General features: G+C 34.7%; 1 pseudogene; it reads right to left on the minus strand.

The window, feature by feature from the left end:
- Window positions 1-24,955: 24,955 nt before the first annotated feature.
- On the minus strand, window positions 24,956-33,482 carry LOC103564004 (ATP-dependent RNA helicase DDX3X pseudogene; annotated as a pseudogene).
- Between the last annotated feature and the right edge of the window lie 38,607 nt (window positions 33,483-72,089).

Raw genomic sequence — 72,089 nt, forward strand, 5'->3', positions numbered from 1 at the left:
TTAAAAATCAGGCATTATCTATGCTTCCCAATTCCAGTAATCTAAAGGGGTTTCTCTTTAGAAACAATATTTTCATAAGGGGAAAACATAATTAAATGAATGGTACAATTAACAAGCCTTGCTTTATGTCAGCATTATAATTAATTAATATTTACTAAATGGGAACAAAATCTTCTGTACAGAGTATATAATTGATAAATCTTAATAACTTACCTACTCTTTCTGCAACATTGGGCAGGATTCTATGGAGAAGCACATAGAATACATCCTCAATCCCTTTTTTTAATACTTTATTTTTGTAGAGCAGCTTTAGTTCACAGCAAAATAGATAGAAGGTATAAAGATTTCCCATATACCCCTCCTCCCACACATGCATAGCCTCCCCCATTATCAATATCTCCCACCAGAATGGTACATTTGTTACAATTGATGAACCTACATTGACACATCAGAATCACTCAAAGTCCCTAGCTTAAATTTTGGTTCACTCTTGGTGTTTTACATTCTACAGGTTTGGACAAAACAATAATGACAAGAATCCACCATTATAGAATCACACAGAGTGTTTTCACTGCCCTAAAAATCCTCTGTGCTCCATCTATTTATCCCTCCCTTTTAGAACCTCAACCACTGTGAAGCACTGATTTTTTTTTTCTGTCTCCATAGTTTTGATTTTACAGAATAGAGTTGGAACAATACAGTATATAGCCTTTTCAGATTGGCTTATTTCAGCTAGAAATAGGTGTTTAAGGTTGCTCCATATCTTTTCATGGCTTGATAATTCATTGATTTTTAGTGCTGAATCCACTGTCTGTGTGTACCACAGTTTATCCACTCACCTCCTAGACATTCACCTGCAGGGACATCTTGATTGCTTCCAAGATTTGGCAATTATGAATAAAGCTTCTAAACATCCATGTGCAGGTTTTTGTGTGGATACAATTTTTCACATCCTTTGGGTAAATACCAAGGAGCATGATTGCTGAATCGTATCTTAAGAGTATGTCTAGTTTGGTAAGAAACTGTCAAACCGTCTTCCAAAGTGACTGTACTATTTTGCATTCCCACCAGCAGTGAATGAGAATTCTTGTTGCTTCATATCCTTGCCAGCATTTGTTATTGTCACTGTTCTGAATTTGGGGTATTCTAATAGATGTGTAGTGCTGTCTTGTTGTTGTCATTTACATTTCCCTGATGACATGTGACGCAGAACTTTTCACATGCTTATTTGTCATCTGTATGTCTTTATGGGTGATGCATCTGTTAAAGTCTTTGGCACATTTTAAGTCACATTTTCTTTTCTTTTTGTTAAGTTTTTCCTTATTGTTAAGAATTCTTTTTATATTTTGTATAACAGTCCTTTAGCAGATGTGTCTTTTAGAAATGTTTTCTCCAGGTCTTGGCTTTTCTTCTGATTTTCTTGAACTTTTCTCTCACAGGGCAGAAACTTTTAATTTTAATGAATGTCAGCTTATCAGTTATTTCTTTCCTGGATCATGCCTTTGGTGCTGTATCTAAAAAGTTATCACCATAACCAAGGTCATCCAGGTTTTCTCCTACATATCTTCTAGGAGATTTATAGTTTGGTCTTTTATATCTAGGTGTGTGATCCACTTTGAGTTAATTTTTGTGAAGAGTGAAAGGTCTGTGTCTACACTTGTTTTTTTGCATGTGGGTGTCCTATTTTTCCAGCACCAATTGCTCAAAAGAATATCTTTACCCTATTGTATTGCCTTGGCTCCTTTGTCAAATATCAGTTGACTTTGTTTATGTGGATCTATATCTGCGTTCTCTGTTCTGTTCCATTGATCTAGTTGTCTATTCTTTTACCAATATCACACTATACTGATTATTATAGCTTTATGGTAAGTTTTGAAGTTGGGTTGCATTAGTCTTCCAACTTTGCTCTTCTCCTTCAATGTTGTGTTGGCTATTCTGAGTCTTTTGCTTCTTTCTACAAACATTAGAGTAAGTTTGTTTATATCTACAAAATGACTTGCTGGATTTCTGATGGAGACTGTGTTGAATTTATAGATTAGCTTGGAAAGAACAGACATCTTGACAATATTGAGTTTTCCATGAATGTGAAATATCTATTTATTTAGTTCTTTGATTTTGTTCATCTGCGTATAGTAGTTTTTCTCATATAGATCTTATAAGTATTTATATCTAAGCATTTCTCTTTTGAGGGTGCTAATGTAAATAGTATTAGTATTGTATATTTAATTTCAAATTCCATTTGTTCATTGCTGGTATATAGGAGGGAAATTGACTTTTGTATTTTAAATTTGTATCCTGTACTTTACCATAATTGCATACTAGTTCCATGATTTTTTTTCTTTGCCCGTTTTTTCAGTTTTCTACATGGATGATCATGTCCTCCGTTAACGAAGACAGTTTTATGTCTTTTTCCCAATCTGTATATCTTCTTTTCCTTTTCTTATCTTATTGCATTAGCTAGAACTTCAAGTATAACATTGAAAAGAAGTGGTAAAAGAGGACATCCTTTCCTTGTACCTGAACTTAGTTAGAAAGAGACATATTTATCCCCGTTAGTTATGATGTTAACTGTAGATATCTTTTATCAGTTTGAGGAACTTTCACTCTATTCCTAGTTTACCAAGAATTTTTATCATGAATGGGTGTCAGATTTTTTCTAATGCCTTTTCTGCATCTATTGATATGATCATGTGTTTTTCTTTTTTAGTTTGTTGATGTGATGTATTACATTAATTGATTTTCAAATGTTGAATCAGTCTTGCATACCTGTGAGAAATCCCACTTAACTGTGGTGTATAATTCTCTTTTGTACATTGTTGGATTCAATTTGCTAATATTTGGTTCAGGATTGTATCCTCAATTCTTGATTCAATCTCTAAGAAATCATACAGAACATTACTTATGAAGTTCTATTGGAAGCAACTGATGGACTTATATTCATTTTACCTGGAACTCTTATACCATTCACTGAGCTTCGCTAATCAAGGTAATTTTAAAACCGTAAATTGTCTTCTTAAAAGACCTATTGATATCAAAGTATTTAAAGCTATCATTTGAAGATAGTTTTAGGATACATGTGAAAATGTTGCCTTTATTTTACATGGAAACACATTTATTTAACAGTAGCAATGGTGTTTTTCTGGTTTTTTGATGAGGAAAATTGGGCCTGAGCTAACACCTGTTGTCAATCTTCCTATTTTTTCTTTGCTTGAGGAAGAGTGACCCTGAGCTAATGTCTGTATCCATCTTTCTCCATTTTTGTATGTATGTTGTTGCCACAGCATGGCTTGATAAGTGGTGTAGTTCTGCACCCGGGATCTGAACCTGTGAACCCTGGGCTGCCAAAGCATTATTATTGTAAAAACAATAATAGATAAATAAGAGAAAACTAATGCCTAAACTTAAAAATAAAGGGTCTTGCTGTGTGAAGCAAAATTCTCTGTATCATTAACCCTAAATTTGGGATCTATCCCAAATGGGTCTTAAAAAAATGTAAAATTATTTATTTCCATCAAAATATTTTATGAAAAATAAATGCAGTTTATAAAATATTTTATTGGTAAGGGTTATTTAAAAAGAAATGCTGGCTGAAGCGCTAATGAAGCTTGTAAACAGGTCACTCTGTCTCAGTTTCTCAACATGTCGTTCACAGTTCCCCAGATGCTCATTGTGAATTACATTTGCGAATATACAGACTAAAATTAAGAATACCTGGTCTCTTTAGAAGACTGCAGAATCCCTGCCACATAATAACTACTCAGTATGTATTATTTTTCTTCTCTTCTGTCCATCTAGAAAACAAAACAAAATAATCACCTACACAAAATGACACATTTTCCCTCATAGAATAAGTCCCAATACTTGTCAAAGTGGTTATCATGAAAATAATATACTAGTTCAAAGTGTTTTCTTTATTTAAATGGAACAGGTAGAGTCTGCCAAGTTCAGTAACACTTGTCTACATGTCCTTAATTTTGTTTTACTTAATAACCCATAATCTTGGAGAATAGTAAAAATATGTTTTATCTTCTCTTAGTTTAATTTTTGATAAAAAGAAGACAGAAATGTGCAACAATCTTATGAAGAGATTTATATAAATGCTTCCTCCCATTATCAAGAGAAATCTCAGTTAATGTAAAGATATTTAATTCAGATACAATTTCTCAAACGATCATAATTATGTGCATCTCTAGCACTGAAACCAGTAATCCCAAGAATAGAGCATGTTGTCAGGGACTATTGTTTCTGCTCCCTCAGATAGTGATAAAAATTACAAGTCATATACAACGTTGATGTGTTATGCTATGAGGAAAGTAACTAGAGTTCATGATTCATGCTTCTGATGAATTTTAGATCAATGATGTTGTCCAATAGCTACATTATATGTTGAAATGAACATATGTAATCACATTTCTGACAGAATTACATTTAACATAAAAACAATACAAAGAACTTTCTCACATGTAATTAGAGTCTACGTTCTCACATATTAATTCCTCAGTTCTTATCTTCTTCAGTCACTTCCTCATCCAAAGCATATCATGGAATTGTGCATTAAACTTTCAAATCAGTAATTTTATTGCCATGGATGAAAAATACATATTAATCTCTTTGGAATCATTACGTCCGTTTTTCAGGACTGCGCATATATATGTAAACATATTTGAAATTCTATGTACAATTGATGTCTTAAAATGTCACAATATACCTTCTGTTATTTAATGTTTGAAGAACTTAGGGATTTAAGGATAAGATATCTGCTTTACGTTCTATAGCTATGAAATAAAATTTTTGATGTATGGTTAATGCTAATGTGTATGAAGTATATTTGTAAAACTATATTTTCAAAATTTCTGAAAGCACATGTAAATTTTTTAAATGTCCAATCACATCAACAAATGCAAAACAATGCAATTTTAAAATATTTAGTAAGCTAACGTGTCGTGGAATTGTCTAAACTTGATTGATCTGACATACTTTTCCTTTCTTTTTAAGTAAGCGACTTATATTTTGTTCTTAAATCAAAACAACTTGTATTCGTCTGCTACTTATGTGAGACTTTTACTTTAATTTCAGAAAATTGATATAATTAGGCAACTGTAATTCATTTCTACATGTCTTAGCAATCATATTTCCAGGAAAGACTTCTTTCTATGAACATGGGCAGCCGAATGAATTTATTTTCAACAGCTGGCAATGTTGATTGCACCTAAAGTTTTCCACTACATGATAGGAAAATGCCTTAATATTTTGTTCAAAATGGATCTCCTAACACATGTTTTGCTAAAGGCAAAAAGTTAATTTTACTGTTCTCTCATATTCCAGAACCATGAGAAAGAAATAGATGTACATTATTATTCTAAGGCAATGAGCCCAACTCCAGCATCACCTCTATCACCTGCATCAATTAGGGGATTCTTAGAAATGCAAATTCTCAGGCTTCGTCTCAAATTTACTGAAGTGGAAACTCTGGAGTGAAGACTCAGCAATTATTTTTTTAAGTCCTCTATGTTTTTGTAACACATGCTAAAGTTTGAGAATCACTGTTTTAAGAAGATGGCATTCATGATGCATGAAGTAAAATTAAGTTTGAGTACTTATATCTAGCAACGCTTTTTAGAATATCCTATTCTATATGACCACAAAACATTCAGCTATATTTAAGAATATTACATTCAGAAAAGAAAAATGGAACTTACTCCCTATTTGAGAGGAAAAATTCCCCAGTAATTATAATTACATACGAGTTTCTGGAGAAAGATAATGCCAAGGATGTATATAGGTAGACTATTTTGCTCCTAATAAGCATGCTATAGCTCTTTGAGTTCAGTAAATAAAAAAGAGTATAACACAAGCATATGATATGAAAATACCAAGGCAGACAGTTAATAAGTAGAAATTTAATGGACAAAATATCACATGACTGAACTATTTGTCTATATTTATGCATACGCAACTACAATTTTAAATCATTATTGTTTAGTTATTTTCACTGAAGATACTGTATAATACAATAATACAATAATATATCTTTTTAGTGTGATTTCTTGGGTTGAAAAGAAAATCACCAATAGCTGAATAAATTCTAAGTAATAGAACATCCTGGTTTTCTGTGATTCCTGGCCAGATTTGAACTTGTGGATTCCTCTGTCATTCATGAAAATACCTTCCTTTAACTTCTGTGTAATTTCAAACTCCTGATCATTTTTTAGCTCTTTAACTTCTACAATGAATTGTTTCTCAGTTTTTTTTCCCTCACCTCATTGAAGGCTTCTCAAGGCTTAAATCTTTCTTTTTTGTTGTTCTTTTTGTTTGTATACACAGTTTATGACTTAAAACGCTATAAAACATCTTTGCATAGAGACGTGATTTCTATATTCCCAATCCAAGAATATATTCTCAAATTTGAATTTTTATCTCCTATATTACAATAATAGTTATCATTTATTATAAATGTATTATGTGAGAAGCAATACTTGTTTTAAATATCTACATTATTTCATATGACCTTTAAATTCTCTATAATAATGGTAAAAAAACAATGATTAGGAGTGTAACCCATTCTGCTTTCTTATCAAGAATTCCTGGACTAATCCTTGTTTCTCTATGTAATTAGTACCAGTCCTTTGTATGTTCATTGATATTATTATCCCATCATGACAGTAATTCAGGTTTAGGATTTCAGTAAACATACAGAAGTTTTCAAGCTTGTCCTTTCACTTTACAAATATTGTTTTGTATTGAAAATAGTTGTAGAGATACAGCATTTTGCTATTTTATTTACCAACTATTTTCTTATGATACCTCTGTGAAATATTGAAGCATGCTATCTTAGGTCAGTTATAGCACAATTTCACAAACAAGTGAAGATTGGGAAAAAAGAAGAGTAAATGTTCTCTATTCTCTTGGACATTTATAATCTAGAAAATGTATAATATTTGATTTAATTATAAGGGATGCTGAAGTTATGGCTTATTTACAATAACAGAGATAAAACTCCCAGACAAGATGACATCAAAACACTCTACCTGAGAACCTTGGGTGGATATGGCCTTCATCCCTCACCTTGAGAGATGTCAGGTTGCCAAGTGTTCTCAGGATTTGTCTATCTGTAACTACAGGATTAATCTCAGCTGGTATGTTGAAATCTTGTCTTTATCTTCAGGGATGCTTGGAGCCATGGCGCTGACTGATCCTTGGCCAAAGCTGAATCACTAGCTAGTGGTCAATATATTCCAGGGTCCAAAACAGACAAGGAGACAACCTATACCAATTTATCAGCACTGTTTATGGAAAATGTACAAATTGACAGTTTGCACCAGGTTTCTGTTATATTCTCTTGGTTTCTGCTATTGATCCTGGTCTAGCAGCCTCGTGTGGACTATGTCATCAGAGATGTACAAAAGACCCTCCTCTGATGAGCCAGTGGGTTCCCAGAGTCCAAGATATTTTATATGTCTTGGTGGTTCATGATCCAAAGATGAAACATGTCCTGTGTAACAGAAGAATTCTTGGCAGCTGCAGCTGAATTCTTGGACCTCTTTGATGTTGGCTTATGTTTTATTTATCCTGCTCTTCTTGTATCTTTTGCTTTAGTAAAGCCTTATAAGAGTCTACAGCATGGAGTCTCATGAGTTATTTCAATTATACAACCCTGTGTAATGGCTGCAGCCCACCAATCTTCGTTTTAGTTAAGTTCCTCTAAGATCCTGAAATAAAGACACATATACAGGTACTGAGGAGGTGATCAGGGTCAGATATTCTGAGAATTCTCATAGCAATACTTGAATTACTATCAATCTAATTATTTTCTAATATACTATCCCATTTTTTAATGTTTAGCTTTCTAAACCAGACCTTGATATAATTTTAGTCCCTTATACTAAAGAACAAAACAAAAAGTAGGCCCTTCATTGGTTAACATTCATTAATGATCCAATAGATCAAGAACAAAACACCCATTTAGAAAGTCCAAACTCAAAGTTACAATGTCCACACATCTTAGATTATATTCTGCTGTCTGGAGTAAATACTGCCACCTCCATCACTGGAAGGGACATTGTAATACTTTAGATATCCTATTTTACGAATGCAAAAGATGAAGCCTAAAAAAGAAAATTTAAGTATTTTTTTCTTCATGTTCACACAATTAGCCATGATATATTCACTTAGGTACTCTGAAATGCATTTTTTTTCTCATTTCGTTCTTAAAAGCTGTCCTTTATATACTGTCAGTCACTCTTACCAATGGATCTGGCTCTTGCTCCCTTAGTGTTACTGTTTCTAGTGTGCTTTGTTTCCCAAAAGTTAGCACTGGCAGTTTCTACACATGAATATTAAAAGACATAATGTCTGGGGCTGGCCCGGTGGAACAGTGGTTAAGTTTGCACGCCCTTGGCAGCCCAGGGTTCCCCAGTTCCAATCCTGGATGCAGACATGGCACTGCTTGGCACACCATTCTGTGGAAGGCCTCCCACATAGAAAGTAGAGGAAAATGGGCATGGAAGTTAGCTCAGCGCCAGTCTTCCTCAGCAAAAAGAGGAGGATTGGCAGGAGATGTTAGCTCAGGGCTAATCTTCCTCAAAAAAAAAAGAAGACATAATGTCTGTTATTATTCACTCGTGATCTGGTATGGAAAAAGTCAGTTGATGAAAATTATTCAGAGAACTTCTAATTGATAATCTCTATGTCATTCTAATCTTCTGAATATTTGCAAGCAAGTGATGATCAAAGAAAATGAACGAATATTTTGCTTATCTATACCTTTTGCCCTATAGTTGTTAAAAACAACAACGATAATTTTAAAAACACTCAATTTTCCCTTAAACTCAAAGTAAATTGAAGGTCTTTTATTCTTTGGAATTAAACAGTATTTGGGTTAAACGTGGCAAATTGAGCTTTTAATTCTTGAGGAGCCAACATTTGCAGGCACCCTTTAGATGAGAGAAGGTAGGAAGAAGTATGTCAGAAGTGGTTATCAGATGGTAGAGTTTGGCTTCTAACCTTCAAACAGGCAGGCAGATGGGGTAAATTATGTTCCAGTGTTCTAATCAACTCTTTTATTAAATGAGCAACAGTATTAAGGCTATGCAATTTTTTAATTTTTGATTTCGATTTGCAGAAAGTAATTTTAGTACTATAAGCCACCAAAATATTGAAGGAGGTAGCTTTACACATGTGCATGCACACACACACATGCATATAAACACACACATATAAACACAGAAACCTTCTAAAAATTGAACTCATAAACTCAAATGCTATATCATATTATAATTATAATTTTATTCAAGGAATATATAAATGTCTTTGCTTTCATGTATTCTCAGCTATTAGATTGGTTGTTTTTTTGAGAAAGTCATGAGGAACGATATTGTTATGGACTCTGAACATCTAGGAATAATTGAATATAGCATTTAAAGAAAATCACATCACGTTTTATTGATATAGCTTAGGCAAATATCCAGCAATATTATATATTTTTATTTCAAGCACACAACTTAAAATGACTCTCTAAGTCTTTAAAAATAAATTTAAGTCTTTCAAATAAAAACAGATCCTTTTGATGTGGGAACACGTACCAAATTATGCAGTAACACATAGTTTGAGAAAGTCTTCTCAAACGTTATTTATTAAACATCACCCATAATCATTTTCATCTTTCTATTTTGTTTCACAGAACCTGCAATACTAATTTTTAGTTATTTTCAGAGAATTATTTTCATTTGCTTCTCCTATTCCCTGAGTGATGTTTGCACCCAAGTGCTGGTTACATGTTTTCTAGAGTAACTAGAAAGTGGGGAGAGAACATTGTTCTTTGTAGTTACATAATTCCCCTCTTTCCAAATTAAAAAATGAACATAAAATATTTAGTCTCCCTTAGTTTATCTAGATTAAATAAAAACTTATTTCCTTCTCATTCTCAAATTCATCTTCTAATTACTGCCACCTCTGCCTGAAAAAAATCTAGTTTGTGAGAAAGTCAACATGGAAACTGTTCTTATTACTTTTACACTGATATATCTCAAGTAAAATACATTACAATATCTAAAGAGAGATGTCTGCTGACTATAATATTTCTGTTGAATATGTTTAAAATAATTTTATTCAATTGTCAACGGGATACTTTAATTAGAGGTGTGAGCTACTAACATGAGAAGCGTTGCATGAAATTACATAAAGAGCTATAAACTTATTAAAGCCCTAATAGTAATTTTTCATATTTGCAATTTGTGTAGAGCTAAACAGATAAATATATAACTATATATAACAGTAAACTCATGTAAAAAGATGTTAATAAATTGAATTTTCTTTGGGATTAAACTTTGGGGTATAAGCAAATTTCATATTTGTTTATATTCCTATCTTCTGTGAAATTTTTATGAGAATATACTGTATTATTGTCAGGAAAATGAAGCTACAGTGACTTCATAAATAAGAATATTGCTCTTTGATTTGTTCCTTTATAATTTTCTTTCTTAAATTCTTTCTTAAATCTTTGTTTCAACTTAAAAATACTATGACTTGTATATCTTTAATGAGCATGTTTAATTTACAGTGAAATTTGTATAGCATGAGGAATCGTACATTTCAGAGAAATAAAACTTATGATTTATATATTAAGGACAGCATTCCATTCCAATTTTAGTTGAACATGCGTCTTATTTCTTTAAGAGTACATTTGTTACAATTATCATTACCTACCAAAGATTGGAAAAACATACACACACAAAGACATTACACACCCACATATGCACACTTAAAATAACTAAATTATAGCTCATATTTTTAATTAGTGTGACTTTCTTTTGTGAATTGATTTCCTTGACTGAAATGTTCTGAGGAACTTCACTGAAGTCTTCTGTTAATCATGCAATCGCATACCACTTTCATGGAATAAAAGATGAGTAAAATGTTCACCTATTTTACAACTTAGTGCTGATTTTCAGTGTTCCCTGAATTGGTACTCTTTTTCCAAATAAAATCATAAAAATTATTTACTACAAAAAAGAAAGTAAAACAGTAACTAAGTAACCAATTATCATTTTACCACATTCCAGAATGCCTTACATCAGAGTAATGTGTACAAAAATTATTGATTTTCAAATAAAATAAAAGTTTAAGGGTTGTCAGTCAGATGTATAGGAAACAGAGAAATCTCTATATCTTACGGCAGGATAAAGATAGTCTAAAAGGCGAAAATTCGGTGGACATAAGATTTGTTCTATCTGGACGAGTTAGTCTTCTGGATGCACAACTCGTCAATTTGAATGTTTCCCTCACTAATAGCAAGAAGCAAAGCATAAAGGCCATGAAACCCGATGGGATAAATCAAGCAGGTAAGACCAGAGGAACAGGAAACTTTGATTATTTTAGAATTGTAGTTCCGATCTGACTCTGATCTATATTTTTGCCTTCCTAAAATTAACCGTGGAAACCCCATGACAAGCTAAATATAAAAGATTGGTACAAGAAGCGCTGAACTATATGACCCCTGCTTTTGCTACACAGAGAATCTCAACTTGGAGCTCCGTTTATAAAAGGTCTCCCTTCCCATGACAAGAAATGGGGAAGGACACACAAAGAACACAAACTGATTCCCATTCTTGTCCCTGCACTATTATAACCTTGGAAATATCTTCTTTTGTTAACCCTGGTTTTCATGAATATTTATTTTGGATGATTCTACAAAGGTTAACTAGAACTCCTAGTACAGGTTGAGGGCTCAAGTTTCCATGAGTGACATGGACCCAGCTGGGGAATTTCTAAAATAACTATTCATGTCATTCCAAAGGAGACTGTTTAATAACCTGTCTCATATCATAAATATATCCTCTACTGCAGATCTGTCCTGTGTTATTACCATCCTCCAAAATGTTAAAGATACACTTTCCTACTCACTTGCTATTGGCAATCTCTCAGCATCCCTCATCACAATTGTCAATTGTGAGAAGAATATTCCTGGAAATTTCTGTCAAAACGTACTATGTGGATTTCATTTTTATAAATCTCTTCCACATCCAGATAAAACCGTATTCAGTTATCTAATTGCTGCTGATAGCCAAGTTTAAATGATTTTATCCTTAAATGTAATTTATATTAAATAATATATTGTATTTTATATTAAATTAAGTACATCTTAAAATATCCAAAAATCTAACATTTTGTAAACAAATATAAAGTAGTTTCTCTGCTTCATAAATACATGCTCTAGAAGTATAAAAAGCATTAAATAGTGCAAATGCTTTCGTGGGAGCTGATAAACTGAAAATTTAGCAAAGATGAAATAAATTGTTGATTACTATAACATAAAATCAACCTGTTTTCAAAATTACTTTGAAAAATGGCAATAGTCAAGTAAAATCTAATTCTCTAATATAGGAAGAACTCAGAGTTCTGATTCTTTTGGGTGATCTGACCTGACAACCCTCCAGATCTGAATCGTATTAAAAAGACTACAATATTAGCAGGCAGCATGTACCTGATCGCTAATTGGCACAGTTATTGAGCCCAAGTTCTAGATATCTATTCATTTCTGCCCATTCTCCCTTCTTAGGCAAATGCACCTATTTTTGTCATTTTAAATGCTGCTTCTATACCAGCGTTTGGCAAACTTGTTTCTCTCAAGACTTTTCTAAGCTTTAAAAGTATATATGTCAACTATTTTTCCCGTGTACTTGAGTATCTAACTCAATCCTAGCACACACAGCATGCTTTCCCTACCCTGTCCACCGAGTTTCTTAAGCCAGAACTAAATTTTCATTTTTGTTTGTAGCCCATACTTAATCTATTACTCAAAGTATTCATTCTACCAATAATATAAAACCATTTTCTTTCTTCAAACTATACTACCATTTCCTTAAACCAAGACACTGTTACGAACCTGAAGTGAGTTCGCTCACCCGTTGCGCAGCAAGCCAATCTCTGACACCTTGTGTGGTGGAAGAAAGTAGGAACTTTAGTTTTGCACAGCGCTGAGCAAGGAGAGAGGGCAGGTAACGCTCAAATCCCAAACTCCCCGAAAAGCTAAAAGGAAGGGTTTTTATTTGGGGTTTTAGGTAGCGGAGGGGGAGCATATGGCCTTGCTCGTCAGAGCTTTCCCGCCAGCCTGTCTTTGGCCTTGAGACACTTGGAGAGAGGAGGGAGCCTGTGACCTTGCTGGTCAGCAGCTTTCCCACCAGCCCGTATCTCTTTGAGGGAGGAGATAGTCCAGGTGCTTGTCCTTGACGGTGTCGTGTCTGTCTCCATGGAGGATAGTGGATTCTGGAGCCAGGAAGCCAGAGAGTAAGCAGGGAATGAATGTTTTAGTTTTAACTCCATATATGCTGGGTTTAATGTGGGGAAACTGATATCAGAGCTGATATCAACACTACCATAATTTTCTTTCAGTAGCCTACATTTCATAATTATAAGCTAATATTAATACATAATTTTAAGATATCACATTTTAATTGAAGTATTTTGCCAATCATATGCTGTATTGAGGGCAGATATCTTATTTATTTACATCCAAGCAAATAGTTTAATTCCATCAGATGTTGCTAAAGTGTAAAAATCATCATGGAAATGAGATGAGAGAGAAGGCAAAATACAAATTGGCCCCAAATTCATTTTAAGCATTCCTGTGTCTTTAAGGTAGTAGAGGGGACCAATTAGGATGATGGACATACCAAAAAAGGGTACTAAGAAAGACTATAGCATCATAAAAACACCACAAAAATATATTGATGAAATAGGCTAGCTATCATTGGAAGAATGTTGAATAATACTTAACCTACAATGAAAAGGATATTATATTGGTTTTTCTCCATCCCATTATGATTCTCTCACTTTAAAAAACCGAGTATGTGGCCTTTAGTGAGTGAAGTAAAGGAATCACATGAGAGAAAGATGTGCCAGTTTTTTTTTTTTCTTTGCTCTGTCTATCTTATTTTGGCCTGGAGCTTTATTTTCTCTGCTTAAGAAGAACTATTGATTCAAGAAGACTAAACGGGTCACCATGGGACCCAGGTGAGTCAGCAAGGACCAAACTGCTTAGAACTCAAGGCTAGAATTTCAAGTGAAATGAGGTCCAGCTGGGATCACCAAGTAGGAATTGAGTCAGAATTTCAGAGGATAATTTCTCTTAAAATATAAAATATGGACCTTTGCCTAATCCATCTCTGGTTGAAATTTGTAAAACTCTTGAGTACAGCAATCCTACTGCAGGACAGTAAGGAACTACCAACTTTACCTGGGCGTGAATAGCTGTAATACATAAATGAATCTCCTCAGGAATTTCCTTCATCATCAACAACCAAAATGTTTATATCTTCAATATCTGTTGTAGTGATAATCTCTAAATGACAAATCAGGAACTCACTTCTCAAAGTGGTGGTCAGTTACCTCTGAGGGACCTCCATGTAGTATGTTTATTGCAGAAAGAAGTCTGCAGTCATCTTTTGACATTTCCATCCTTCTTTCTCTCTCACTTCAGCAAGCTAATTAGAGAAGCCTCAGTGTTGCCACTCCCACACAAACTTGCCAAGTGTATGTGGTTATGGTTACTGTATCCTGATAGTCCCAGAGCATTCAAACTTAGGCTGCCGGAAGTGTGCAAAATGGTTTCCTCCCTTTGGGTCTGAAACAGTTCAGCCTCTATTCAGAGTATCAGAATCTCTCCCCCTCATTTTCATTTGCTTCTATCATAATAGCAGGTGATATCCAATAGGAATGAAAGAATTTCACAATTATGTACTTTCCCTCTTTGCCTAGAACCTCCCTGATGAAAGTTTTTCTTCCTTAATGAACACACACAAGAGGAGTTCTGGTACACATATGTGGAAGCAATCAGATCATGAGAGGGTGCTGTTAGATGTGTGTGTGTGCTTCTAAGGTGATGGAGAAGTGGTAATTGGCTTTATTACAGTAACAAGACCAGCATAAAAATAACTAAAATGAATTTTCCATTAGGATTTAATTGATTTGTTTCATTTATGTTGCTTTTTATGCTCTTGCTTTTTGAATAAGTTATACATCAATATGTATATTTACGCTTTTGGGTGTCATGCTGTCACCATCAGTCTTTGGTAATTAAGAAATAGTTTTTATTGTGCCTGTATTTATCAGCCTGCCCACTTGTGAATTATAACCTTTAACTTTTGTAATACTGGAAACCAGCTAACCAAGGAAGTGAAAATTGACTAGGAGTGAACAGCCTATAAGTAAAGGCTTTATTTAAGAACTGGTAAGATTACTTTATGGTCTTTTCTAGTTATTTACAATTCTCTTGATAGCTGAAATTACCAAATGTGGAACTGTGTGTAGAGTGAGAAGTTGCGATATAGTTTAAAATACTGGTTAGGTGGTATATATTTTGAATGATGCGATAGGTACAGACTGCAAAAATTGAATGCTACTTGTCAAGATACATTAATAATTGGTGTTGATCTAAGCAAATATCATTTGCTGCCAGTTAAAATTTATACATAATATTTACACGTTAATCTGACTGTTTACTTTTCTAGAATTAAATGATTAGTTAATCTTGCATTTATTAGGATCAATGAACTTGAGAAGCATCTCTTCATATGGAAAGAGCCCAATAAATATTCTGTCAAACTCAATGAATAAGACCCACATGTATTCATACTCAGATACACATTCTACCATCACATCCCACACAATACTTGAAGTTTTGCCATCATCCTTAGAATCTTCTACGGACATAGGTTTCAGATGTTTTCTTTCTCTCTCCAGGATTTTCTGTTATCTCCCTTCACCCACATGTCTCTCAACTCTTCATAATATCTTTAGAAATCCATTTTTGTAGGCTATGCAAAGGGACTAGGATTTTATAAACAAAACCCAGACCACCTCCTATAACATCTTCCCTCGGAGAAGGAGCACTAGGCTAACAATTTGCTTGAACTGATGCCATGAAATAAGGGATAAATAAATTTTTAAAAAACATAATTTAAAAATATTATTCTCTCCCATTTAGAATTTGAACAATGTTTTAATCACATCCAGCTAGCTTTCCCCTATTATAAATTCTCAAACATTATTTCTAATAAATAGTTTTAAACCAACTGTGTAAAATTGGATGTTATTCATGAAGCATTACTGTAGAACGAAATTTATTTTAGGGCTGGTATTTAGAAACTCTGATGCTTAAAATTTAACTGAACAAAATACTTTTTATGTCAAATGCAATATGTGTCGCTAAAAACTATCTGTGTATCTTCCTACCTATCCATCTATCTATCTAAATTGTCAAGATTAACCTTGGCTTTTGCTGAATAGTATGCTTCACATAAGTCAGAGAATAAAATCTTACCTTTGAGTAATTAGCTTTGAATTCAATGGATTTTCTGGAAAAGAATTAATTTATCAAAGTAAATGATGTTTTCAAATACAGTACTATTACTTATGTTCTAGATGACTCATTTAAGAAAGCAAGATCGATGATTTAGAGATATAAATTTTTATAGTTGCAAGGGGTGCTTGTTTGAAGAGAAAAAAACATTCATTGATAATATATATTTTACTTAAAAGGGTCACTCCTAAAAAAATTGTGAAATATTTTCCTTTGCCAATCAATATTTCTTGAATAGGTAGGAGGAAGGAATAGTTCTGTGGACTCTATTTGGTGCTACCCCTCCCGTGGTTCCTGTTCAACATAAAGACAATTAAATTTTATTTACTGTCTTCTATCCATTTTTCTTTTTGACTTTCAATTGGTTTTTGTTTAATTAATTTTTTTTATTGAGGTAACATTGCTTTCTAGCTTTATATAAATTTCCGGTGTATATTTTTGGTTCAAAGTCTAATTTCCATCCATTACCATACACATGTGCCCTTTTACTCCTTTTGCCCTCCTTCCTTATGCTCTGGTAACCACCAATCTATTCTCTGTATCTATATTTCTATAGGTATGTGTTTCTATCTGTATCTATAGATATATCTATCTATATCCAAATATACAAACACACATACATATATAGACACGTATATGTATATATACAGACACATCTATATACACACACACACACACACACACACACATATACACCACATCTTCTTTATCCATTCATTCATTGTTGGGCATTTAGGTTGTTCTTAAGTCTTGGCTATTGTGAATAATGCTGCAATGAACACAGGGTGCATATCTTTCCAAATCAGTGTTTTTTATTTTTTGGATAAATATCCTGAAGTGGATAGCTGGATCATATGGTAGTTCTATTCTTAATTTTTTGAGGAATTTCCACAATGCTCTCCACAGTATCTGTGCCAGTTTACATTCCCACCAGCAGTGTATGAGGGTTCTCTTTTCTCCACAGCCTCTTCAACACTTAGTATTTCTTGTCTTGTTAATTATAGCCATTCTGAGGGGCATGAGGCGATATCTCATTGTAGTTTTGATTCCCATTTCCCCAATAATTAGTGACATTGAACATCTTTTGACATGCTTATTGACCATCTATATATCTTCTTTAGAAAAATATTTGTTCAGATCCTCTGCCCATTTTTTAATTGGGTTGTTTGTCTTTTTAGTTGTTGAGTTATAGGAGTTCTTTATATAATTTAGATATTAACCCCTTATCAGTTCTATGATTTGTAAATATCTTCTCCCAATTGTTAGGTTGTCTTTTCATTTTGTTGATGGTTTCCTTTACTGTGTAGGAGCTTTTAGTTTGATGCAGTCCCATTTGTTTATTTTTTCTTTTGTTTCCCTTGCCTAAGGAAACAGAGTATTCAAAACGATACTGCTAAGACCCATGTCGAAGAGTGTACTGCCTATGTTTTCTTTTAGGAGTTTTATGGTTTCAGATCTTGCACTCAAGTCTTTAAGCCATTTTGAGTTAATCTTTGGGTATGGAGTAAAATAGTAGTCTTTATCTAAAATAGTGTAAGGAACTGATATTAGGCATGACATTGTCACCTCTGAAATATCTATGGCACCAGGAAGAAGCACAACCATTAATTGAATCTCTTTCCATATTTGCCTCTATTGTACTACTACCTCTAAATGAATATAGGCTTTCTTTTAGTGTACATAAATTATACATATTATATAATATATATATTTCACTATATGTATAAAATATATATTAAAGCCAGGTAGATATTTAAAGAGTCTTTGCAATATAGTAAAAGTAATACAGCTCTATTGAAAGGAAGACAGCTCTTTAAGAATGTCCTAAATACGTTAGCTAGTATATTGAGGAATTTCAAATCAGAAGAGAATGAATGAAACAATTTTTTTCCATTTACTAAATTTAATCATGTTCTTTCAAATCGCCATGTTTTATCTCTTAACTAAATCCTGAGCAGATTCCACAATTCTTTAGTGACTTGAAGCTTTTAAAGATCAAACCTATTGAGAATAAATTGATTTAATTTTTCCCCTTCCTCAGGTTCAGGCCCTAGTTCATGTTTTATCTGGGACTCTAAATGGTAGGAATTAAAAGTGACGTTTATGATTGGCTTTGAGTTACTGTTTCCATTTTCCCTCTTTAAGTCTAGGTTTTTCTAAATTATTGAGAAGAAAGGAAAAGGTGGGAAGGAAGTATCTGTTTATCCAGCTGACACTTGCCTTATTCTACTTTGCTGTCTTTCATTCTCTGGCTGACACTGATTGCCCTTTAATGCCCTCTGTGCAGCACAAGTTCAAGTGCTTGCTCTTCAAAGGGTTCATGTGTGAGTTTTTTGGAGGGCCCTGAGGTTCCCTGCTATGAAGACCCAACTCTACCTAGACCTCCTCTACCAATCCCCTTACCTCCTGTCACCTCATGCATCCAGAGGCTTGTGCTGTTGGTTTTCGTCTTCTAGAAGACAACCCTCTTGGAAGAAATAGCGGAAGCTCAAGCTCTTTTAATTTTGGGTGTGTCCACTTGCCCTCTGAAAAACTCCCTCCTTCTGACCTAGAAACACAATGCGGAATATTGGCTACTACTTTACAGTTTTCCTCCCTGCTCTGTGATCTCTCTCCAATCTCTTCTTCATTGCTGAGAAATGCACAGGAGGAGGTCAGCAAACCTTTTGCTTAAGTGGAAGTCCAGCTGACAGAAGAACTTTCAGTCTCTCCTTTTAGAGAACCCACATCCTCACACACATACATAAACTTGGCTAATGGGAGAGAAAACCATGCTCTTCTCTGAAGCTTGGACACTACACCCTTCACAATTTAACTGCACTGATGGTGCATTTGTGTCTCCCTCTCTTCCACACTCCCCTCGGTCCTTTTCTCTTTCCTGGTATTTTGATAGAGCCTGGGAATTTAAGGAGTGTATCGTGATCACCTCTTAGTCCTAATAAAATTCCCTGACTCCAACTGACTCTTTATAAATGTGGTTATTTTTGACACTTTATTGGCCTCAGTTGTGTTTCAATGAGAAAAGAACTATTAAACACCCTGCTTTCTTGTGGAGATCCATATGTATTCTGGCTTTTACTTTGAACTATTCTAATTTGAATTTATATTTCAACTTTCTAAGTTTCTTATATCCCAATTAATTACAATGTACTGAAGATTTATTTTGTTTTTTAGAAAGTTTGTTTCATATAACCATGAATAAATAATGTATAATATGTGAATATATTATTGGAATTATCACTGAATTCTAGATTAGCAGGTTGAATTTATATTGCATAATTTAATATACTGGCACATTTCTTGTTTCTGTGAGAATTATTATGGTGCATAAACTGTTTAGTTTTCCCCTCTTTTAAGCTATATTTGACATCAACATAGATTTTTTTAAGAAACTTTGAAGTAATTTCTCTGTGTTGTGTAAGGAGATATCTGTTATTTTGATAAGTAAAACTTATATGATATTTAGTTTACAAAAATCATATAAATATGTATATATATGTGCTTTCTCTGTATATGTAATTTTCTCATTGCAATTAATTTTAACTGTTAGTTTATTTTTCAAGTAACATCATTAAGAATCATATTTTCAGTTTGTTGTTGTTTTATTGACCCCTCCTTTGGAGGATTTTGTTTTCATTGAGGAAAATCTAATTGCATTTGATAACGTGGAAGAAGAAACATACATTTTAATTTGAAAAAATCGATTTATTTCTGATAAATAATAGAATTTTAAGGCCTTAATGTTTGTATGAAAATGAATAGAGTTGATAGGTTATAAAAATATCCTAGTCTGCATATTTCTGATTAGTTGATATTTTAGAATTATAACTATAACACCTTATCACTTCAAATTAATAATGCCTAAATCAAATTTTACTTGAAGCTTCCTTAGCTTGAGATATGAATTGAAACCAACACTCAGTGATACTTGAGCCAAAAATCTTGTAAATCTTTAGAATTTAGCAATTTAATTCTATGTTCTATATTCCTTCAGTATACCAGGATACTTATGGGAATGAAATGATGACTATTTCTATGAGTGAAGATGCTAATTCTGACAACATTTAAAAATCTCTTTGGATCTTTGTTTCTTTGAAATTGAAATTTTAGCATAAAATGAAACATTTCAATGATATTATATTAATGAATCTTTTGTATTACTCATGACAAGGTGTTATATTTTCCCAGTATAAGAGCCTGATGTAGGCTGGTCATGCGTTTTAGTGAACTTATCTAGTGCAATGGTAGACTCAAATATCTGAGTTGATTTTGTACACCTTTAGAGAGTTGACATGTTCATATGTTCATGTGTTGTTTTGTGTTTTTAGGATGTAGTTCCTAAATTTCAATCTGTTCAGTTTCTGATATTTGAAAAACCTTCAAAATCATTCATCTATTTATTTACCTGTCTATAACCTAACTTCTTTTGTAATCAGAAGTACTGGTTTTATAGTGTAGTATAATTCTGCTTAACAGTTTTAATATTGCTACTTTCTTAATCTTAATCAATTTTATCATTATATTGTAAAGTCCATAGAAGCAGGTTAAATATATATCTTTCCAATTATTTTTCTTTTGGACTAATAATTTTCGATATACTTTATCCATTCACTTACTGTGCATTGTAAAACAGTTACATTTTCTTAAGGAAATCTTTCATTTAAAATCTATTTGAAAATAATACTTTAATCATCACATTACTTTGCAGAATTTTCTATGTATGACACACTTAAATAATACTAAGTCTACAACTGAAAAACAAATCTTCACTCTAGAAAGGGAAAAAAACTAAAATTAAAACCAGGATCAAAACAGACAACCTAAAAAGTGGGAGAAAATATTTGCAAATCATATACCCAACAAGGGGTTAATCTCCGTAACATATAAAGACCTCACACAACTGAACAACAGAAAAACAAACAACCGATCAAAAAGTGGGCAGAGGGTATGAACAGACATTTCTCCAAAGAAGACAGACAGATAGCCAACAGGTGTATGCAAAGATGTTCAACATCACTAATCATCAGGGAAATGCAAATCAAAATTACACTAAGATATCACCTTACACCTGTTAAAATGACTATAATTACTAAGACAAAAAATAACAAATGTTGTAGAGGTTGTGGAGAAAATGGAACCCTCATACACTGCTGGTGGGAATGCAACCTGGTGCAAACACTATGGAAAACAGTATGAAGATTTCTCAAGAAACTAAAAATAGAAATACCATATGACCCAGCTACCCCACTACTGGGTAGATATCCAAAGAACTTGAAATCAACAACTCAAAGTGACTTATGCACCCCTAATGCACCTGTTCATTATAGCATTATTCACAGTAGCCAAGATGTGGAAGCAACCCAAGTGCCCATTGACTGATGATTGGACAAAGAAGATGTGGTGTGTATATATATATATATATATATATATAAACACAATGGAATGCTACTCAGCCATAAAAAAGACAAAATCGTTTCATTAGCCACAACAGGATGGACCTGTAAAGTATTATGTTAAGTGAAATAAGCCAGATGGAGAAAGACAAACACCAGATGATTTCACTCATATGTGGAAGAGAAACAAACACACAGACAAAGAGAACGGTTCAGTGGTTACCCAGAGAAGGGAGCCTGGGGGGAGGGCACAGGGGGTCAAGGGGAGACTTAGATGGTGACAGACAAGTAATAACGTACAACTGAAATCTCACAAAGTTGCAACCCATTATGAACCCCCAAAAATGTCATAGCTAATGTGCATAAGAGCAGGCCTAGAAATACTCTGGTGTCAATGAATATGGAAACAATATGCTTTGAAGCAAAGATAGACAAATAAAAAATTAGTGAGTCATGTAAAAAACAAGACAAAAAAATTCCTCACTATAGAAAGGGAAACAAACTTAAATTATAGGTAAATAAGACATGCGCTAAAACAGTAACTTAGAAACAAAGGATATAATCAACCATTTAACGACCAATACTTAGGGAAATTTTATATTTATATTTGTTACAATAAGGGAAATCTGTTATATCTTAATACTAAACTTTTTTAATAAGACTGTGTTCTCAGCTCTTCACATGAATTCATTCATTTAATCTTCTCCATAATCCAGTGAAATAGATATTAAATCTCCCGTTTACAAATGAGAAAGCTGAAACACAGGAATATTATGTAATTTGTCTGAGTTCACATAGAGGGCAAAAAGAGCTGAGATTCACTCCCACATGGTCTGTGTCCCTAACCATTGCTCTATACCATCCCTCCATGAGGTCCTCAAGTGCATTTTATTCTTTATGTTTCTGTTAATTTTCAAATTGTTTCTTATAAGTGAAAACTACAGTCTCAAGCTTAAGGTTGTGTAATTAGTTCAGCCACAATTCAGCAAGTAAAGTCTGTTGATCTTTCAGACTCATAGAAAAAGTTTTATGACTTTGCAGAATATACATGAAAATAAACTTGTGCAATTGAGAAAAATTGCTTTTATGTCTATTACTACTTTTTGAGTTTACCTAACACTTTACTATAATTACTAGGGAAACAATATGTCCCTATTTAATGTAACAAAGTTTATCAAATTGATCATAAATGCCAGTGAGTCATTTATCATTTGTAATTCAATCTGTGGTTGGTTTGGGAGCTCATTGCACCCTGCAGTTTTTATTTTTATTATTTTATTTCATTAAATTGTTTTTTCTGTAGTGAGAATGGAGGATCAAATAACAATGACAACTATGTTACAAGTAGTTTACAATCTTTATTTGCTTATTTATTGTCTTGGAAAAAGAATGCTGTCCTTACTAAAGTGTTTGTAGCTTGTAAAGCACTGGCTCATTTTAGCTGGAACCTGTGCAAGATGCCAGCGCTGGATGGCTTTCTGCTCTCAATCAGGCAGCGAAATTTACCCAGGACCTTCTCCTAGGCGCTTCAGCAGTATCTCCAGCTTCTTCCAGGATTCAAATTAAGTCAAGTTTCTTTAGACACATTTCCCATTCCAACTAAAAAGGAAATAAGTATAAAAAGTTTTTAATTTTAGGTTTCCCATTCCTCGGTTTTAATTATAAAGGAAATTACATTTTAGTTCTCTAATATGAACAAAGAAAAGAAAAATTTCAGCTGAAGAATGATTTGGTATATATTCCAGACATGCCTGACCAAAAAATAAAAATAAAAGCTGGATAAAAAATTATACCTCTCATCTTATTCATGATGCAGAAGCAAGATAAGCCAGTGAAGCATTTGATCATTATGCATGAGGCTTTCTTTTTTCTTTCACTCTCTCTTTTTTCAGCTTCCGCTTTGTGGAATATTTTCTAAAATACTTAAAATGGAAACTAAAGCTGAAATATTTTTGAAGTGCCATTTAAGAAAGGATATTTGAAAATCATTAATAGCTCTAAATGCGGTTAACAGGGTGTATGTGATCAGAATAAGCAGACATTGGTGAACTTTTAGCTCATGATTAAGAGTTTTTAACTTCTGTCCTTGAATCTCACAATAACATCTCATTTCTTTTCATCCTCCTAGATTTAGCTCCTTGAGCTCTTTTCTGTAAACACCAATCACTTGAAATTGAATATCCAGAAGATTAGCCATTTCAAGAGTCATATGTCCTGCCTTACTAAAATATGCTAATATAGGAAATTCTAAGGGATGTAGTTTTTTTTTAATCTTTTGCTCTTTTCCATTCAAGGCAAATGTCACCACTAAATACTGACGCATTATTGCAGGTGTATTTTACACATATAGCAAACATTAAAAACTGTGATTTAGTTGAATTTTTCTTAGACTCCAAGATTGCTTCTGAAAATCATATAAAGCTAACTCACATTCATGACAGATTTATTAAGGACAAGTGATATATTAAATCCTTGGAAGTTATATTTTACATTAAAGGTAAATTAAAACCATAAATTAAATGTGTGCACAGATGAGCCCAGCCTTAGCAAACAGTAATCAGGTACTGTCTAATTTGCCTGTACTGAATAGATTCATCAGGACCCACGAAATCTCTCTAGTAATTTTCTGTCTCCCCCATATGTCTGACATTTGCTTCGTTAGAATCAAGTCTCCCTATAATCACAAGGCAAAGCACATTCTTATATTAAGGAGAAAGGATGGCATTGCCATCCTAGTATTTTAATCTGGAAAACATATATCTGCTGTTCTCTACAATGACATACCTGAGAAGTCAAATAACCTCAAGAGAGAGGCTGACTTGAATAGAATTAAGTCAGTCTACTCCTTCAATGCTTAAATGGTGAATAGAGTTTTGTGTGTAAATGTGTACTTAAGTTTAAAATGTATAGAATTTAAAAAAAAATTTTAGCCTAAGTTCAATAAATTTTTTTTTGTCAAAACAATTGATGTCTTGAGCATTACTGAGCCAGCAGGATATCAAAATAAAAAGTGGCCTAAAATTAAAGGCACAGTACATTAACAAACACATGCTCTCCTCAGTCACAAAATTATAAACACAGTTTGGGATGGGGGTAGGCAGGAGGGGAGTTTATCCAAACTACAAATCTTCAAACTACCCTCAGAACAGGGCTGCTGATTGTTCCTTCCATCTCTTCTTGTGACCATGACATCCCTTTAAAACAATCACTGGCGTATCATAATTGGCAATTTGCTGCAAGTTCTAAAATCCCCATAGCCATCTCCACCAAACTCCCTGTGGCTGCCGTGGCCTCCTCTACCACCCTAGCAATTGCCAACACAGCTGCTACTGAAGCTGACATTGCTAGCACCACAACTATGTAGATAGGCACCAAATCTTCCACTGAATCTGCTACTCTTAGAATGTCCAAGACTGCTACCTTTGCAGTGGTGTTCATGTGCCATATTATCTAAGGAAGATGGTACTTCTTGTTAACCTCCACAAGAAGATCCGACAAATCTTTATTAATATTTATGTTCCTCTTATTAAAGAACAAGGTGGCAAGGCCAAGTTTTCCTGTATACCCTGTACAGCCATGAGATGTATATTTTCTTCAATATCATTTGGCAAGTCAAAATTGATAACTTGTTCCACGTTTGAAATGTCCAGTCCCCTTGCCACTACTGCTGTAATCACTAGAATTGGGCTTTTTCCTGAGGGCAACTGGAGAGGGCCTCTTCTCTACATCTCTGAGATCATTATCCATGGATACTGGTACAAGCACACCCTTCATGGGATAAGACATCTTCCAGAGAATATTCACTCTTTTTGGTCTCCATAAACACTAAGGTTAGTGAATCCTTTCCTGTTGCATTTAGGAGGTCAAACTGAAATGATTGTTTGTCTGACTCTTTGTATGTGATGTTCTCAGAGGTAAAGCCAATCTTCCCACAGCCAAAAAGATATATTCACCCAAGAAATCATGAGCAAGCGTCTGTATTTTTCTTAGAGAAAGTAGCACTAAACCCTCATAGTGTGGAGAACTTCCTTTGGTGGCATACTACTTGTTTAAATTTTCTACTTATCTGAGCTTCAAAACTCACATCCAATATAAGATCAGCTTTACCCAACACCATGTATTTTCAGAAGTCTTATCCAATATTTCCTCTTTACCTCATTTCTACTAGGCCTCCTAGAGTGGCTACTAACAAGTGACATCCATGTTCTAAGTCACACATCTGTTGACCAATATCAGCACCACCATATACAATGTAAGGACTAACTCTAGATTGATAGGAAAATTTTCTGGCTTCTTCACAGATCGGTACTGCCAATTCTCTCTTTGGTGCTAATACCTAGGATATTAGGGATTGTTTGCAGCGCCCCTACCTTCCATTCCCCTTTATGGCCCTCAAAGTCTCTCCTGGACTATCTGAATAAATCTAACTCAAGATGGGCAAGAGAAATGCTGTAGTTTTTACAGACCCTGTTTGGGTACAAGTCATCAAGCGTGTTTTCTCTTTGATAATAATCATAGCATCCTTTTGCACTGGAGTCAGGTGAGTATAACAAATAAGCTTTATGTTTCCCATGATAATTTCTCCCATCTCAACATCACTGACACTTTCAGTATGTGGGGGATAGTTGTTGCCTATTGCCTCAATTGGAATATTGTATTTCTCAAAGTTAATCCCAGTGTTATTTCCTGAAAAAAGTCCCTGTACCAAGCATTCACTTGGTTAGAGTGGTTTTGGCCAATCATCTTACTCTGATTTGTTACACTGTGACTGTTTCCACCACGTTCAAATTTGCCAAAGCCACTTGTGTCACCATGACTGCCAATGCCATCATAGTCACTCTCCCAACGATCATCAAACTTCTCCCTTGATCCACTTCCACAATCACTGAAGAAGCTGGAATTTTCTCTTGAATCACTATGAGACTCAGAACTGCTCTAGGTACCCTTATCTTTATTAGAATTCCACCCTGAACTGTCTTCATCGTAGACTCCTTTTGTAGCTTCTCTGTCCTTAAGTGAGGAGAAATATACACCCCTTGATGGCTGTACTTCCTCCACTCTGATTACTTCAAGACTTCAGGTGTGAGCCAGCAAACTGCTGGTCCAGCCTGGGGGCATTTTCCACCTCCACAGGATCTATCCCTGAACAGCATGGAGAACTCAGAACCTTCTACTGCTGCTAAGTGAGTGGTTTTGATTCACAGAGAAACTCAGCAGAGAGCTATGGCTCTCTAAAACATATAGAATTTTGTCCAACAAATGAGGTCTCCAGATATGTAACTGTGTTCAAAAGAAATGTCTTTGAACAACCTAGGAGTCAAAAAAAGTTTTAAGACATTATCACTCAACGATTATACGCATGGCTAAGCAAATGATTTGATATAGGTGTGTTTTAATGCTTCATATGTTGTCCAAGTGAATTCTATATTATTTGATTTAAAAATCATCTCTTCAGATTTGTTTAATTGATAATTCTCCAATCACTCTATCATTTCAGATTAAAATTGTTGTATATATTTCAGTCAGAAAGACTGATTGAGATTTTCAATTTTGTTTTTTGTTTGTTTGTTCCATTCTGGGTTACAGAGTGAATTAACAGTTTATACTTTTCCCTGTGATAAGGAGTTAAGTAAGTTTTTGGCTACTAAGCAAAGAATTGTGAATTCACTTAATAGTTTGCAAGTAGTACAATGCCACAGTGTAATACTGTAAATTCAAAACTATAACTTTAGAGATTGTTCTGAATTCCAATTTTGATCATATGGATTTGTATCAAATCACCACAGCAATATGGATTTGAGAATACATTACACAAACAAACAAACATCACGGCTCATGCTTCTTGATATATTCAAGGGTAAATGTTGACAAGCGAAATGCAAATTCTTCACTCTCCTCCTTTTAAATACTGCATGTAAAATATGACATGTATAAATGCCATAGGTGAATAGATTTCCATAATCTTGATTTCATAGACAGAATTTTTCAGGTCTTAAGATACAATGCAAATAATCTATTTCTCAGAAATGATCACAGCAAAAGGCCTAAGGAGAAGATAAGCCATATACTTAGAAACTTGGTGTTTGAGGGCAATTAAGCATTCTTCATAAGGAATATTTAAGCATGAGAATGATACACACTACTTCAGCATGTAGATTAGCTCTGAGAAAGGAGAATGAGAGGGAGAAGAAGATCAGGTTTCATTGTATACCTGAAACACTCATCTCCTTCCTTTTTTCTTCTTTCCTTCCTTCCTACCTTCCTTCCTTCCCTTCTCTTCCTCCTTCCCTCTCTCTCTCCCTCTCTCCTCCTTTTTCTCTTTCTTTTCTTTTTTCCTTGCTTTAAAATAATAATCCAAAGAAAATATGATGATACATACTAGAAGTTCTGTTTATTTTTTCTAATTTTATGTATGCTTCAATATAGCATGATATAAGTAAATAATCAAAATATTTAAATGAAAACAATGTATCCTAATCAGTAACTACTGAAATTGGCAGATTAACAAACAATATTTATATAATTTTAGGAGAGATACTCAAATGAGACTACCTTCACTACGTACTTTAGCTTAAGTTTACGTTCTGAACCCTAAACCCCCAAGTGAAACATCAAAACTTTCCTCCTTATGTTTATTTCAATGGATAACAAACATTCTGAAATCTGTATAGTGCAGGATTTTATTGGGAGGGATTAGTGGTCCCTTGAACTTACTAGTTTATTCTCCCAAACTTAGAAAGATGGAAAACTAGGTCCTCGGGCTTTAATTCTTCAAATTATAAAAACTCCCAAAACAAGCATACTAGCCATAAAAAAAAATTAGCAGAGACAATAAAAGTCTACAAATTCTTCAAATACTTTCATTTCTAATCCAGTGAGTAATTAGACAACTGGTCCTCATATTATCGCTGAGTGGGAAGTGGATCAGTGAGGCTGTCTCCTAGAGATCTGCATATGGCCAAACTATTAAAACTATTTTCTTCACAGTCCCAGGACTGAAAGCTATGTCATCAGGTGCTTATTTTTTTAAATTATGATTTCATAATCTTTTTAATCATTTCCCTCCCACTCAAAAATAAAAGGAAACTATCTGAATGCTAGATAATGGCTATGCAGCATTATTTAGGTCATCATTATTATATTAATATTATTAATACATAACAGATTAGTCTATGCTGAAGAAAAACTCCGTAACATAAGTACTCCCAGGGCAATCGATCAACTCCTGCTCTGAGCTATCATATTGTTAGTTTAATTCAATTTATTTGTCAAAATCAATTAAGTAATGTAGGGTTTTATCTTTTCTCTTCATTTCTATATCTCCTTGTTCGTGTCTTCCCTTTTGCTTTTTCGAGTTCCAGCTCCATTGATTGTCACTAACTGTTTGATCAAGTAGGAAATGCTTAAGCATTTTTAAAGCCCCTACTGTGCGCTACACAATGTGCCAAATGACTTTTACAAACATCTCATTCTTTTTCACTATTACAGGAGTTTCATGGACTGCATAATCATCCAACATTTCAAATGAAGAATTTGAAGTTTAGAGATATAAAGATTGTTGATCAAGGTTAAACACAGCAAGTTCTAGATGAGGGTTTGAATCCAGACTTTCTGGCTATAAATCTGTTACAGCATAGGCACCTCTCTTAACTTGTGTGCCTTTGTTAATCTTTTCATTTATTTCTGTCTTTCTATATAGTGATATAATCTGTTGTCCCAGCATTTGGTCTTTTAATTTCTTCCTTCCTTCCTCCTTTTTTACCTCCCTTCCTTTTTCTTTCTTCTTTTCCTTTTTTTTTCCTCCCTAAAGCCCCAGTACATAGACATGTATAGTAAGTCCTTCTAGTTCTTCTATGTGAGCTGCTGCCACAGCATGGCTACTGACAAATGAGTGGTGTGGTTCCATGCTCAGGAACTGAACTCAGGCCGCCGAAGTGGAGCATGCAGAACTTTAACCACTAGCCCATCAGGGGTGGCTCTCTTTCTTCTTTTCACCAGTCCTGACATGATAATAAATTTGTCTTCAAAATAAAAGTCTTTAGTATATGAGCTCTGCAGAGTATTTAGTGTATTTATAAAGAATTCTTATAGCATATGCACCACAAAATCCTCGTTCTTGATGAAGGGTTATTTCTACTAACTGCGTGATTTTACTGTCTTCTGAGCATTTGACAGAAGTTCATCAGCTGAATCACATAAACTGTATACACTGTGAGGTCAGTATTAGTATCCAATTTATTACACAGTGAGTGGGCACACAATCATAACATATAAATAATTTGTCTGAGGTCAGGCAGAGAGCCTGAATGTCAGTTGCAAAAGTAGTAAGAATGAAATGTGTGTCCTAGTCTTTCTGTTAAGCACTCACTTCCCCTTAATATTGATATGTAATTGATTTGGACTCCCAGGATTCATGAATTTTATGCCAACATGAATTATAATATAATATCTCTATGACATATTAAAACAATTTACTGAAGCTTACACAAGTCATTTACGCTCTGAGTCTATTCAAGATCCTATAACAAAATACCCCAGACTGGGTAGCTGATAAAAAATAGAAATTTATTTTTCACAGTTCTGGAGGCTGGAAGTCTGAGATCAGGGTGCTGGCATGGTCTAGTGAAACTTCTCATTGTGTTCTCACATAGCAGAAGGGGCTAGGGATCTCTCTGGAACCTCTTTTCTAAGGCACTAAACCCATTCATGAGGGTTCCACCATCATGACTTGAGCACCTTCTGAAAGTCCCACCTATTAATACCATCTCCTTTAGGGGCTAGGATTTCAACATATGAGTTTGGAGGGGAGAATAACACTCAGACCATAGCATCTACTTATACTCAAAAAAGCTAGAGGCAGGGCCAGCCTGGTAGCATAGTGCTTAAAGTTTGTCATACTCTGCTTTGGTGGCCCAGGTTCACAGGTTCAGATCCTGGGCGCAGACCTACATCACTCATCAGCCATGCTGAGGTGGTGTCCCACATACAAAATATAGGAAGATTGGCACAGATGTTAACTCAGGGCAATCTTCCTCACTAAAAAAAAAAAAAAAAGAATAAGGATTTGAATTCTCACTTACCTTATACTTAGTTACCTATAAGAAAGTTACTTTAACTCTTTGATTTGCTTCTTAGTATCTTAAAGATTTTTTTTCCTTTTTCTCCGCAAAGCCCCCTGGCACACTGTAGGTCCTTCTGGCTACAGCACGTGGGACATCACCTCAGCATGGCTTGATGAGCAATGCCATGTCCGTGCCCAGGATCCAAACTGGCAAAACCCAGGGAGGCCAAAGCAGAGCAGGCAAACCTAACCACTCAGCCATGGGGCCAGCCCCTGATTCTCAGTATCTTAATCTAGTATACTACAATAACTTTTTTTATCTGGAGAGGTTGTTATTAAATGAATTAAATTACATAAATACCAGAATTTTAGCCAAATAGAAGGTATTCATTGATGGGAAGATTAGATTTTGCCTCTGTCTAATGACTTGTGCTTCTCTTTTTAGATCCAAAATTAAATCAGGTAATAGTAAATGCCTTTTTCATTGTCAATTGGTAAATTACGAACACCTGGAAAAGAAATTTTGTCTTTGTTAGTCATCCCTGAACAAATAATAAATAAATAATAATTGTGAGATTTCCAGTTCTGCATGTAAGGAGCCTGGAAGCCCCCACTCCATCCTAACAAGTAAAACATTTCTCACAAAAAGTAAGCATGCTCTTACATAAGATTCAGCAATTGTGCTCCTTGGTATTTACCCAAAGGATATGAAAACTCATATCCACATAAAAACTTGCATATGGATGTTTACAGCAGCTTTATTCATAATTGCCAAAACTTGGAAGCAACCAAGATGTCCTTCAGTGGGTGAATAGATAAATAAACTGTGGTACATCCAGACAATGGAATATTATTCAGTGCTAAAAAGAAATGAACTATCAAGCCGTGAAAAAACATGTAGGAAACTTAAAGACATATTACTCAGTGAAAGAAGCCAATCTGAAAAGGCTACATACTAAATGACATTCTATAGAAGTATAAAACTATGGAGACAGTAAAAAGATCCATGCTTGTCAGGAGTAGCAGATGAGGAGGTATGAACAGGTTGAGCAAAGAGGACTTTTAGGTCAGTGAATATCATACTCTGTATCATATTATAAAGATGGGTACGTGTCATTATACATTGGTCCAAACACATAGAATGTACACCACCAAGAGTGAGCCCTAATGTAAACCATGGACATTAGGCAATAATAATGTGTCAATGTCAGTTTATCTATTGTAATAAATGTGCCACTCTGGTGGAGGAAGTTCATAATGGGGGGGCTATACATGTGTGAGGACAGAGGATACATGGGAAATCTCTGTATCTTCTTCTCAATTTTGCTGTGAACGTAAAACTGCTAAAAAATAAGTGCTTTAAAATAATAATAATAATAATTCTGAAGCACATATATTTCTTTCTATATCCTACTGCCAATACAAAATAGGTAGCATCAAGCTTACAAATTTAAGAATGAATATATTGTTATAAAAGTTAAAAGGATAAACTAAATTTTTTATACTATCACATTAAAGAAACTGAAAATCAATTGTAAGTAAATTTAGTAAAATATCAATATACATTTAAGATTCACTTTTCCAAAGTTATAGCTACTTATACATTTACAATTATCTTCATTTAAAAACATCTGAAGAGATTGACATATACTTATGTCAAAAACAGAGGCAGAACTAAGATTTGAGCTGTGGGTATATGTCCAAACTCAACTGCACCCCTGCCCACAATATTGCACTGAATCCAGTGAAGTTACTTGAATTCATATGTTTACCACAGAATATACCCCATTTTCTTAGCTCCCAGCTCAAAGATAAATAATGCTCTCACTACCGAAGTAAAATTTTGTATCACTAAGTTTAGATTTTAACTACATTTTATTCTGAGAATTGAGTTATAGGCAAACCTTTACCTAAGCATTTCATTTATGAACAGTGTTTTAGCAGAGATTTCATTCACTGGTTGTTTCTCTATATCTGCAGTGTGAACACTACAGTCTCTACATCAATACACTATAGATCTCCATAGGACAGAATTTAATAAAGAATGAGTATATTTTGGCTTCTGATACAAGTATCAAAAAATGACTATGATGAGATCTTACCTATGAGATGGCCTTTAGAATGGAGGCTTTGAGGATTTGCTATTGTTTTTTATAGTGGTACTATTGTAGTAAAAAAATGTGAAGTAGAAGGAGCAAAGAAACGGCATGATTGGGGGATCTCGTCAAGATGGCGCTGTGAGCAGACATTGAACTCACCTCCTCCCATGAACACAACCAGGTTACAACAATTTTGGGAAGAATCACCCTGGATTGAAAACTGAAAACTGGATAAAAAGAATCCCCACGACAAGGGACAGTCCTGACAAAGGCAGAAGAGGCAGTAACTCTGGCCAGAGAGGAAAAAAGCCACTTTTGGGAGCAGCGGAGCTTCTCAGCTGGCCACGCGGGAGCCACCCTAAGGTACGCAGCCTTCCCTGGAGGAGTGAGGTCAGAGCAGGGGCAATACTGCTATAATCATCCTTCGGACTCAGCCCAACGGAGGGGGAGGGTTCTTTCTGTCTGGCTTTGTTGGCTATCAACTGCCTGGAGGAAACCCGCAGAAAAGCTGTCGGCTGGCCGAAAGCCGAAAAGATCCGGGTCTTAAAGGGCCCACGCACAAACTCACTCATTGCAGCAACCTAACGTCACCAGAGAGAAGGCTGACTGTCCTTTGGTGAAACAAGACTCACCTGGTGGGCTCTGGGGGCATCTTGGTGAGAGGAGGGTCCTCTCGGGAGACTGAGACATTGGTGGGGGCCAGTGTTCTAAGCTGGTCCAGGTACGCTGATAGGGACACAGGTGGGGACTACTGAGGTGCATCCCTTGGGCTGTTAGCCCCAGGGGTCTGCCACACCCCCTAGCTCACAGATTTAATCCAGTTCTGCCAGGGCAGGCAACCCACCCTAGGGACTGACCCCACCTAACAGCAAGCCCTCAGGCTACTTTTCAGCCTGCATTGACTGAGTGCCTTGATCCTCTACAGGCAGGCAAGGGTGTCTGCCTATGTGTGGCAGGGCCTGTGTGAGGACCAGGTGAACTGTGGGGGGCATTGAGGGAGAGGTGGAGGCCTCTGCAGTGGCATTGGGGTACACTTCAGGGAGTTGGGAAGTGCGCACGGACCAGGACTGTGTTGAGAGTGTAGGTGGTCCAGTGGTGGGTGAGGCTTATCAGGAGCAGAAAACCTGTGCTTCACAAATAGCCATAAAAAGGATCAGCCCCACCTTCCAAAGCCTGAAATAATTGAGTGCCCCCATGCCAAGGGCTAGCCCCACTCAGCTGCACTCCCAATAGAACTGACAACAGCCTTGTTAGCCTCAGGCCTATCACAACTGTATGCCCCTGAGCCTAGCAACCAGCTACACTGGGTACAAACCCAATTAAGAGGACAATTGCAATAAGAGTGTGCTGATATACTTTGTAGCCAATAGTGCTGAGGCCCCCCCAAACTGGATCTACAACCAGCTGGCCAGGGAAGGAAAGATCAGACTCCCTGGGTACCTGCAGTGGGAGCAACCCTGCCACAGCAGAAGGACACAAGTAGCCCACAAAGGGGTCACTGCTGGTTCTTATGGACTGGTGACGAGAGGGAAGCACACTGCTGGGCCTCATAGGGCATCTCATACATAAGGCCACTTCTCTAAGGTCAGGAGACATAGCCGACTCACCTAGTACAAAGAAAATAGCACAGAGAAAGAGGCATAATGAGGAGGCAAAGGAATACTTTCCAAGCAAGGGAACAGCACAAAACCCCCAAAAAAGAACAAAGTGAAACAGAAACTAGTGACCAACTTGACAAAGAATTCAAACAAAATATAATGAGTATGCTCACAGATATGCGGAGAAGAATGGATGAACACAGTGAGCACATCAGCAAAGAACTGGAAGATATAAAAAAAACCCAATCAGAAATGAAGAATACAATACTCAAAATGAGAAATTCACTAGAGGGACTCAATAGCAGAGTAGAGCAAGCAGAAGAATGGATCAGCGAGCTAGATGAAAGACTAGCGGAAATCACCCATGCAGAACAGAAAAGAGAAAAAAGAATTAGACAGAATGAGAACAGTGTAAGGGAACTCTGGGACAATATCAAGTGTGCTAACATTCAGATTATAGGGGTCCCAGAAGGAGAAGAGAGAGACAAAGGGGCAGAAAACTTATCTGTTGAAATAATAGAGGAAAATTTTCCTAACCTGAGGAAGGAAACAGACATCCAAGTCCAGGAAGCAGAGAGCTCCAAACAAGAGAAGCCCAAAGAGGCCCACACCAAGACATATTATAATCAAAATGTCTAAAATTAAAGACAAAGAGAGAATCCTAAAAGTGAAAGGCCACAAGTGATATATAAAGGGAAACCCATCAGGCTGTCAGTGGAATTCTCAATTGAGACCCTACAGGCGATAAGAGAATGGCACAACATATTTAAAGTGCTAAAAGGAAAAAACCTACAACCAAGAATACTCTATCCATCAAGGCTGTCATTCAGAATGGAAGGAGAGATAAAGAGCTTCCCAGACAAGCAAAAGTTAAAGGAGTTTATCACCAAGAAACCAGTTCTACAAGAAATGCTGATGGGACTTATTTAAGTGGGAAAGCAATGACCACAAATAGGGATAAAAAAGAAAATTATAAAAAAAAAACCCCCAAAACAACAACAACAACAAAAACAGGCAATAAAATCACTTGTAAGGTAAAAGTATAGCAAAGGCAGCAGATCAACTACCTGTGAAGATATTATGAAGGTTAAAAGACAAATGTACTAAAATCACCTATTTCAATGATAAGAGGATAATGGATAGACACACACTAAACAAAAGACTATATAGGATGTGAAGAACATATAATGTGGGAGGAGGGGAGTGAAAAAGTAGAGCTTTTAGAAAGAGGTCAAGCTAAAGAGTCTATCAACTCAATATAGACTGTTATATGCATAGTATATTGAATAGGATCCTCATGGTAACCACAAACCAGAAACCTATAATAAGCAGGAAAAAAAGTAAGATTAAAAAAATCAAACATATTACTAAAGATAGCCCTCAAACCACAAGGGAAGAGAGCAAGAGAAAAAGAAAGGAACTGAGAAGAACTACTAAAATACCCCAAAAAAAGAAAAGGTGACAAAATGGCAATAAATGCATATTTATCAATAGCTACTTTAAATGTCAATGGACTAAATGCTCCAATCAAATGCCATGGGGTGGCCAACTGGATAAAAAAACAAGATCCATGTATACGCTGCATACAAGAGACACACTTCAGAACTACAGACACTCACAAACTGAAAGTGAAAGGATGGAAACAGATATTCCATGCAAATCGCAAAGAAAAGAAAGTGGGCATAGCAATACTTATATCAGACAAAATAGACTTTACATCAAAAACTGTAATAAGAGACAAAGACGGGCACTACATAATGATAAAGGGAACAATCCAACAAGAAAATATAACACTTGTGAATATCTACGCACCCAACATAGGAGCACCTAAATATATAAAGCAATTATTAACAGACATAAGAGGAGAAATAGACAGTAACACAATAATAGTAGGGGACTTTAATACTCCACTTACACCAATGGATAGATCATCCAAACAGAAGATCAAGAAGGAAACACTTGCCTTAAAGGACACATTAGACCAGATGGACTTAGTAGATATATACAGAACATTCCATCCAAAAACCACAGAATACACATTCTTTTCAAATGCCCATGGAACATTCTCCAGGATTGATCACATATTAGGCCACAAAACAAGTCTCAATAAATTTAAGAAGATCGAAATAATACCATGCATCTTTTCTGACCACAAAGGTATGAAACTGGAAATCAACTACAGAAAGAAAACCGGAAAAGCCACAAAAATGTGGAGATTGAACAAAATGCTACTGAACAATGATTGGGTCAATGAAGAAATCAAAGAAGAAATCAAAAAATTCCTGGAGATAAATGAAAACAAAAACACGACATGCCAAAATCTGTGGGATACAGCAAAAGCGGTTCTACGAGGGAAGTTTATAGCAATTCAGGCCTACCTCAACAAAGAAGAAAAATCCCAAATAGACAATCTAAAAGCGCACCTCAACATACTGGAAAAAGAACAACAAACAAAGCCCAAAATCAGCAGAAGGAAGGAAATAAAAATCAGACCAGAAATAAACGAAATAGAGAATAAAAAAACAATAGAAAAAGTTAACGAAACCAAGGGCTGGTTCTTTGAAAAGATAAACAAAATTGACAAACCCTTAGCTAGACTTACCAAGAAAAAAAGAGAGAAGGCTCAAATAAATAGAATCAGAAATGAAAGAAGAACGATTACAACGGACATATCCGAAATACAAAAGATAATGGAGAATACTATGAAAAACTATACGCCAACAAATTGTATAATCTAGAAGAAATGGATAAATTCTTAGAAACATACAACCTTCCATAACTGGACAAAGAAGATGTAGAAAATTTGAGTAGATAGATCATCAGTAAGGAGATCGAAACAGCAATCAAAAACCTCCCAAAAAATAAAAGTCCAGGACCAGATGGCTTCCCTGGTAAATTCTACCCAACATTCAAAGAAGACTTAATACCTATCCTTCTCAAACTCTTTCAAAAAGTTGAAGAGGAAGGGAGGCTTCCTAACTCCTTCTATGAAGCAAACATTATCCTGATACCAAAACCAGACAAGGACAACAAAAAAAAGAAAATTACTGGGCAATATCACTGAGGAACATCAATGCAAAAATCCTCAACAAAATACTAGCAAATTGAATACAGCAATACATTAAAAAGATCATACATCATGATCAAGTGGGTTTCATTCTGGGTACGCAGGGATGGTTCAACATCTGCAAATCTACCAACGTGATACACCACATTAACAAAATGAAGAATAAAAATGATATGATCATCTCAATAGATGCAGAGAAAGCATTTGAAAGATACAGCATCCATTTATGATAAAAACTCTAAATAAAATGGGTATAGAAGGAAAATACCTCAACATAATAAAGGCCATATATGACGAACCCACAGCAAACATCATTCTCAATGGAGAAAAACTGAAAGCTATCCCTCTAAGAACAGTAACCAGACAAGGATGCCCACTGTCACCACTCTTATTTAACATAGTATTGGAAGTCCTAGCCAGAGCAATCAGGCAAGAAAAAGAAATAAAAGGGATCCACATTGGAAAAGAAGAAGTGAAACTGTCACTCTTTGCAGACAACATGATTTTATATCTAGAAAACCCTAAAGTGTCCACTAAAAAACTTTTAGAAATAATAAAGGAATACAGCCAAGTTGTGGGATACAAAATCAATATACAAAAATTGGTTGTGTTTCTACATACTAACAACGAAGTAGCAGAAAGAGAAATTAAGAATACAATCCCATTTACAATTGCAACGAAAAGAATAAAATACCTAGGAATAAACTTAACCAAAGAGGTGAAAGATCTGTATACCAAAAACTATAAAACATTACTGAAAGAAATCGAAGAAGACATGAAGAAATGGGAAGATATTCTGTGCTCTTGGATTGGAAGAATTAACATTGTTAAAATGTCCATACTTCCTAAAGCAATCTATAGATTCAACTCAATCCCTATCAAAGTTCCAACAACAGTTTTTGCAGAAATAGAACAAGGAATCCTAAAATTTATATGGAACAACAAAAGACACCAAATAGCCAAAGGATTCCTGAGAAAAAAGAACAAAGCGGAGGTATCACACTCCCTGATTTCAAATTATACTACAAAGCCATAGTAACCAAAACAGCATGGTACTGGCAGAAAAACAGACACACAGATCAATGGAACAAAATTGAGAGCCCAGAAGTAAACCCACACATTTATGGACAACTAATATTCGACAAGGGAGCCAAGAGCATACGATGGAGAAAGGAGAGTCTCTTCAATAAACGGTGTTGGGAAAACTGGACAGCCACATGCAAAAGAATGAAAGTAGACCATTCCCTTACACCATGCACAAAAATCAAGTCAACATGGATTAAAGACTTGAATGTAATACCTGAAACCATGAGACTTCTAGAAGAAAACATAGGCAGTACGCTCTATGACATTGGTCTGAGCAGCATATTTTCAAGTCCCATGTCTGACCGGGCAAGGGAAACAAAAGAAAAAATGAACAAATGGAACTACATCAAACTAAAAAGCTTCTGCACAGCAAAGAAAACCATCAACAAAACGAAAAGACAACCTAACAATTGGGAGAAGATATTTGCAAACCATATATCAGATAAGGGGTTAATGTCCAAAATATACAAAGAACTCATACAGCTCAACAACAAAAAAACCAACAATCAAATTAGAAAATGGGCAAAAGATCTGAACAGAGATTTCTCCAAAGAAGATGTACAGATGGCCAACAGGCATATGAAAAGATGCTCAACATCATTAGCTATCAGGGAAATGCAAATCAAAACTACAATGAGGTATCACCTCTCTCTGGTCAGAATGGCTATAATTAACAAGACAGGAAACAACAAATGTTGGAGAGGGTGTGGAGAGAAGGGAACACTTGTTCACCACTGGTGGCAGTGCAAACTGGTGCAGCCACTGTGGAAAGCAGTATGGAGTATCCTCAGAAAATTAAGGATAGATCTACCGTATGATCCAGCAATTCCGCTGCTGGGTATTTATCCAAAGAACTTGAAAACACAAAGGCACAAAGATACCTGCACCCCTATGTTCATTGCAGCATTATACACAATAGCCAAGACATGGAAGCAACCTAGGTGCCCATCAAGGGACAAATGGATAAAGAAGATATGGTATTTATACATGATGGACTACTACTCAGCCATAAGAAATGATGAAATCTGGCCATTTGTGACAACATGGATGGACCTTGAGGGTATTATGCTGAGTGAAATAAGTCAGAGGGAGAAAGTCAAATACCGTATGATGTCGCTCATAAGTAGAAGATAAAAACAGCAACAACAACAACAAAACACATAACATTGGAGATTGGACTGGTGGTTACCATTGCGGAAGTGGGGGAGGGGGCAGGGTAAAAGGGGTGATTAGGCTCACATGTGAGGGGATGGACTATAATTAGTGTTTGGGTTGTGAACACAATGTAATGTATACAGAATTCGAAATATGATGTACATCTGAAAAAAAAAATATATATATATATAAAGAAATGGCATGATTTAAATTACAATATTTTTGTAAAACTTTACGTTAATCTACTCTGATTACATCTGGAATTTAATTAATTCATTTCAATACCTGCATTAGAAAAATGTCATTAATACAACATTTTCATTCAGATCACCAAATATTTATTGAGTGATGTTTGAGAACTGTGATGAAGTGCTAAACACTAGAGATTTTTAAATGAACGCCATGTTCTCCCTCTCTCTTTTTTTTCCCTTTAACAGCAGTACAATCTATTGGGGAAGATATCATAATAAAATTATCATGTGATTTCAGTATATAAAATACTATGCTATGTAAATATAGATTATCAGTGGCAGATAAATACCAACAAAGTGATCAAAGTAGCATGTATGGGAAAAGAGACCTGACTAGTGTGTATCAGCAGAACTAGTACCTAGTCCAGGCTTTTCCACTGTCCTAATGCCAAATCTTGAGCAAATAGTTTCACAGTTGGTCAAGTTTATTTAATCATTAAATAATTGATGAGTAGTTAATATTTCTATTTAAATAATAGCTAATATTTCCTGGGAAGCTTCACTTTATATAAAAACCTACTCTTGCTGTTCCCATGAATATGAAGATCTTATTGAGTGAAAAATGAAGCCTTAGAGGTAGTATATAAAGAGAGAATAGCATCAAGGAATCATATCATTGCGCTCTACCCCCTGCTAGTTAATGTATTCGGCATGCAAATCACAATACAATTTTCTAAAATCCCAGAGGAAAAAAAAGTGTAATTGTCTGAAACGTGATTGAAAAATGGAAAAGACAGCACATGCATTCAGCTACCTACATGTAAAGGATAAGATTTTCTTTCTTCTTTTTTTTCATTGCACTTATCCTAGTTTCTGTTAAGGTAGTAACTATTAATAAAAATCAAACATGAAAGACTTTTCAAAGTGTGATTTCACAATACAAAATGAAACTACCCTGGATAGTGCTGATGCTTCTGTTTATGCTCTGATCTGAGTGGGGGTGTCATAACACCCCCTACTTGGGGGGTAGGACTGATAGGAGTGGAGGTACTGAAGGACTTCCCCTGAAGCGCGTGAGACTGCAGAGTAAAACTGTAAAGCTTTGCCCATCATAAATCAATTCCCTTTCTTGGAAAGGGTATAGACCTGCTTATACTGGCAGAACTATTTGGTATATTCATTATAAAATTTGTATCAAATAATCAGTTAAAACATGTTTTCCCATAAATGAATATCCCTTCCCTCTAAAATTTAAAAATCACTAGCAAACTGATTTTTATTTTACTTTTACCTGCAAACATGGAGGAGAGGGAACAGACAGGGTGTTAGACGTGTTCTTAAATACATTTAGTTCATGTGAAAGGAAGTTTTTTGTCTTTCTTGAAGATACTAATTGAAAACTAGTACCCAAAGTAGCTTACCTTGTGACAAGATAAATGAACTGTAGAATGCACACAGAACCTAAAATGTACCTAATACATAAATGCCGTACATCACACAAACTTCTGCACCAGTATATTCTCCTCCAAAAAGTGACTTTTGTGAGTTTTTGTCCTGTACTGATATTACTAGGATTATTGCAATGTACGGCTATTAAATAGGAACTATATAATATCAAGGCACAGAATTTAAGGCAACACTTTTATAACTTATCAATTGGTGAAGATATTTACTGCCTGCTGTTTAAGAAAGTTGGTCCTGGGGATGTTATAAACCACTAGATCTTGACAAAAGGAGCATCTGAAGAAATGTGCTGTTACTCCCATAATTAGCTATGTGCCCCATGTGGGTGAATTGAGTTGTGCAAATTGGCACGTGATCACAGACTAAGACCAAAATAGATCCAGGGCACGCGGGAAAGATATCAAACAGGGAGGATGAGAGAAAAGCAAAGAAGAACCCCTGTCTCTTTTTCCAATTGCTCTTCTGTTAGGTTTTCAAAGGAATTTGTGTTGGGTGAGAAAGATTTTTATTTTCAGATCCACAGATATATTTTCTTATATATATGAGAAACAGTGGGGGGTGGAAAAAAACATGAACTCAAGATGGGATGAGCAAGTCAATAGTATCTGAAAAGATTCAATGAATTGAAAGAATTGCCTGTTCTTAAACTACCTATAAGCTTGGCTAAATTAAATGTGTCTAAAGAGAAATCACAATTCTTTCTATTTATGGAATGTTTAATAACATCAAAAATATTTAATTGTATTTTATTTTAAACCAAATTGAACATTAAATCCTTTACAATATTTTTGATTACCTATTATGGGTCATTGTGTTATATTTTACATTTACTCTAAATGTGTGTAAATCATGCAAACACACACAAACACACATCCCTCTGGTTTGGATCTAGAGACTGATGACACTATACATGCACTAGGTAGTTATGAAAAGCTTTATTACCCACATAATAAGATTTCCGTGGGAGACCAGGGCTGACTCCCAAGGATGTCCAAAAATGATTTGAAAAAGCAGGAAAGGGTGACTGGTGTGGATATCTAGTGGTTAAAGTTTGAGATTGTGGGGAAGATTTCCTATATGAGGGCTGGGCTTGCGTGATCTGAACTTCCCAGGAGGGCCAAAGGAGGGAGCATTAGGCTTTCATATCAGTTTGCCCAGATCAGTTCTGTTCTACAGCCTGACTGAGGTCTCACTCTGTAAATGTTTCACGTGTGCTTGAGAAGAATGTGTTTGCTGCTGGTGTTGGATGGAGTATTCTATAAATGCTAATTTGATTAAGTTAATTGATAGTCCTACTCATGTCAGCTCTATCTCTACTGATTTTCTACCTGCTTAATTTGTCAATTTACAACAGAGGGGTTCTGAATTCTCTGTATTTTTATTTGATTCCACTTTACATTTTTGCTTTGTGTATTATTTATCCTTCTGTTTTTTTAAAAACAATTTTAGTGCTTGTCCTAGAATTGACAGTATGTATGTTTAAATAATGTATGTGGACCAGCAGACTTCACTGTAACACTTCATGGGCGGTGCTGCTCCTGCCAGGAGCTCAGCTGAGCTGGGTGACAGCGAGCTGAGCTGTCAGATGTCAGGGTGGCCAATTCAAACAACAAGCCAAAGAAATAGAAGAGGTAAGTCTTTAATCATTTACTGTAATGAGAAATAAGCAAGAGGGTAAAACTAAGGAAGCCCAGCTCTTCAGTTCCATTTGTCCCCATGGAACAGCACACCAGTCAAGGGAGAGGTGGAACAGCACAGATGTGGATGTCTGGGTTGCCTCACTGTTGAGATGGTCTGGGAAGCTTAGAGGGCCCGGGCATAAGAGTGGAAAAGTACTGGGTACTGAGTCAGAATGGGGAAAAGTGTCTTCAAGATCTCCTGCCTCCCTCCTCCCCCATAAGGAGGCCTCTGCAGAGGAGCCTGAAGAAGACCTCTGACCAAGGCCTCAGATAAAGAGAGCTAGGGATGAAGGCCATGGGGCTAGGAATGCAGACGCATGGAGAGCATGACTATCTGGGGGGCTTCAGACTCTGACTACTCCTCCCTCCAGAGACTGCAATGCATGGGCTGTGCACCAAGTCTGGTGTGTGGTGGGCAGCTTGCCCTGTAAGACACAATAGGTAAAGTCTTTGTAATTGCCTGTAGTCAGGCCTGAATAATCACACAGGTTTTCAATCAAGAGCCAAACTCCTCAGTTACCTTTAAGAATTTATTCTCAATTCCTCCCTCCCTTACCTTGTGACATTGCTGTCAATTATATCAATTCTCCACAGGTTATATGTGCCCAGTATATTGTTGCTAAATTGCTTTAAACAGGCATTTGTCTTTTATATCAACAAAGCATAAGGAACATAAAATGTTTTATTTGTTTTCATTTACACCTTTTACAATCCTTTTCTTTACTTCATGTAGTTCCAAGTTTCTGACCTACATCTTATTTTTTTTCCTGCCTAAAGAACTACTTCTAACATTCCTTGCAGAGCAGGTCAGCTAGAAATGATTGCCCTCATTTTTTTCTGCCTTATTTCTCCTTCAGTTTTGAAGGATAATTTCACTGGATAGAAATTGGATATAGATTTCTAGGTGTTGTTTTGTTTTGTTTTTTCTATTAACACTTGAAACATTTCAATCCACACTTCTTTTTTACATGGTTTTTGATGAGAAGTCTGCTGAAATTCTTATCCTTGTTTCTCTATATGTAAAAATTTCTTCTTTTCTACATCTTCATTCAATATTTTCTCCTCTTTTTTTCTTCCTTTTCTTCCCCCTGGAGTTTGAATATGATAAGGCTAGTTTTGTTTTTCCGTTGTCTTTTTTTTTTTACTCTTGCTTGGGATTCTCTGAGATTCTTGAATTTATGATTTAGTGCCTGTCTTTAATTTAGTAAAGTTCTTGGCCATATTACTTCAAATATTTCTTCTACCTCTTCTCTCTTTCTTCTTTTTCTGGTATTCTAATTAGGTGCAAGTTACATATTTTTATTATTATTATTATGATCCTACAGTTTTTGGATACTCTGCTCTTTCTTTTTTTTTAAATTCATATTTCTCTTTGTGTTTCAGTTTGGGAAGTTTCTATTGACCTATCTTCAAGTTCAGTGATTCTTTTCACACCTGTGTAGTCTATTAATGAACCTGTCCAAGGCATTTTTCAGTTATGTTACCATATTTTCAACTTCTAGAATTTTCTTTAATTCTTTCTTAGCATTTTCACCTCTCTGTTACATTATCTATATAGTCTGGCATGTTGTTTACTTTTACTTTTGGATCTTTAGCATCATCATTTTAAATCTCCTGTCTGATAATTCCCCCATTTCATATCTGAACCTAGAAGTTGCTTTACTTCTTCAGAATGTTTTTTCGTGACTTTTAGCATGCCTTGTAATTTTTCTTATTGAAGATGGCATGTTATATAAGGTACTAGGGACTGAAATAAATAGGCCTTCAGTGTGATGATTTATGTTAATCTGGCTAGAAGTTGGGCTATGCTAGTGTATGTTATAGGTACAGGTAACATCAATATCAAATTCCTTTAGTGTCCTTATTTTCATCACCCTATGCTTTAAGGCTTCCCTTTAGAGGAGAGGTAGTCTTCCCTTTAGAGAGAGTCTGTGTGTGACATTTCTTTTAGCTATAATTCATAGTTGTAATCCTGGAGCCTCACGATATGGTGGTAGGAGTTTGGGGAGGGAGTGTTCCATAGTTCCATGATTTTGTCTCAGTCTTTTCATGGACTATTTCTTGGGGTGTGGCTTTCACAAGTGTTTCTGTCGCTCCTCGAGTGGTATAGGTTTTTGTCCCCCAGACTTCTATTCCCTTTCCTAACAGCAGCATTCACATTTATTTTTGAAGCTCTGTCATCTGTTGATTTTTTTTCCCTTTGGTAAGACAAGTAGGCTGGAGCTGAGACAGAATTCCCTTTTCCCAGGTAGGATAAGATTTCAGAATTTCCCTCTGGGGAGTTTCTTCCCCCTCAAGTTTAGATCTTTTATAGGGAGAAGAATTTGGGTGGTTTTCCAGATTACTTACTCTCTCCCTCATCCTGAGCAGGCCCATGAAGGAAACTTCTCAGATCCTCACCACGATCAACTGCTGCGAATCTTTATATAAAATTCTGCATATCTTTGGGAGTCTACTCATTAGAGCGGACCCCAAGAGTTTCTCACTCTTACACTATTCTTCACTCAGCCTACAGCAATTCTGTAAAATAACCATTTTAGTGTTCAAACCATCTTACTGATTCTAGCAGCTTCTGCTCAGGTAATAAAATCTCAGGATTTGTATCTCTGCAGCTGTGCCTATGTTTCAAGATTTCAGTGTAGTGGTTTATCTAGCTACATCAAGTATCCGATGGGTCTCAGAAAAGCTACAGGTTTTCAGTTTATATAGCTTTTGCTTGTCATAAGGATGGTGACGACTTCCAGGCTCCTTACATGTCAGATCTGATGCTGACCGTCCGGAAGAGCAGTTTTTGATTCAGATGTCCAAGCAGATCCAACCAATGGTGACTCAATAAGAATCAAACATCAAACCCACGTCACTCCATGCACAGGAAAGTGTGCTTCTAGTCGATTTCATCAGAAGTCTGAGAATGGTTGAATTTCAGACCATTTGACCAGGAAAAATGCTATTCTAATTAGTCTTTTATCCTTTTTGATTTAAAATACAGTATTTACCTACTCTATGGTAATAGTCCATGGAAGGTTGGCTTAGGAAATTAACCATTATAGGATACCATTGTTCATATGGAGAAAATATGCTTCAAGTTTCTCATAATTAGTTATAAAAAAACTCTTGAAAATCAACTAGGCTATAAATTATAGCTTTCCTTTAGAGGATAGCTATATCTGAAACCTGAAGAAAATGTTAGAGGTTAATTATAGCACTAAAATTTCTAAGAAAAAAGAACTTATAATGTGCATTTATTACTTCAATACATGATGATAATTATGTTTTGACTCAATGTCACTCAATGTCACTTATTTATTACATATTGACTCATTTTCATAGAGATGGAACATGGAGGTACATTGTTTAGCTGTAAGTGTATTTGTCTGAGGTTTCCGTTATTTCAAAGAAATCAATACAATTTATTGTGAGAAAAGGGAAAAAAGAGAAATAGAGAACACAAATCAATTGTACTATACTGATATGAATAACTAAATCTAGGGGGATAAATAAGTACATGTTCATATTCAGGAAAGTGCAAAATATGTTAGCAATAGGGAATCCCTTTACTCATAGATAAAGTATGATTTTCATCTATATTTCACAATAGAACAAAAAACTCTCCACTCAAAATGAATGTCAGGATTTTATGATCTGCCTTAAGCTGAAGAATATAGAGAAGAAAATTCTTAAATTATAAGGAAAGCTTTCCCTAAAATAGCTCAGGGAGTTACATACAAAATAAACCAGGGTGAATTTACTATTTGATTCACATAATCACTACCGTCAAATTCCATGGAATAGCATACATGACAAATTCCAAGCATAGACCATCTGCTATTTTTTCCTTGTTGGGTCCAGAGATGGAGTTGCCATTTTAGTAAGGTATCCTCTATAAGGCCTTCTTATTCCTTCTTTCTTCTCCTCACCTACTTAAATGCCATCACAGGAAATTTACTTGCTAAGTTTCAGCAGCCTCTGATTTTGTGGAGGTTCTAGCTACCATAAGAGATTATCATAAAATGGGTTTATTTTGTCCCCAAAGACCAAAATTTTTGGAAATGCACCCCTATTATGCCTGAGCTGTGTCTCTCAGAAAAAAATGGGTTCTTGAATGTAGGCATAGAACAGAGATTCACAGAGCTGCCCCTCTGACAAAAGGAAATGGCCTATATGTCCCTGTAACTCCATAACTGTTTTTTTAATCTTTATTTCCTATAACTCTTAATTTTTTTCCAAGTTTATTGATAAATGATTTACATACAAAAATAATCACCTTTTTTAGGTATATTGTTAGGCCAGTTTTGGCAAATATATGCAGTAAGGTAACCAATACCAACATCAGGATATAGAATGTTACCAAAAACTCAAAAAAATTGTCTGATGTCTTTTGCAGTCAATACTGTGCCCTCAGACTCTGGCATCTACTAGGTTCATTCTATGCTTATGATTTTGTTTATTCAAGACTTTCATATAAATAGAATCAGACAGTATGCCTTTCTCATTTCGCTTTCTTCAATTACACAAAATTTTTGAGATCCATCCATTTTTGGGAATTCATGCTTAATAGTATTGCTTTTCATAGATGTACCACAATATGTTCATCATTATGCCAATTGATGGGTGTTAGTGGTGTTTCCAGAATTTGGTAGTCATGAAGAAAGCTGCTATACACATTCATATACAGATGTCTGTGGGGATACATATTTTCATTTCTGTTGTATAAATATCTAGGAGTAAGATCATGGGGTCACATCAAAAATATATGCTTAATTTTATAAACAACTGTTGAACCATTTGGCAAAGTGATTGTGCCAATTTGAATTTCCACTGTCAATATAAGAGAGATCCAATAGCTTTACATCCTATCAGCCATTGGTATCATCAGTGTTGTTATTGTTTATCTATCTATCCATCTGTCTACATCTATCTATTTGTATCTATCTATTACATCTATCTATCATCTATCATCTTCATTTTATCTGTACTAGAATGTTTGTAGTGATATCTCCTTGTGGTTTCATTTTGCCTTTCTTTAAAATCTGAAGATATTGAATATATTTTCATGTGCTTATTTATAATTCTTATATTTGCTTTAGTCAGCTGTCTACTCAAATTTTTTTCTCTTTTTTTGAGGAAGATTAGCGCTGAGCTAATATCCACCACTAATCCTCCTCTGCTGAAGAAGATTGGCCCTGAACTAACAGCCATGTCCATCTTCCTCTACTTTATATGTGGGACGCCACAGCAGAGCTTGATAAGCAGTGTGTAGGTCTGCACCTGGGATCGAACCAGCAAACCCCGGGCTGCCAAAGCAGAGTGCCCAAAATTAACCACTTCACCACGAGGCTGTCCTCTACTCAAATCTTTTGCTTAGTTTTTTTAAAATTAAATTGTCTCCTTCTTATTGAGTTGTAAGAATCCTTTAACAGATATGTGCTTTGCAAATGCTTTCCCCCAGTCAGTAGCATCTCTTTACATTTTTTGGAGTCTTTCAATGAGCAAGCAATTTTAACCATGATGAAGACCAATACATATTTTTTCTTTTGGTTTATGGTGTCTGTGCCAAAGAAATATTTGCCTAACCAAGGATCACAAACATATACTCCTATGTTTCTTATAGAAAGTTATGGTTTCCACGCTTAATTTGGACCATGATCCAGTTTGAGTTATTCTTCTAAATGGTATGAAATAAAGGTCAGGGATTAGTTATTTTCATACGGATGTCCAATTTTCCAGCACCATTTGTTGAAAAGATTACCCTTTCTCTATTGCGTCAACTTGACAAATTTGTCAAAAATCTGTTGACCATGTATGTTTGCCTGTTGGGTTTTTTCCTTCGCCTCTTTATGCTATTGCATTGATCTATATATCTATCTATAATCCAGTTCCACACTGACTTGGTTATGCTAGCTTTATAGCATATCTTAAATTCAGATGAGTTCCCCAATTATTTTTTCCATTTTTTTACTATTCCATTTTTTACTATTCTAGCTCTTTGGCTTTTCCCTAAAAATTTTTTTTGTATCAGCTTTTCAATTATACAAAAAAAGAAAAGAAAAGTTTAGGGGATACTGCTGGAGAGTACATTGAATCTTTATATCAACTTGAGGAAAATTCTCATTTTTCCAATATTGATTCTTCCAATCCATGCACCTATTATAACTCCTTCATTTTTTTTATTCTACTTTTGCTGCAGCTCCCAATCAGCCATGCGATCCAGAGGATAAACAACAGATACACTTAGAACCATCTTGTCCCCATATAACCATTCTGTTTTTCACTCTCAGTACAGTATTCAAAAATTATGTGGGCTGTTCAACACCTAACTGTAAAACAGACATTGTGTTAGATGATTTTGCTCAACTGTAGACTAACGTAAGTGTTCTGTACAGGTTTAAGGTAGGCGAGGCTAAGCTATGATGTTTGCTGAGCTAGGTGTATTAAATGCATTTTCAACTTACTATCTTTTCAAATTTCAATGGATTTATCAGGGCATAATCCCATCATAAGTCTATGAAGATCTGTACTCTCACAAATGTTTTGTAGTTTTTAATCATATAAATCTTGCATTTTACATTAAATTTATTAATTTGCTATAACTTCAGCCTTAAAATTAAACTTTATTTGATGTAAGTGAATTTATAAAAATAATGCCCAATGTTTATTCTCCTTAGGTAGAAATGCAAGTGATTTTGTATATTGATCTTTATATTGCAATCTTATTAAACTCATTTATTAGTTATAGAATATTTTATGTAGAATCTTTGGTATTTTCTGTATAGATGATCAGATTATCAGTTGTCTGATAATAAAGTGAGCTATATGTCTCCCTTTTCAATCTGTATTTCTTTTATTACATTGTCTTGCCTTACTGTATTACCCATCACCTCCACTATACTGCTGAATATAAGTGGTAAGACCAGATACATCTTTGCCGGGTTCTTGATCTTAGGTAAAAAGCTATGTCAGTCTTTCTGTTTTTTCTTTCTATTAAGTAAAATGTTAGCCATAGGGTTTCTTTAGATAGATGTGTTTATTGAGTTGAAGAATTTCCCAACTTGTCCTAGTATGCTGACAGTTTTTTCATGAATAGATGCATCATTTTGCCAAATTCTTTTTCTGCATCTATTAATAAGATTGAATGAACTCTCTTTTTTTAGACTATTGATATAATGAATTATATTGTTTTGTGATCAAATGTACTAACCTCACATTATTGACGTAAATTAGAATTTGTCATGATGAGATACCTTTTGTTAATTATTGGCTTTAATTTGTTAATATTTTAAGGAATTTTGATTCTATGTTCATGATTAATATTATCCTGTAGTTTTGTTTTCTTTCCTTGGTTTGGTGCAAGGTAATTTCGGCCTCAAAAAATGAGTTGGTAGGGGGTCTCTCTCCTTGTATTTCTGGAAGAGATTGTATAAAATAGATTTATTTCCTCTTTCAATATTTCGTAGAAATCATCAGTAATATCATCTGGGTCTAGAGTTCTTTGTGGGGATGTTTTTGTGAGTTCAATATGTTAAAAGACATGGAAGAATAAGGAATATATATTTCTTTTTTAGTGAGCATTTTAATTTGAGTCTCAAAAAATTAATCCATTTCATTTATTTTATCAAATTGATTGGTATAAAGTTGTTCATAATATCCCCTTGTTTTTCCCATAACATTCCCTTAAAATTATTTTAGTGTCTATAATATCTGCATAAATGTCTCCTTCTCATCCTTACTATTAATAATTTATGGCTTCTCTCTTGTTTTTATTAACAATCTGGTTATTGTGTTATCAATTTTACTAATCTCAAGGAAAATGTTTTTGGTTTTATGGCTTTATCTAATATTTTTATGATTTCAATTTCATTGATGTCTGCATTTATGTTTACTATTTTCTTCCACCTGCTTAAATTGCTTTATTCTTATTTTTTTATTTTCTAACATTTAACCTTATACAATTGTTTAAGAACTTTTTTTCTTTTCTCAGACAAGCATTTAATTCTATGAATTTCCACATAGAATGACTATAACTACAATTCACAAAGAGTTATGTTTTGTTTCACTTTTATTCATTTCAAATATTTTCTATTTTGCTTGTTATTTCTTCCTTGAGTCACGGAGAATTTAGAAGTTTCTTGGAGATTTCAAGAAACCTTTTGATTATTTATTTCCAGTTGGATTTCTTGTGGTTGAAGTATATTTTTATATGATTATAATTATTTCCCATGTGATAAAGTTTTTCGTGGCCTACTTTTGTGAATGTCTCACATGGCCATGAGAAAAATGAATATTGTGCTGGTGCCACTATCGAATGGAGTGTTCAAGTCAGTTCATAGTGTTGTTCACATCATTTATATCATTTTGGTTTTCTCTCTACATGTTCTATCACTTACTAGAACAAAATTCAGAAGTGTCCCATTGTAAGGATGAATCTGTCCTTTCCATTCTACTTGTCTGACGTATCCTGAAGCTCTCTGGTTAGGTGCATACACCTTTTAAATTGATATGCCTTCCTGATCTATTGACCCTTTTTCAATTTTATCATGCTCCTTATTATCCCTTCTTCTGAAGTATACTTGTCTGATATTCACATAGACTCTGTAGCTCTTTTGTAATTAAGATTTTCATTTTGTGCTTTTTTCCTACTTTTTTAAAAGTTTTCTTTTCTTTTTATTTTTAAGGTGGTTTTCTTGTAGACAACATAAAGGTGGATCTTGCTTTTTTATCCAATACTATAACTTTTAACTGTGGTAATTAGACAATTGAAATTAATATAACTGTTGGTATATTCATGTTGAGGTCTAATTGTGGTTTTATTGGCTCTAACTTACCTTTCTTGATGTATTTGCTTTTTTATCTCCTTCATTTGGATTACTGCAGATTTTTTTTTTTTACAATCCCATTTACCTCTACAATTGGTTTATATGATAGCTCTTTATTTTTTCGTGGTTTCTCTACCATTTATACTATACATACTTCTCAGAGCTTATCTTCAAATAATGTTTTACCGCGTCTGGTATAAGATTCCTATGATAATATACTTCCATTTTATTTCTTTTTCTGCTTAGTGCTAATGTTTGCTTGCATTTAATTTTTGTTTTACAGAAATAAACATTTTATTTATGTTTTCACTCTACAATGTATTACTTCTTTCTCAATTATATTTAAAAGTGATTTTTTTAGAAACACTCTATGATATTTACCTAACCTTTTACTATTTCAATGCTCTTCCCATTTTTTCTCCAACATCTAGAGTTCTATTTGTTATCAAATTCTATAAGTTAGAAGAATTTCCTTTAACATTTCTTGTAGCATAAATGTCCTGTAAATAAGTTATCACAGCTTCTGTTTATTTTTAAAAAACCGTTTAGTTTTCTGTTACAATGGAAAGCTTTTTTTTTTTTTTTTTTTTTTTTGAGGAAGATTAGCCCTGAGCTAACATCTGCTTCCAATCTTCTTATTTTTTTGCTGAGGAAGACTGACTCTGAGCTAACATCCCTGCCCACCTTCCTCTACTTTATATGTGGGATGCCTGCCACAGCACAGCTTGCCAAGTGGTGCTAGGTCCACACCCAAGATGTGATCCAGCGAACCCTGGGCTGCCAAAGCAGAACCTGCAAATTTAACCACTGTGCCACCAGGCTGGCCCCTACAATGGAAAGTATCTTAACAGAGAATAGAATTTTAATTTGAAAGTTTTCTTTTTCTTTCTTTCATTACTTTCAATTTACTACTCCATTGTCTGTGGGCTTACATATTTTCTGAAGAGAAGACTCTTTTAGCTCTATTTTTGCTTCTATTTTATGGTTCTTATTTCTCTGGCTACATTCAAGATTTTCTATTTACTTTTGGTGGTTTACAGTTTGAATATATTACCCAGGTACATGTTGTGTTTCTGTGTTTGCTGTTCTTTAGGCTTCTTGGATCTAGGTTTTTCTTTCCTTCTATCTTGCTCTCTCTCTTGTTTACTCTTTAATTTCAGAACACTCTTGGCTGTTATTTCTTCAATTAATTCTTTTCCCTTCTTCTCCTGAAGTCATTTACTGATACTCGATAGTCAGTGTTTGACTTGTAATTGGAGGAAGGTAATTCCCTGTTTTCTTTGTCATACCTCAGGCTTAGCCTGGTCTATGTGCCTCAGAAGGATGAAGTCTTCTATGGATTTTTACTTCTCCCATTGTGGGAAGCAGTACCTTAATTATCTGTTGGATGGTGGAGTGAAGAAAATTTCCCATCTCTCCTCCAGCAGGAGCAGATATCTATTTTGGGTTGTAGCATTCTTTTCAGAAGGAGGTTTCCTCCTCCTCCTCTGGAGTCATAGGGGGTTTTTTGTTTCTTTGTTTCTACCTGTTCCCCAGAAGCAATGGATCTTTATATAGACACAGGAGGAAGGATGGATAGTTTGTTATGCTTATCCCAGCACATTGAAGTTTTTGCTTTATGATGCAGAAATCACATAAGAAGGGATGTTTTGCTCATGTCCCCACAGGCAGCTGATGATCTTCGCATACCTGCACCACTTATGGTCTTCTCTCATCACCCTTGCTCTAATCTTTCTCGTAAGCTCAAAGTGAAGGCCCCTGGAAAAGAGTTTGTAAGTGACTGCCAGCTTCCCTTCTCTCTGGGAAAAAGGTCTCAGCAATTCCAAAATGACACAGAAACCCACATTTGACCTTTAAGAATTTTTAAAACATTAACTGCATTCTTTTATCCACCTGTATGATCCCCCTCTTTCCTCTTCTTTGTGTGTTTATCCAGTCATCAAATTGTTTATGCATTCCATCTCTCTTAAAATGAATATTACTCTTTGGAATTCAGTTTAATTGTATGCCTTGTGACCTCTGCTCTCTTTTGGGCTCAAAAAATCTGACTTTGTAGATAATCTGACCGTTTCTCATCATTAATATGGCACCAATATTGTCTTGTGGAGAATCTTAAATGGAAGCCTAACTCTTTGTGTCTGGATTTTATGCTTTTGGTATCCACTACATAACAAATAATTAGTCTTCCATGACTACTATAAAATTGAATGTGGTGATAGGAAAACACACAGAAATATACACACATTTATGTAGTAAAGATACAAAATGCATCCTTGTTTGTCCACACATATATTTTAGAGTAGATCTTAAAACCAGTGAGACAAGCAGAGAAAAGTTCTGAAAATTATTGAACATCCATTCTATTTATAAGCAGGATTCATCATTTCCTTATATATTACTGTCCTTTCATAGTGTTAAAATTCATGAAGTTAAGTATGGCAAAATGTAGCATTTTATGACTTACTGTATATATTCTTCAGTATTTTTAGTTTTTAAAGATTCTTATAGTATACTTGCAAGGATATGAACTTGTACCACTTACCCTCCTGTTTGCCCATTTTCTTTATGTCTTGCATTGTTTTTTAGATAATGACAGAAAATCCTTTGACATTATGACTCCCTCATACATAATAATAGAAATATTAGGTAGAAAAGATAAAAAGAGTCTATATTCCTTTTACTGTGTCATTCTGTCACTGTAAGATACCACTTTCAGAGCATATAATTGTATGTTGCTTAACGACAGTGATATGTTCTGAGAAATGCATCGCTAGGTGATTTTGTCATTGTGCAAACATCATGGAGCGTACTTACACAAACCTAGATGGTACAGGCCACTAGACACCTAGGCTACGTCGTACTAATCTTATGAGACCATAGTTGTATACGCGTTCCGTCATTTACCAAAACCATATTATGGGGCGTGTGACTATCTATTTTACTATGTACTTTCTCATAAAGATCAATTAAATGTGCAGTATTTTAGACAAAAATAAAATTTAGATATCTGGTAAGTCAATTATTGTTATTTCTAATTCATGCAAATGAAATAAGAATCTGAAAAAATTAAACATGATTTTTCAAAACACGAAATAAGCCGTACACCAACTAAGACAATTCAAATTTAAATATCAGATTAGCTCTCTATTAAAGAATATTCAAGACTTCTCACTATCAGAAACTGAACTAACTCACACTGAACAGTAGTTTTTCTGCTGAATATATCCGTTATTAAAAAGATGATAGCAGTTAAGTACAAAGAAGATATGGTTAATGGAGGGAAAAATCAGCATCAGTCATAAGACTCAGGTCTGCATTTCTTTAGTAAATCATTTTACTGAAAGAATGCATTTATTATGTATTAAGATAATATGACTTCAGTGTTTCATAGTATAAAGGCAAACCTACCTAACTGCAGAATAAATCAACTAATAGTCACTATCACTATAATTTTAATCTTCAGGACAGGAATGCGGGAAAATAAATAGATAGATAGGTAGATTCATAGAAAGAAAGACATGTATCCCAATGTGACTCACAGTTTATTCAATTTTGAATAATAGTAGACCAATTTCAAATAATTTATATTGTTTTCATACAATATTTACTTTATTATTTGGCAAATAGAAATGGCAAGCAATAGGATATATTGGAGTATATGAAGAAGCCATTTAGTGTAAACCTAATTCAGCCTGACTTTGTTTTTCCAAAAAGGCCTGGAGTGGCCATTGAGCATGTATTGTATATCTGCTTTAAACATTTCCTATGGCAAGAACAAAGGCCCTTAAGATCAAGGTGCAACTTCCTCCCACCTCAGCATTTCCTTAGGGATAAGCATCTTTCCTTAAGCTAGGAACTGATTGCTGAGCTCACCTGTGACCACCCAGCTCACCTGTGACCACCCAGCTCGAGACAATAGACCTGCCACTCTGCTGTGTCCACTGAAATAGCAGACCTACGTGCTATTTCCATCAATTGCTGTGCTGACAGAGCAGTCTCATGACTATTGTAAAAGCGACATTTCAATCATATGTGAAACATCCTCTTTGAGGGTATATAACCACTCTGTACATCCATTTCTTTGGTGCCCTTCCTTCCTTTGGGAAGGAAGGCCCCATGCCATGGTCCTCACATTTTAGCTCAGAATAAACTCACCCAAATTTTCATTTATAGATTGGTTATGGATTATTTTCATCGACATCTTGAAAAATATTGTACATAACTGTTTATTTCAAGCTGATGAGAAATACTATTTAAATAGGTTTTTACAACATTACATTTTTAATTACAAGAGACTCACTTGGATATTCAGCAGAATAGGAGCAATTTGCTCATGATGCTAGAGAATTAAAATAAATAAAATACTAGAAGAAAAATGATACTATCAATGTTCAAAATTGTGACTTTTTAAAATTAACTAACTCATTTTTTAAATATAATATTTTCTAACTAAACTGTTTAAAATCAAATGCTTCTGAACTATTTCCATAAAGTCACTATATAGGATTTGTTATCATGGTGACCCTGAATATTAAAAGAGGAAATAAAATAACCAACTTCCTCCAAAGTATCTTCTCAACCTTCCTTTGGTGTCTTCTAATACGTGCTATTACATCTATTATTTGGGTTGTTTGAATAGCAAAGGGGGAGATATGTACATGTCTGTATTCCTATTTGTTATGATAGCTTGTGGGTCAGCATATTTTGGGCCAGCATAGTGTGTTGCCAGGCTCATTCAATTAGATGTCCACTGTCAAGTGTAAATTCCTTTCTATGTAAAACAAGTGCCTACTTAAATAGTCCATAGGTGAGGCCCCACTCATGGGAAGCCTAATTGTTTTGCAGGATTGAGCAAGCGTTGAATGTTTAAGTGTTATGAAACAGTGATGATCAGAAACATCACATCAGCTTACTGTGAGTAGGAAAGGGGATTTTGGAATGAGGCCCTGGGAAAACGGGTCAAAGGCAGAGAACTAACTAAGCAGCAAAGAAAAGAGGGGCTTCAGAGTGAAAGAGATTCATTTTCAAAGTAGTAGTGTTACCACCCAAGAGGGGTCATCTTCTCGCTGCAAGACGTGCCAGTAGTCAGGAGGCAAAGTGGTAAGAGAGAAAGGACTTTGTTACAGCTTGCTAGCAAGAGGGAAGATGGCCAACTCCTGTCCAAAAGAACTATCTCCTGGAACAAAGACTACAGGCCAATTTAATATAGGGGGGCTGGTCTCCAGGTAGGGGAAGTGGCTGGTTTCTGGGTGGGGCAGACATTTGGTCCCAGTTCCTGATAGCCCTTTGTTTTACTAGATATGCGTCAGAGAATGAAGCAACACCCTATATACCCTGATCTTTCAGTTGTCATTGATGATGGCTATCAGTATGGGCTCTCTGCCCTGGGGTCATCACATTCCTAGAGAATTCAGAAGAACAAAGTTATCATCTTAAAGCAGTTGTGAGGGGCCATGAAATCTACAGAGCATGTCTGGTCTAGTTAGTCAGAGGTCATTTAAAGTTACAATAGAGTTTTTTTCCTACAATATGGCTTCCCTTATGTCAAGCTTGTGTTGAGCCAGTATCAGTAGCACTATGATAAGTCTGCTCGAAAATAACATGTCCTGGGCCAAAAGTGTAATTGATCTGAACTCAAGCTAGAGAAGTCCACATAGATTTTGACATCTTATTTGGTTAGTTTTGAAAGTGAATAAGCTATAAGCTGCACATTACTTATGTTTGGGAAGTTAAAACTCAGTAAGACAGAAATGGTAAAATCCGCAAGCTAGTCCTTTTAGTGAGCTTAATTTAAACATTTCAAATATATGTTAATGCAATTATGGTTTCTACATCATGGTAATACAGATTTTATGCCCCAGTGACCTTTTATTTCAGAGAGTGTCGAGAAATAAGGGTTTTAAATTATTGATGATATCAAGTGCTACAATTCAGTTTCATCTCATTTGTAAAGCTATAAGGTTGGATTACATGCTATTATTATTATCTCACAATTCATTTCTTTGGCTCCATTAAAGCAATTATATTACGTCTTCTTGGAGAATGGAGAAGTGCCTCTCTCTATCTGTAGTGCCAAAATAAGCCTCTTTCACAGTATACTATGTTCTTAGAGCCTACAAATGATTTAACTCACAGATAACAAAATAAAGTTGTCATAAACTAAACAGTCTCATCCTTGGGCCATTACAGAGACTACTGATGCCAGTTAACTTACAGAAACATCTTTTTTTTTTTTAAGAAAAGTCCAAACTTTTTGTAAGAGTAGTCTTAATCTCCAACTATCTTATAAACATAAACAGATACTGACTTTCTGGGCAATTCAATTAATCCAATGGAATCATCCTTTTATAGATTTTTGCCAAAAAAATGAATAATACAAGATGATCATTTTGTAAAATCTTGTAAGTGTAAAGTAAGTTGAGGAGTTAAGAAAAACTGGAATAGAAAAGTCATAGAATAGGATGTATAACAAAAAGAAGACTGACTCTTATTCATCTCTACCCTGTCCTCATAACATATAGTTATTTTTTAAAAAGATAATATTAGTTTAGACATATTGACTTCGGGGTAATGGCGATAATTTTGTTAAGAGCTATCTAAGCAGAAGTAGATGTTTGGAAAGCATTGGTACAGAGCTGGTGGTTGAAGATATTTAAATAATTGCATTCACTTTATATCATCATAGAAAGCTAAATATCTGTTTATTGGTCACTTCTCTCCATCTGTGCAGGAGTTCTTTCTGTTCTGTGAACACATCAGAAATGGTACTAATTTGGGAAATTTTGATTATTATTCTTTCAACTTCTTTAATTTGTTGCTCACAGGTCATCTATTCAATGAAGCACACTATGATCACCTTTATAAAACTTCATATGACATTTCCAGAATAGTATTATAAGCAGCTCCACAGGTAGTATGAGCAGCTCCTGTTCCCAGCAAAACAACCATAATTTATAAAATTTTATTTTAAGAGACAACATTTAAAGTCTCTGGAAATGATCCTAAGAGTTATATACCTAAGTTAATAAGTAAATGGAGAAATTTTTATTCCAGAAAATCTATGAAATCTTAGTAAAAACAGTGAAAGTCTATCACATTTGAGTCAAGATCCACTTCCTCCCCACCCCTCCAAATTTCTGTAATAAAAACTCACAGAGCACAAGAACACAAAATTCCCTCTTCATTCAGCACCTAGCTCTATTCCAGGAAACAGAGACTGAAAGGTGTAGAACTCCATTCCTCTAAGCAGCCTGCATCTGTAGGGCAGATACTCTTTCTCAAGGCTGGCAGACTAAGAATATTAGGCCCTGATTATGTTTTCTTCAGCTTGCTGGTATAATAGAGGCTTCATGCTGGATGGAACAAGCCAAGAAACCCAGACACTGGCATCCTATCCAGGACCTCATTTGTAAACTAAAGATGTCATTCCAAGAGAAGCAGTTACTTTCCCTGCCCTTGGTCTGGAGACTAGTAAAGAGGTTTTATCCATGTGGGAAGGCAGACTGTAAGGACAGAGACTTCTATAGCTCTCTCCTCAGAAATGAACTTTTTGTTGTTGTTGCTGGGAAAGATTCACCCTGAACTAACATCTATTGCCAATCATCCTCTCTTTTTCCTTTCCTCTCAAAAGCCCCAGTGCATAGTTGTATATTCCAGTTGTAGGTCCTTCTGCTTCTTCCGTGTGAGCTGCCACCACAACATAGCTACTGACAGATGAATGGTGTGGTTCCGTGCCCGGCAACCAAACCCAGGCCACCAAAGCAGAGCACACTGAACTTTAACCACTAGGCCATCAGGCTGGGTCAAGAACAAACTTCTTTAGGAACAGAGTTTGGGGAAGTTCAAGCCTAAGAGTATTGTTGAAAACAATGGCTACATTGTTGTTAAGAAACTAAGAGGAGGCTGGTAGCTCCATGAGAACAATGATCTAAACCATAGAACATCTTGATATTTAACAAAGAGAACAAGGAAAAGAAACTAGTAGAAGAACTCTTCGGAAGATGGAGCAGACTTCAAAGATTGGCCTCAAACACTACTTTGGGAAGGAGCCTATAGTTAATTGTATCAACAAACAATAATATAAGATATATATTATATATATGTATATATATTCTATAATATGTATTATAGAATATATAATACACTGTAAAGCAATTTATTATCCAAGGCATTGTCCAAAAATAAACAACAAAACAAAGTATATAACAAACAGCCAGCAATTAGTAGAGGCAAACAACTGGGTGTGATAGCAACAGAAGTAGATCGCTTAACAGAAAGATCAGTGAAAGAGACAAAAACAGCCCTGGAGAAACCACTGTCATCTTAGGGTAGCTGTGCACACATCCAAGGCTGTGCCAACTGAGAAGCAACATTAAAGCTACACACACGACATGGGTAATATACATCATTAAAATAGTTCAGCCAAGTCGCTAAACAAACAAGCAAACAAACAACAACAGTAAGACCCAGAATTGGTGGGTCATACATAGAGTTACTGCTTCATATCATCTAAAATGTTAAAAATGTTTTCAACAAAAAAATAATGAGAAATTCAAAGAAGCAGGAGAGTGTGACCCATAAACAGGGACAAAAGTATGAAACAGAAACTTCCTTTGAGAAGGTCCATATGTTGGATTCAGCAGACAAGACATCAAAGTCACTATTATAAATATATTCAAAGAACTAAAGGAAAGCAGGCTTACAAAGTATAGGAAGGTATGATGACCACATCTCATCAAGTAGACAATGTCAATAAAGAAACAGAAAATATAAAAAAGAATCAAATGGAAATTCTGGAACTGAAAAATACAATAACCAAAATAACAGATTCACGAGGTGCTCAAGAGTTGATTTGTGCTGGCAGAAGAACGAATCAGCAAACTTGAAGATAGAGGAATAGAGATTTTTCAATCTGAGTAACAGAGCAAAACAATAAATACTAATGCAGAGAGCCTCAGAGAAATATGAGAAACCAATTGGTACATGACTATGCTAGAAGTAGAGGAGAGATCATGAGAAGAGCAGAAAAAAATCAGAAGAAATAATAACTGAAAACTTCCAAAATTATATGAAAAATATTAATTCACATACCCAAGAATTAATCCACACAATCAAACAACCAACTCCCAGCAGGATAAATCAGAAATTCATATCCAGACTAATCACAGGAAAAAAAGCGCAAAGACAAAGAAAATTTGGAAAGAAACAAGAGAAAGATAACTCACCACAGCAAATCTCAATAAAATTAATAGCTTAATTTTCATTTAAAAAAAATGGAAGCCAGAAGACATATTCAAAGTACTGAAAGAAAGAAAAATAACCCTCCCCACCAAAAATCTTATATATGGTAGATCTATGTTTCAATAAAGAAAGCAAAATAAAGAGCTTTCCAAAAACAAAAATTGAGAAAAGTCATTGCTAGCAAACTTTTATTACAAAAAAGTAATGATAGACGTTTTTCTGGCTAACACAAAGTGATACTTGACAGCAATTCAAGTCCACTGATGTAAAATACAAGCTAACACGCAAATTCAACTCAGCCCTGGGCCCCTGTCACACACCTACCAATCAATTCCACTTATTTTGGCCTTTTTTATTTTAACTTAAAAAGACGTAACATCCTGCACATTTTACTTATTTATATATATTGTAGCCTTCCTCTTCCTTAGACAACATAAATTACGTGTGGGCAGGGATGTTCTAGCTCTTTTTTTTTTCTGCATTGATATTTTTCAAGAGCAGAGAAAAGGCTTAGCATACAGTAGTAGCACTTTCAGAATATCTTCCTCAAAATATATGGCATATTAAAGGGAGAATGATAGCTTCACATGGAAAAGTCCAGGAAAAACAAACAATTGATTAAGGTTAACACCATCAGGGATGAGAATGTTGAGAAGAGAGAAGAATCAGTTTGCACTGTTCCTGCCAAGAGGGCATTGCCAAATTCTGGTCATGAGAAAATGTTGAGTACAAACACATGGAGGGTCATTCTACAGAATGCAAGCCTGTATTTTGTAAGATTGTCAAAGATGTAAAAGACAAGGAAAGACTGGAGAGAAATATTCCAGAAATAACTAGATTTATGAGACATGACAACTAAATATAATGTGCTTTCCTGGCTGGGAACCTGGAACAGAGTAGAAAAGAGACATTGTTGGGTCAGCTGATGTAATTTAAATGAGATTTGGGATGTTGGTTTCCTGATGAAGAGTTTTGCATCATATGGTTAGAGAGTTACCCCAGTTTTTAGAGTATGCACTACAGGCAGTACTCATATGTGATAAAACATCATATTTAAAGTATATATTCCACTTCCTCAACTCTTCTGTCTTTACTGTGAAAGGAGGAAGGAGAGACAGAGAGAGAAAAAAAGAAAGAGAGAGAAGGGGGTGAGGTGAGAGGGAGAGAGGGAATATAATATGCTAACAATTGTGGTATCTGGGATAAAATTCTTGTGACTATTCTTTGTATGGTTCTTGCAACTATTCTATTGGTTTGAAACTACTTCAAAAAAATAGGAGAATGTAGTAAAATGATTGAATACTTGACTTCTATAAATTATAATACATGACGGAGAATAGACATGGGAGTGCAACCTAATATGTGGAATGTCTATGTTTATGAGAAAACTTGGAAAATAGGAAAAGAAAAAATAAGAAATTACACAAATGAGAATATTTATCAAAATAGAAGACTATGACAGATTTTTCCAGTACATGAGTATAATCAAAATTGCCAAATTTCACTAAGATTTCAAGGAAAACATTCGCAGGTGATATCTTGATGATGTTTATCTGTATCTCTATTTTAGCAGTTGAGCCATTAATGTGCTTTAGACTCAGGGATCTAGGGAAAGAGAGAAATGAAAGGAAATTCTCTAATACTTCATCAGAATAGAGATTTATCTGACAAGGGCTTATAAAAACCAGTACAATCGCGTGATACCTTTTATTCCAAAAATAAAATCACATGGATGCTCAGTGAAACTTGGTTGAGAGATGATTTATCTTTTTTTTTTTTGCCATGTCATTTATGTAATTAGGTTAGTTTTCTGAGATAAGAAATTGAGATCCCCTCACATCATTAAAAAGCACTGAAGCAGAGATATTTCCCTTCTCTCTTTTCTTTCCCTGATGAACTCTTAGTCATTCTTTAATAATTCACTAGTATTTTTCCTTCTAAGGATTGCCTGGTACAGTCTGACTGAGTTCTCCGTGTGTTGCCCTGCTGCACATCTCTGTCTGTATCTGTAACATAGCACATAACTGCATTGTGCGGACAATATTCCCACGCTCCTACAATGCAAGTTTCTCAAAGACGGATAATAGAGATAAGCTCAGACATGAGAATATGACTGGTGCACAGTAGATGTTGAAATCTTGAAAGATGAATGAGTGAAGAAAAATGAATAAATCTAGCACAATGTTCCATTCATAGTTTTTAAATCAGTAAAAATTGTTGACTGACACGAAATTGAAATATCAGCAGGTATGCTCCAAAGAGAGGAGGGATTACCAACTCTCTACTCCTCACATCAAATATCTCTTTTATTCTGTGAGTGAAAGCACACTTGGTACTCTTACCTTCTCAGAAGAGCACTGCCCCACTACATCTTAGCTTGATTTGTGGTTGTGTCTCTTGCTCTCTATTGCTCAAAGACAGGCATTGAAAGTAAGAAAGAGTAAAGAGAGAAGTGTGAAAAAACTAAATTCAACTAAATACATTTTAAAGATCTTTTTGGCTTTATTCAGTGATTCATGAATCAGGCAGCATCCAATCTAGCAGATAGAAAGGAGTTCCAAGGAGCTGTACAAAATGAAAACTTTTATAGGCAGAAGGGAGCAGGACAAGGAAGTTATACTAGGCAAAAAAGTGGGTTGAGTATTGCAAGGTTACTTTTCTTTAGGGGCTGGCAGGGGTCTATCAGGCAGATGATCTGACTAATGCTGACCAAGTGATTCTTGACGGACTGTTTTAAGATTCTATTTCTGGGAGAACCAAAACCATAATTAAGTTAAGTCTTGGTTTGGTGATGTGGGGCTTCCTGTAAGCACCTCCATTTTGAGCCTGAGTCATGTTTTCAACACAGGGAATCATGAAAATCAGGATACCTATGTTTTGCTTGCCAACTAAGGAATGAAGTTTTCTAGAAAGAAATGAAAGAAAAATTTAAGACATATTAATTTATTTGGCTGAAGAAAAATGATGTAATTAATTATAAACTGAACCTCCATTAAGGTTTAGAATAAATCATTATTAGTGACTTATACAATTGAAGCTTGTTTAAATTACAAATGGCTGATGGTAGTATTTGCGTAACTATTTTGTATCTACTTAAAGATCACTAGCTCCAAGTTTTCTAAAGATGAAGGGAATGCAGGAATACTCTGAGTATTATACTTTCATTTGATAAAAGTTTTTTTAGACAGAAAGAAGTTTCAAGCTATATAGCTATGTTTAAATCATTTTATTTATAATGAGTCATAGTGTGTATTAAAGCAGATACAATGTTAGATCTGAGGAGAACCCAAGGATACAGGTGTGGACTACATTAACGTGTGATGAATGTCAAAGTTCAAATGGTAATACACCATATCATTTCTCAGATATACTACAATTGAACTAAAAGTATCATCATTGTCTTCAACCACATGGGAAACATCAAAATTCATGAAGAATAAATGGTTTTTCAGAGAGAGCGTAGGGTAACTCAGTAACTGTGACTACACTTGAGACCGATTTTTTAACTGAATGTTTGGTTAATTGTTCCATTAGCTTTTTTTAAAATATAAAATTTATAGTTTAAAAGAATTTATAGTATTAATGTGTTTTAAGAATTGTTTGCTTAAAACAGGGTCATTTAGCAAGAAAAACAAAAGAAGCAAACAAAGTCCACTTTTCAGATCTAATAAGGGCACTAATATATGGTCAACTGTAAGACCAACCAGAAAAATCGCTAATATTTTTCAACACCAGTTTTAAAAATAATCTAGACTATATCATAGAAAGTGATTCTGAAATCAGAATGATATGTCTGCACACACATCCAAGCATATATCCAAAAAAGAAAAGCAATGTGGGTGTCCACCTGTGATTAATCAGGACATATTACAACTAATATAAGTTTTAGAGTGTTAATTGCATTTCTGGGTGTTATATCATTCCCTAGGCAATAGACAACGTATAAAAGAAGAAAAATATTTTACAGTTAATGCTATATAATTTTGTTAATCATATACTCTAACAGTGTTTCTAATTGTATTTCCACCATTTGAAGTTCTAAATCAGACCATATTGCAGTGGTTAATCGGGGTTTCGGAGAGAAGTGACTCTATGGTAATGAATGTGTGTTTTTATAGGGCTGCGGATTACAAGAGTACACACATTTGCCAAAGCTATCAAAATATAATACTTAATATCTGTTTATTTCACTGTATGAAATTTACTCCTTAGTTTTTGGCTGTCAAAGAAATAACACAGAGGATATTTTAGAAATTTTCTACGTCTCGACTCAGAAGAGCATACATCAAATCAGTGATAATAATCCCAGAAACATAAATGATGAAAGGCAGGAGTGATAGTTTTCTTGTAAAGAGTAAATCCCAATCCTCCTACCATGTACCAGATTTCAAAAATTAAGGCTTTATTTTGCAACAATGTACCTGTATTGAGTCTATAACTTTCTCTTCATACGTAAATAGATAATTAGGGCCCTGATAATAGAAACGCATTTTCTATTAGTCCAAACTTCTCTCAAGAGTAACAACACAACTCTTTGTTTTGTGCGGTAAAATGCATACACCCTGGGTTTGATATATTGGAGATACATTTAATTAGAGTTTGGGCGTGTATGATTTCAAAACTCAAAAAGATGATATCGGTATAATAATAAAAGGTAAACCAATTTTAAAACGTTTTCATTTTCAATTCTGCTATATTTAAAGCCACTAGTGAAAACTCCTCCATCCAAGATGAAATATGACAACTTGAGATTAAATTAGAATATGAGAAACAGTAAAAAGGTTTTTTCAGTTTTGTAAGATTCTTGCATTAGGTGTCAAAACAATACCAGCAAAAATTTTAAATAATGAACAATGGAGATCAAACATGATAAATTGCCTTCCAAAAGAGAATGCTAAAGGAAATAGAATAAAGTCCCTCTGAAAATAAAATGCTGCACATTTAAACATAGTACAATTTTAATGTCATCTCTGTAATTTCACATATCATGCTGATAGATGCCATATGATACTTGACATGGCAAGAATTTCACAGAACACAATCTAAAAAACAATATTGTAATGAAAATTGAGGCAAGCTGCATTGTTGAGCCAAAGTGATTTAGTTTCCAAGAATTCAAATAAGCAAAACTCTTCTAGAACTTATTTTTTTAATTAAATATAAATAAATTAGAAAGAAGTATATCTTCCTAATTTGGTCATATTTTTGGAAAGGTCAATTGCAATTATTAAGACATGGCATTCATATAAAATAAAATAATATATTCAAATATGTCTTTTGATTAACAAATGGTTAATTGCTTAACTTCTCAGAGAACTTGAGTAAGTAGATATTTAAATGTATTCAAACGCTTCTGTGTTTTTGAGCAGTTGAGGAGAAACAATACAGAAAATTACTCAGATACATGTTTGTATTTTTACTTGTCTAATTCCTTTTATCTTTAAGTTTTTTCTTATCCCAGAGATGAAACTTTTGATTACATAAAATGGATTAGTAATATTTATTTCATGTGGTTGATCAAAAAATCAGATGAAAAATATGTAAAGTTTTAAGCAAGTGCCTGGCTATAGTGGTAGATTAATAAATGTTAATTTCCCTTCCCTTTACTATTGTTTTGCAAATGTGTAAGGATCTTTGAGAACATTTATCATACGAATTTCGAATATTATGAATACACTTAAATAATTTTTTCTTCAATATTGTATTTATACTGCTTAGTTAAACATAAATTAACACCAAAAATGAATTATAGATAATACGTTTCATAAGGCATGGACAAAGCCAGTCAATATAAGAGACATTTATGTAGCACTTGTATACTGGAATTCTATTCTTTCATTAAATAAATTAGTTATTTTCTCAGAAAATGGGATTAAAAAGCCATAAGATAAACTCATGACATTTTAATATCAATATTTAGATTTAAAGAGTGGTACGGTAAAACTAACATGGTTTAATTCATAGACAAAAGTAACAGAATATCTAACATTAAACATTACCAAGTGATTTGAAGATACTGTATTATTACAAGTTTTAAGACCTCTGGTAATTTATTTCATGAGATTTTTATGTTTCCTTGAGATTCGCCTCTGATTTATGGTTACAGTAAACTATACTTATCATGCTATTTTTGATATTATAGTACATAATGATTTTAAACTAACGCTTTACACAGATTCATATGCATAGAGAACTGGTTTGATAAGGTGCATTTCTATAAAATGTGCATTTGCTTTAGTTGATTAAAGAGTTGAATATAGATTATATCCCTTCATGCCACTATTATTTTCATTTGTAACTGAGATTTCCTGAGCAAACCGAGAAATATAATTTAAGTAGGAGAAAAAATATTCAATAGAAAATTCTTTAACAGTTTATGTTTCTACTGATATTTCTGTTCAGATAAGTAGTCTCAACTAATCCCCTTTCTCTCTTTAAAATATCTTAGAGAGTGGGTCTTAAGATCTACTCACAAGTGCTCATCACAAGAAAAAATTTTGTAACTAAGTACAGTGACAGATGCTAAGTAGACTTACTGAGGTGGTGATTTCCCAATAGAAACAAACAGCAAATCATTATGTTGTATGCCTGAAACTAACATAATGTTATATGTCAATTATACCTTAATAAAATAAAAATATAAAATAATAAAGTATTTTAAAGAAAGGCATTTGAAATACACAGGGAAGTTATTCCAAATAGATTCATCATCTCAAATTCTCTAAAGTTTAATTGTAACTTTACTTTTGAAAATCATAGAGAGGAGGTTTACTTATTTAATTTGTCATTTTCATTTAGCTTTTTGAAATATGCAGATTATGACAGCTTTCTTAAAATGTACTGATGTTTGGTATCAAGAAGTTCTATTCTTATATTATTTGAGAAAAATTAGTAAAGATCATTTATGTTAAATTGACTTTTGAAAAATTGCTTTCCACAGAAAAGAAAGAGATCCAGAGATGTTACATAAAACATCTGACTATTGTTTAAGCACATATGTAGATAACTTTAAATGACATTAAAGTGTTTTTAAAAAAATATTTTCAAACATGAAAGAATTTGACACATTAAAAATAGAATCAGTGGGGCCGGCCCCATTGCCAAGTGGTTAAGTTCTCGCACTCTGCTTAGAAAGCCCAGGGTTTCGCTGGTTCGGATCCTGGGCGCGGACATGGCACCGCTCATCAGGCCACACTGAGGAGGTGTACCACATGCCACACCTAGAAGGACCCGCAACTAAAATAGACAATTAGATACTGGGGTGACTCAGGGAGAAAAAGCAGGGGGAAAAAAAAAAGAAGAAGAAGATTGGCAACAGTTGTTAGCTCAGGTGCCAATCTTTAAAAAAAAAACATAGTGAGAAACACCTTAACTTGCATTGTGTCACATTACATAATGAAAACTTTTGCTTACAAGTTTATTTTAACAAACCGTGACAAATTCTGTTAGGGTAGTGTATGTAAAGAGAAAAGAAGCAGGAGTTGGAAGAATGAGTTTAGATTTGACTTTCCAGGTAGTTGGTTGCTTTCATGCACCTTACATGTGCTACATCAGAGGATTAGTCTTCTGCTCTATAAAGTGAGGATTATACTATCTGCCTCTACTAGTTTGTACAGGTACCAAAAATAAAATAATTAATACAGTGCTTTGGAAGTTCAGAGTTAATGTAAATATGAGGTTGTGTTGTTTCTAACATGCTGTTCACCAAAATAATAGCACACAAGTGGATTCCAGTTTATACCTAAATATACAGCTGATTTCTAATACCTTCATATGATGAAGTTTTCTGAATTTATTCCCTGTTGATGTTGAGGTACCCTAGCATCAAGAACTTACTGACCAAGAATGAAGAGTACAATGATCCAAACCTGTTGATCATTCTCAGTTTTCTATAACCTATGAATAAGCAGAATTTTATCCTACATCCTATTATGTTTTAAGCCTTTGGGCTTTAATGTTATCATCAGCCTCTCCGGCTTTTGCAAACCAACTGGCCACAATGCTTAGAATGATTTTGAGACCACCTTTGGCCTTAGGAGAAATTTTAAACTAATTCCTACTGTCGTAGACCACAATACTTGGTACCAAGCAGGACACAACATTATTCCTATGGTGAAGAATTATAAACCATATTAAAATACCAAAGGAAAGTTGCAATTTTAAACTATAAATGTGGAAAATTAGATCTCTTGAATAGTATCATAAATAGACTACTTAATAGCAAAATAACCATTTCTGCCAGAAGTAAAATAAATGCTAAAGCATATTTCATTACTCTCATTCATTCAAACCAATTTATTGATCACATACGTTAGCTTTATGGACTACTAAGTCATGTATCATATAGACCTCTTCCTCTGGATCAATGAAGAAGACAACTAAAAATCCTACCAACAGTGAGGCAAGGGAACTAATGGAAATATGCTCAATATGAATAGGATCAAAGAGGAGAAACTTCTACATGAGGAACTAAAAGTCAGAAAAGACTTTTCCAAAAATACACAACATGTTTCTTTGAGTTTTAAGAATGAGGATCAATTATTTAGATGAATAACTAACTAGAGAGACTAACGAGCAATTAGAGAGATGTCAAAGAGTAAACCACACTAAAGGGAACCGGGGTCTGATGCAGCATGGTATGTTAAGAGAAATGACTTTTTATTTCTTTAATTTTCATGATGATTTCATTCTGTTCTGTTAAATTCAAGTGAATCAGATTTAATACTTCTAGATATATTGTAGAAATGAAGATCACGATGTAGATGTTCAAAACAGATATATAACATTTTAATTTTCTGTGATTGATCTGAGCTCACAGAAAGTATATTCCAGTGTTTTATATTGTAAAAAAAAAAATCCAAAAAAATAAAAAAGGACATAATTTTAAAAATTGTACTGGTTCAGTGCTGTCACACAAGTAGTGGAAAAGGGCCTCCAAGACATGGTTCCTCCACTGAACCAAGTTTTAGGTTGGCAAAAAATGATAAAATCAATTTTTGGAGCTCTAGCATCTAATAAAAAAGTTTACGGTAACCAAGGAGTGCTTAACAAGTTTCAGTAAGAAAGCACCGTGACATATATGCACCAAACAAGAGAGGCCCAAAATATATGAAGCACACACTGAAAGAACTGAAGGGAGAAATAGATAATTCTACAATAATAATTGGAAACATCAATACATCACTTTCCATAGTGCATAGAACTCTAGACAGAAGATTAACAAGGAAATTAAGGGCTTGAATACTGCTATAGAAGAACTAGGCCTAACAAACCTATATAAAACCCTCCAGCCAACAACAGTAGAATAGACACTCTTTTTAATGCATATAGAGGGGCAGACCCCGTGGCTGAGTGGTTAGCTTTGTGCACTCCACTTTGGTGGCCCAGGGTTTTGCTGGTTCGGATTCTGGGCACAGACATGGCTCATCAGGCCGTGCTGAGGCAGCATCCCACATCCCACAACCAGCAGGATCCACAGCTAAGACATACAATGATATACTAGGGATTTGGGGAGAAAAAGCAGAAAAAAAAAAGATTGGCAAGAGTTGTTAGCTCAGGTGCCAATCTTAAAAAATTAATAAATAAATCAATAAAATGAAAATAAATGCACTTAGGGTATTCTCCAGTCTAGACCATATGTTAAGCCACAATACATCTCAATAAATTTAAAAAGATTTAACCCATACAAACTGTTTTCTGAGACCACAATGAAAAGAATCTAGAAATCTAGAAACAGAAGGAAAACTAGAAAAAAAATGTGGAAATTAAAGAAGAGATTATTAAACAATGAATGGGCTAAAGAAGAAATGACAGGGAAAATTAGATAATACATAGAGACAAATGAAAAGGAAAACAGAGCATACCAAAACTTAAAGAATGCATTGAAGGCTATATACATTCAGAAATTTAGAGCTGCCGATACCTACATTAGAAAAAGGAAAACATCAAATCAATAACCTAATTTTACACCTTGAGGACCTAGAAAAAGAAGCACCAACTAAATCCAAAGCCAAGAGATGGAAAAAATAATAGATTACAAAGAAATGAAACAGTGAATAGAAACAAAAGTTGAATCAATAAAACCAAAAGTTGGTCTTTAAAACAGAATTGACAAACCTCTGGCTAATCTGACAAAGAAAAAAGAAAGAAGATGTTAACAACTAGAATCAGAAATGACAGTGGGCATATTACTACCAAATTTACAGAAATAAAAAAAGATTATAAGAAAATTCTATAAACAGTTATATATGTATTGATAAATTAAATAATGCAGGTGAATTGGATACATTTATAGAAACACAGGCTCAAGAAGAAATAGAAAATCTCAGCATCTTATAATGGTAAACAAGTTAAATAGGTAATCTAATATAGCAAAACAAAGTCTAGAAGCAGATGGCATCACTGGTGAATGCTACCAAAAGTTTAAAGATGAATTAACAACAATCTTTTGCAAACTCTTCAAAAAATTGAAAAAGAGGGAACACTTTTTAACTCATTGTATGAGGTCAGCATTACCCTGATACTAAGACAGATAAAAAAATAACAAGAGAAAACTTACAGACCAGTATTCTTTATGAATATAGCTGCAAAAATCATCACCAAAATATGCCAAAGTAAATTCAACAGCATATTAAATGGATTATACATCATGACTAAGTGCAATCTATCCCAGGAATGCAAGGGTAGTTCAACATAAGAATATAATCAATGTAATACAACACATAGATAGAATGAAGGGGAAACACATATAATCACCCAAATTGAGGTAAAAAAGTCATTTGGTAAAATCCAACACCACTTCATAGTGAAAACTAGGAATAGAATAGAACTTCCTCAACATGATAAAGAGTTTTTGTGAAAAACACATAGCTAACATCTTGCTCAGT

The sequence above is a fragment of the Equus przewalskii genome, chromosome 16 (genome assembly GCF_037783145.1).
Source record: "Equus przewalskii isolate Varuska chromosome 16, EquPr2, whole genome shotgun sequence".
Taxonomy (NCBI): domain Eukaryota; kingdom Metazoa; phylum Chordata; class Mammalia; order Perissodactyla; family Equidae; genus Equus; species Equus przewalskii.